Genomic DNA, 72,089 nt, shown 5'->3' with positions numbered 1-72,089 from the left:
TGGTGGTTTATTGCCAATAACATAAACTAATAATTCCTAATGTAAATAAATTGTCATAAATGAATAATCTATTGGTGGTAAACTAATAATTCCTAATGTAAATAAATTGCCAAAAATAAAGTACCATAAACTAATGGCAATAAACCACCAATAAACCACCAAAGATATTTAAATTGGCAATAACTATTGGTGTTTATTGCCAATAACATAAACTAATGGCAATAACTATAGGTGGTTTATTGCCAATATTGGCAATAAACCACCAACATTGATGATTATTTACTAGTTAGTTATCATTTATGGCAATAACTAAACCACCAATAGGAATAGTTATTTTTCGTTCTCGTTATTTAGACCATAAAGGATTACGTCAATAGATTTGACTTGACGCTCTTTCCCTTGCCCCTACCGCCATTGTCCTTGACTCTAGCGCCAAATGAGAAGATAAAAGGGGTGTTTGGTACTTATAGAGGAGTGCTACCAACAAGATTAATTTTAAAAACTATATTCTAGTGTACTTATAGGCCGTTGAAAAATGGTAGTCAAGTTGGATGACCGTTGTAAAATGGTAGCCAAATTATGAAGAAAATGATTAATTTAAAGTATTGTAGGATGTTCCAAGTCCGGGGGATGCCCCCTAAGTGGCCTTTCCCAATCCGTCCACTGATAGCCGATGGGTACGGGTTTAGGACCCTGTGCCCAACCCTCAAAGATTCAAAACGGATGATTTTGGGTCGGTTTCTCTTAATTCCTTTACTCTAGTTTTAAATTTTCTACTGTTTTTTAAGATAGTATGTATATATATGCATGTACATGTATATATATGTATATATATGTATGTATATATGCATGTACATGTATATATATGTATGTATATACTAGGACCCTTCAAATCATGTTTGAGCCTATGTTCAAACCAAACCCACTCCCTATTTGAGTAAGGCTGGAAGCCTGCCAAGTTCAGATAGGAGAATGCTTTCTCTAACCATTAAGGGAAAGGCTCGACGAAGGAAGGAAAGGGCTTTCGGAGATTGACTTATATATTCAAACTTAATAGTATATGCCAAGTAAACACATATTGATATATGTATATATATTTATGTAGATGAATAAGATTGACTACGTTCTTTGAGAAGCTCACGAAATTCCAGAAGTATGTGTTTAGAAGAATTTATGAAGCAACAAGATATAAAGGAAGAGTTGAACAAGTCCAAGTGCAAAGTGCAAACATTGAAATGGTTGAAGGAAAAATTAACTCTCCACATTTCCTGATCATGTTTGAAGACGTTCATCGAAAACTCAAAGATCTAATCTGTATCCAGCAGAGACAAGTAAAAGATCCTACGGAAGCAAAAGCTTATGGATTTTACTTTTTATAAGGAACATGAATTTGGGCTTGAGATTTGTCTTTAACACCATCCGATTGGTTTCATCTTTCATATCAGGGTCCAAGTCAATACAGCTCTGGTAAAAAATCAATCAGGGTCCAAGTTTATATCATAAAATAATGTGACATGTAAGCTTTTTTTATTATTATTAATCTTTATTTTATTAAACCGGTCCAAAAACATGGACCAGGCCAGTTTGGACCCATTTTCAATTTTTCTATACTTTTTAATAGTTTTTATTATATTATGAGAAAAAATAAAAATTAAATATAAGAAAAATGACTATTTAATGCCCATTTTGAATGGCTAACATGAAATAATGTATAATATAAAAATATTTGTATCATATTGAACTTAAAATTAAAAAAAAAACAGAAGAACCAAATGGTTTTACAACTATATAAGTTCTTTAAAAAAAAACAGCTCACTGGCTGGGTGTGAACAAAACTTTCGGACGTCGTTCACGAGAGCTTCTCCGAGGACCCCCCGCCTGTGAATAATCCCGACGTTGACGTTGACGACGAGGAGGAGAAGGACAAGGAGAAGGAGAAGGATTGTCATCATGGAATTCATAAACACACATTTTTTTATCCCACAATATAAGCTCCCGCTTATACGACTCAAAATAATCGTGCCTGTTAAAGCCACGATTATCCACAAATCATACACGATGATTAAATATAGTGAGCTTGTCCCTATGCATGACTGGGTCGAGTTCGTAGCCTCCAAATTGTTTTGTAACAAGATGTGGTTTATGATGAACCACAAAGTTGTTACAAAATATCGGGCCAAGTCGTGTAACGAACCATTTATCTTCTTTCAGCTCATCTGGAAGCACCCAATTGGCTAGGGTGTCCAGCAAATTTCCTGTCAATAAAACATCAAATACAACATCAAAACCAAAAAAATTTAATGAATTCATTGGTACAAATTCAATGAATTCATTGGTAAAATATTGAGTCACATAATATTGTTAACTTTGCTTTTGTTCTCTGTTGGTGTTTTATCTTCACTCTTTCCTCTTATCAATAATTTTTTTATGGTTTCTTCTCTACACTCTTTCCTACAAGTACGAAGTATTTCCCAACATAAAGATAAAAATTGGTAGAAAAGCCACCCAAGGCTACATGCCTACATTCATATTTTCATTTAAACTTCTTAAATTGTACTCCATTTTTCGAATACTCCTCAGACTTTCCTTTACCCTAAAAAGCATTTTCCATCCCCAACTAGCATTAGTGGGAGCGTTATGTTTTGAGGGGCAATACTTGAATAACTATTGCATTGTGATTGAATCTTGCTTGTTATGTCTTTTTCTATATGTCTTGTGCCTGTTTGAGTGGACTCTTGTTGACAAGAATACGAGATAATGCAGGCTTATATTGGAAGGTTGCTGGAGGGCATTACGATGATGCAAAATTAGCTAAGATGATGCATTGCTGCTTGAATTCTGGTATTGCCACAAAAGTGAAGGTATTTACTTTAGCAGTTTTAAATCGCTTTTAATGTGCTGGGTGGTTTCTTCTAATAAATTGGGATAATTTTTTACTGCTTATTTTGAATAATGAATAATAGGACTAATGCCTTTTAGATTAGTCAAATATTTGCAGAAGGTGAGTACTCTAATCAGTTTATGTGGTTTCTATCCCCCTTTCTTGTTTGAAGCTTTGTGCGTTGTTGAATTCTATTATGGTTCTGTTATGCTAGGCATTATTTTGCAAAGATGGAAACATATGCTGGCGTTTGTGCTATATTTTAATGATCTTACATATGTGGCTCTTGAGTCAAGTTTATTATATATTATCATCTCTAGTTTTGAATATTGTTGCTTTCTTCTGAACCGCTCAAGAGTATAGTGATCATTGATCAGTTTTTTAATTTCTTGCTTTAATTTGTGTTAGTGAACTTGAGAGCCATACATTAACTTGAACTTTTCTACAATTATTTGATTTTAAACTCATAAATTACTCTGACCATCTAAGTTTTTATGAATAATATGATTTTGTTGTTTTTGATATTTTTTTTAAGTAGGTGATCATTGTAATATATTCAGTGTATGCTTTTGCTTGGTGTGAAATATCCTTTAAAGTGATTATGTTTTGAGGGATAATAATACCATCTTACTTGTGTGATCAATCCTGTTTGTTTGATTGGTTGCTTAACAAAGATACAATAGAGTGTTTTTACTTATTTGTTATGCGTTCTATTTGTTGTGTAGTGGGTTAGCTTTTTTTCTTTGAGAAACATAGTGTTTTCTTTAGATTTCTGTTTGTTGAGTGGTGCCTGTTGTTGGGTTTCATCTTCTGGAGTATTAGTATCCTTTTAATTACTATCAAGTTTGTATAACAAAATGTTTGCTTTCTTGAAGGTATACATAATTACTATGTCCTAGGACAACTGAAAGCAAACATATTGTTATACCTTGATACATAAAAATACCTTCTGGAGTATTAGTTATTGTCAAATTGTTCAAATCATCAAATGGTTATTTGCGAATTGAATTCTGATATTAAGTTTGTGATATAGGCAGCAGCAATGATTTGTACTGAACCACACCCTCTCATAGTCGTGGAAGAGGTTGAACCCGTGGAAGAGGCTATGGTAGACTCTCGAATTTGCTATGATGGAACCTATGTTGCTGCCGCTATTGGAAACTATGCTGCTACTACTCACTTTGATCCTTAATTGTTTAGAACTTCTGTTTAATTTGTTGTTCAGATTGGACTTTATCGTGTTTGTTGAGATTTATGTTGTAAACAATATTGTGTTTTTTAGACTTGTAGACTTGTTATTTTAGTATTATAACTGTTGTTAGACTTGTGTTTGTTTATGATTCTGAACTTTTGATTTAGTATCAAAAATAAAAAATATTGGAGCATAATTTGGCCTAATGTGTTTTCTCTGTTGAGAAGAAAGTTAGCTTATTTGGTTAAACAGGTCGGGTTCAAGTCAAGGTTTATTGTTGGGTAAGGTTCAAGTCAAGGCTCTTGACCCATTTAGTTAAATAGGTCGAGTTCAGGTCAGGGGTATATAACCCGTTTATTACCGTAGCTCATGACTACAATCTTACGCGAACTTCACAATCAAAATAATATTCAAGCAATTCTTCAACATTATTCCACACTACATACTACCATACTGATAATTAGAAAAATTTACATTCAAAAGGCACAAGCTTTTCTACACAAAACCCACATAATCATCTAAGCTAAAAAAAGATTAATTAACGAGCCCAATCAAGCAAAAACAGACCCGAACAGCAGCACATCAGCCTGCTCCATCTTCAAAATCAATATCACTCTTCTGATTCCGCATGCATTGCGAGTGAGTGCCACCCAAAAATAGAACAATTGCAAATGAATTAGAAATTGGAATAAAGATCAAATCTTTGTTCATATATACTTTTACCCAATCATATACTTACCAGTCACTAGTGATCCAATACTGCTTTTTTTTTTTTCAATCAGTTCACTCAACTCGGCAAGGTGATCATAAACTAATTTCTTCTTGGGTGATGAGGTAATAACACGCTGCTCATATAATGATGCAACTTTAGCTTCCAAGATTTTAACTCTTAGCATTAACAAGTCGCAATTTTGGCACTTAGGGGCTGCATCACGTAACTAAACAAAAAAATTGCATACAAGCGATCAGTTATACTCCGTAAAAGAAATTGAAATTTATGAAATTTCAAAAAAAAAGGACGGCAAAAACTTACATCAGAATCATACGAGCTCTCATAAGCAGCTAGTGCTTCTTCATATGAATCATACCCTTTATAGCAATTGTTGCTGAATCCTTGGACTTGTTCATTACATTCTTTCCACGAATAATAGATTCTAGGATTTCTGCCCTCCTAAACAACATAGACTTTATGCCCCCCTGTATACAAATTCCACAACTTTGATGAGTATAATGACCTAGATTATGCATCATTAAACCAGATATAGATAGAAAACACACTCTTGGGAGTTCTAGAAGAGCTGCTAGCATGCTTTTGGGCTGATCCACTTGTATACAAATTCCAACACTATATTGAGTATAATGACCTAGATTTAGCATCATTAAACCAAATACACACAGATAACGCACAATGTGGAGATCCCCAAGGGCTGCTATTATGCTCTCGCGCTGGTTTAATTTAGACATGATGCTACTCTTATAAAGATAATTTCAAGTAATGTGAAGTTTAGTATAAGCATCAATATCAGGAGAAAGGGAAAAGGAATAATCATAAAGGCAACAAAAAGCATAATGAGATCGACAATTCATAGCATAATACTAACCGGTGAACTTAGATCCTAACTATAGCAAATCCAAATTAGTGAATTATAAACCCTAACTAGGTGTACTACTAGAGTAATAGCTAATGAAGCGAAGAGGCTAGCTATGGAGTTTAAGGCAGCACAACCAATAGCCAACTTACTTGGGAACCCAAACCAAATGTGGGATCCACCTTATGAAAATTGGTATAAAATGAATGTTGATGCTTCTTTCAAAGATAGGATCTCTCCTGCTGGGATTGCTATGGTGGTTAGGAATTCAAGAGGGGAATGGATAATGGGTGGTCAATGCAAGAGATGGGCAAATTCTGCAATGTCTGCTGAACTATGGGCTCTTTGGGAGGGACTAAGTTTAATTATGGATAAGAATTGGTCTAATGTCATGATCTCCTCTGATTGTAAAGTGGCTATTCACCTAATCGCATATGATGTACACTATGATAGTGAGCTGTCTGGTTTGATAAGAACATGCAGGGAGCTGCTTAGGAGAAACATGAGGCTGAAAGTTGAATATGGGAGCAGAAACACCAATGTAGTGGCGGATGCAATGGCAAAATCATGTAGGCACAATTCTACTATCAATGTAAATGAATATACTGCTTGTATTGTGAGTCCTTCAGGACTTCTTGAAGAGCTGTACCTAAAAGAGCTTGTAAACACTAATTAATTTATGCTTTTTCCTGTTTGCATAAAAAAAAAAAACTGGGTGTACTACAATAGCCATATATGCTCACATTTTACATCAATCACATGATCTTATTCAAGGAAAAATAGTCTTAAAGCATTTCGAGAGTCATCTCCCACAAGAACGAAACACAAGGCACTTCAGAATTTTCCGAAGAAAATAATATAAAATTGACAAGTAAAAACTTACAGTGTAAATGTCCCTCCCAGTTGCAGATGCAAAAGCACTTCTCACCAAATCTATTGCTGCTACTACTAATGCCAAATGCACAGTTGAAGAGGAGGGAAATAACAACAACGACGACGACAACAACAACAACAATAACAACAACAACAACAACAACAGAACAGAGCAACAACAATAACAGTAATAGAACAACAGTAGAAACAGATCGAAAAACAACAGCAGAACACACAAGAACAAAATACATTGACCAATGAATAAGAGAGAGATAAAAGGACCTTAGGGCAACATTGCCAAACCCACACCCCCACCCATAAAAAACCATGTATGAAAAGAGTAGGATACCAAGCAAACATAAACAAAATTAATCCAATATGAATAAAACAAAATGCTTTTATTCTTCATGATAATAATAACAAGGGACTATTCTAACAACTTTGTTTTCTTATTACAGATTGAGTCACATAATATTGTACCAATGAATTCATTGAATTGAACCGTCAAAGCCTTAGCTTTATTTAGGTGTATTTTTCCTCTAAAATATTACAAACACAAATCCTTAATAAATTCAAGATAACCACTTTGCACAATTTATACATATACAATCAAGAATAATGTTCTAAGGTTAGCTTGCAATGGAAACAAACTCAAGGTATCAAGATAACTCGGCCAAGACAACTCCCTAAGCATATTACATTGTAAGTTTGGCAAAAGAATAATGTTTTAATACTATCATAAATCATTGCAATGAAAACCATGGTTCCAACCATTAATAACTTTTCTCAAGTTTAAGCCAAATTGTCATACATATGTGAGAAAATTCAAGCATGTTTTGACAACAATAAACAAGCAAGATTGAGCGAAATTATGGCAAAAACAGGCAGTTTTCAAACCTTTCTCTAAGCACAACTGAGCAATAAATCATGCCAAAATTCCAAGCTTAAACTACCAAGATCAATTCACCAACACTAATGCATCAAAACTAAGCCAAAATTTAAGAAAAAATTCAAGAAAAATTCCTCCATAATTTCGAACAGATTTTCGCACAAATGGAGGGAATCTCGACTTATTTAAGCAATCTAATCCAAGATAAATAAGCTTAAACATACTTAAATATCAATATACATAATCCACATGCATCATAGAGCATAATCACGCAAAAATATTGAGCAAAAACAAACTACAAGCAAAACCCCAATTTGATTTTAAAATTCAAACCCTAGAATATTCCAATCGAAATGCAATTTAAACTAATGACTTACCCTAGAATTGCCACACAATCAAAGAGGAGTGCTCCAAACGTAAGTATGTGAAGATTTGTGGCGATTTGGATTGAAGTTTTTGGCAAAATTGAGAGAATAATGGGGAAAAGAAGAATGATATGAGAAGTGAGAATGTCGAGCAATGAGGTGAGGAGAGGGAAATTGCTTATGGCTTTTTTTTAAAAAAACTTTACTTATTAATCATTCATAAAACGCAACAGCTACAAGGGTTTCGAACCCCTGACCTGCTTACCCCGCAATACGATTTGCTTCGTGTTGTAGTTAGACCTGTCAAAATTTGACCTAACCCGTTGACCCAACCAAAACCCGACCCGTTTTTTTGGTTTTGACAACAATTTTTCAACTCGAAACCCATTTTGACCCCAACCCATTTAACCCGAAAATTGGCATGTCAAATTTGGGTCGGGTCGGGTCGGGTTAACCCGTCGGGTCAGAGTGCTTTTTTAATTTTATTATTATTATGTTTAAAAATGTAACAATGTGAGTGTGTGCCGTTTCAAGTACTCTATAGTCCCCAAATACAAACCCTATAAAGTGAATATTGAGGTATAACGTTTTAAAAAATACATCCATGGGATTCAAATTTTTTGTATTCAGCTTTCTTATATTCAATTGGAATGGCAAATTATAGGTTTTAAGTACTGCAAATCTATCCAAGTTGCGAACAATGTGAAGATTCCTTTGCCTACCAGTGGATGTGACTGTTATGGAAGCTGCACTGACCCAAAGATTTGTGCTTGTGCCCGGCTCAATTGTTCAGACTTTCCATATTAACTTGTAACTGAATATATGTTACAAGAATAACCACCATTAAAAGCTCATAAAAAAGGGGGTTACTAGTTGATAAAAATTAACTCTCATAACATCCAAAGAAATAAATAAGGCTTTAAAACAAGAAATAATTGATATTTTGATAAATCATTAGTACAAAAACCCCCCTAATTAGGATCCGATTTTTAGGGGGGTATAGGATCCGGTTTTCAACCGGATCCTTTGGAGACGTGGCCTTTGAAAAAATAAGCAAAGGATCCGGTTGTGAACCGGATCCTTTTATGGGGTAGAACCGAACACTCTGATTCCTACAAAGAATGAAAAAGTTATTCACAACTACAAAAAAAAAGGGTGAAGGATTGTTTTAAATCTTTGGGTTATGACTCTGTCTGCAATTTTATATACTAGTATATAAAATTATAAGGGTGACATAACCCAAGGATTATTTTAAATCTTTGGGTTATGTCACCCTTATAATTTTATATACTAGTACACAGGTTTAATTTTCTAATACAAAAAATTTATTGTGAAATCTTCAAGGAGTATGATATACACATTTCTCATTATTGTACAATATGCAATGGACTTGATCTGCTTTTTGGTGAAATCAGTCATATCAATTCAGAATCCTGATTTTTTACTAAAACAGAGGGGCTTTTAGCTTTTTAACATATCATATTACACAAAGATTCCTGCATATATCCATGCCTTTAATTCAGAATCCTCAATGTAAATTTATTTTATATATAAATTTTAGGCAAAATTGGCCTCAACACTCTGAACTTTGGCTTGGGTGCACTCAGCACCCTAAACTAAGAAAAATAGTCAAAGCACCCTAAAGTATTAGCATGGGTGCACTTAGCACCATACAAGAAATTCCCGGCCAAAAGTGGCCGGATTCCGGCGCCTTTTTTTTTTAATAAAAAAATGTTTTTTTTATTTTTTTTATTTTCTTCTTCTTCTTCTTCTTCTTCTTCTTCTTCTTATTATTATTATTATTATTATTATTATTATTATTATTATTATTATTATTATTATTATTATTATTATTATTATTATTATTATTATTATTATTATTATTATTATTATTATTATTATTATTATTATTATTATTATTATTATTATTATTATTATTATTATTATTATTATTATTATTATTATTATTATTATTATTATTATTATTATTATTATTATTATTATTATTATTATTATTATATCTCAAAAACAAAAGTCATACAACCTACAATAAATTAGTGGGAAGCCGAGATACAATCTGGCCCCCCACTCCTCTAGCTATTGCAAAATCCTACCCTAGTGAAGATATGAGCTGCAGCACGAGCCCCAATGTCTTGCGTTGTTGAGAACCTCTGAATTCGCTTCAGAAACGCAACAACCTCTTTCTCTAATTCCCCAAGCGAAGAAAAGGAGAAGGGAATGAAACCATATCCAATCGCCTCACATCTAGCCTCATACTTAACCCGCTTCCGATGAGCTGCATCAGCCACAACCCGCCCAGGAATGAAGTCAAATAGCCTTGACTGTGTCAAAGGAGAAGACCCTGTCAAATCAACACAGACATCGCGACCACAATCCCATGAATAAAGTAACACATCCGCGGGTCTGAGGGCCTCGTCGTTCCCTCCAACCAACCCAATGTCAACCTCTTTTCTCGCTGAAATCCCAGAACGATAGTAAACATCAACAAGGGTATCCCGAACAACATTATGCCGATGTTTAATACCCACAATACCAGCACAAGACACCGCATGATCACCAAAAATATCTCCAGTAAAAACCCTCGAACAAGCAGAGCACAACGTCGAGATAGAGAACAATGGAACACCCAACCGATAGGACAACACACAGCGATAAGTCTTGGCGTTCATCGTCTGACCCAACCCTGAAATAGGAACCGCCCGAAGCCAAGTAGAGGTGTGATCACCCTGCTGTGATTTCCATAATGCTGATTGTCGAGGAGTTAAAGAATAAGCAGATTCTGCAGAAGCGGTAACCTTTGTGAAATATATATCTGCCAATTTCTTCATGAGTTTAGGGGCAGCAACCTCAGTAGGATTACTCAAAATGTCAGACTCCACTTTTCCATTAAACAGACTCAACGCACCCTCAAAGGCTCGTCCAAGACCAACAATGCCAGCATGCCGAAGAAGTTGTGTCTGCAACCCAGCTGACTGTAACCGAGAAGCAAGAAAAGCATAGTGACGAACATCACCTGTAGAATAAACACCAAGCCCTCCAAACGCAAATGGTAAGGTGGCAAGTCTCCACTGCCAATCACCAAACCCAGGCCCCGAAGCAGTAACAATACGCTCCAAGGAAGATCGAAGAGCAGTATCAAAAGTGCGCTGAGCCACCTCAAATAGGAGGACAAGTACGTAATGCAAAGTAGAGTTTTGAAACTCCAGTACATGCCCTAAGTAACAACAGCTCACACTGAGGATCATCGAGCATAGCGACCTTATCCATAAGGGCAATGGTCTTGGTCATCCTCTGCATCACAAGCTCACCACTAAAACCAGAATCGGAACTAGCGGGACCTCCAAGTAACCCAACACCACGCAAAGGTCGAGCAATATTAGGTGGAAAGACACCCACCAGCCTGCTTCGAGGGTCTTCTGTAGGCCAGAAAACTTCAGTTTTTTCCACATTAAGACATAACCCAGAACGAGGTCCTTCCTCCATAATCAACTGCAGAACTTGCCCTACCACCAAAGTGTCACCAATAATCGTGCCGTCATCTAAATACCAAGCCTGAAGACATACATTAAAAGTCTCTCTGATTTTTCACACCAGGGGTTGTAAAACCAAAGAAAAAAGCAAAGGACCAAGGGGATCACCCTGATGCACCCCTTGAGATGACCATAAGGTATGGTCCCCATAATACAACCTGGCTGGATTAGAATAGAAGAATTCTACCCATCGCGAAATGCCCGGACAACGACGACGTACCTCACGTAACATGACCGAGCGATCAACCAGATAGAAAGTATTTTGAAAATCCACCAACAACATAGATAGACCAACATCAGAACCACGGTCCTCAATCAACCGATTCACCGCATGAAGAATTGCCTCACCACCTGAAGAAACCCCAACACCAAATTGAAGGCCATCAAAGTAACTCCCTAAAGACTGACCAACCATAACAGCACCCACCTTTGAAACGAGACGCCTCCAAACCATACCCACAGCAATAGGACGGATACCACCACCGGGCTTGACAAGTGGCATAAGAGGAGCACGAGCAATGTACTCTCCTAATTCCATAGGAAATCTCCCAGCTAAAAAGAGATTAACCACCCCAGTAATAGATTTAACCAACTCATCTGAGACTGCCACAGCTGCACCACTCAAGCAATCCATAAGATGTTGAGCACGCAAACCATCCCTACCACATGATGTGCCACGAGGGAAACTCCTAATCCGATCCAAAACAACGGCAGAAGTCGTAACGAGATGAAGGTGATCAATAGGTATATAAGGCAAGGATGGAGCTGGAGATGAAGGGTGCTTTGACTGTAAATCTGCAAGAGTGGCGTCATTATAAGGTTCAACGCCTGAAGAAGAAAGAACCCGAACTGCAGCAGTGTAATGGCCATCGCAAATCTTCCTACGACACTGCTTAATATTACGTTCTTCCAAATCAATGTCCTCATCATCAACCGACGATAAAGAAGGAGAATCCTCTGCCAAAATTTCCCTCACAAGCTGCAAATTAACACCCGCTACACTCCAAGAACAAATAGCACGGGAAATACTCTCTTCTTGATGCCGACGTCTTACCGAAGACCGAGACTCACGATTACTCCGCGGGCGAAAGATTTTAAGGATGCAAAGAGGTAACACAACCAAAGAGACCCAATTAGAAATGCCATCAGGCTTAGAGATCACCTTATCAAGAGCACCTTTCAGAACCCGAGAAAACCCCAAACGACACTTGGGAGGGATAGACTTAACAGAGTGAAACCCCTTAGAGAATAAACAATCAAGGAGAGCCACATCAAAACCACCATTATGATCTCGCACCAATCCATCCGTACGATCAACTTGAGCAGGAGAAGAAGGAGATTACGGCTTGGTGAAATTATGAAGCACAAAACGAACAACACCATCACCTTCATCAGGGGGTGACACATCCTCATCCCCACCATGACGACACTTAATATGTACCGTGTGCGTTTTATAGCAAACTCCACATAACCAAATCCCCATACGCCTAAAAGTAACTTCTGCCTCATTATAAACGGCCAAATTAGAAGTAAGAGAATGTCGGGTGATATCTCGCGCATCGATACAACAATGACGATCACTAAGATGTCTGATTAGAGAACGTCGAGTAAGGCCGTTTCCACTCCCATCTTGACAACCACTAAGACCCACAAAGGGACAATAAAACTTCACAACGGCAGCCGACATAACTGACTTGCACCACCCAAAAATGAAATACACCCGAAAGAGCACCAAAAACTGCCACAAAACAGCACCAGAAACTGCCACAAAACAGCACCCAAAACTGCACCCAAGAGCTGCCGAAACTGGACCAGAAACTGCTGTAAAAACAACACCCAAAACTGCTCCAAAACCGCCCCCAATATCGAAAAATTGCTGGAAATATTGATCATTGAAACCCTAAATTAAACTAACGAAGAACCTCCTCTGAACCACTGCAGAAACACGCCCCAAACACCACTGAACCTACCAGAAAATTCGCCAAAAACGCACCTGAAAACAACCCAAAAACCTTCCCGAAACTGATCAAAAAAACGGCTGCCAAACTGCCCAAAAATCGACCAGAAAACAGCAAGAAAACACTCCTGAATCACACCAGAAAATTCGCTGGAAACACACACAATTTTCGCCTGAAATTGCACCCAAAAACACCCCACAAACTGCCAGAACAAACCAGAAAACAGACCTGATTAGAAAGCCGGTTTATGACGATCACCATAAACCAAAAATAAGAACCCGACGCTGCACCAAAAACCGCCAGTAAATTCGCCTGAAAACCGCCTGAATATTCTCCTGAAAACCTCCTGAAAACTGCCTGAAATACGCTCTAAAACAGCACAAAATTGAACGAGGAAACCGCCTGAAAACAGAGCCGTTGCTGCCCCATATATGTCGGACCACCGCTGCAGACGCCGCCGATTAACCTACCGGAAAACTAACGTGGAACCTGTTGTCGGATTATTGACGAGGAATCGCAACCTGATCGCACCCTAACCGGATTATTGTTATTATTATTATTATTATTATTATTATTATTATTATTATTATTATTATTATTATTATTATTATTATTTGCTTCCACTGCAAGCTAGCTTGAGAAGGACAGCCTACCCTATTCCAGCTCCTGCCCTTGATGTAATGATGATTGACCCATCTCAACCACATACTATCATTCTTGTTTGCTATGTCCCAGACCATTGCAACAATAAGTTATGCTTGATATGTATAGGAACCGTTTTTTTTTATTATTAGTCTATGTTGTTGTTTCTAAGTGTCACTTTGCCTTACTCTTAAATCAATAATAATGACTATATTAGTGATAGCATGAAATCAAATTCTTGAATTTTGAGCATATAAATAAATTTATTTATATGTTAGATTGGTTATAATGAGTCTTTTGATTGTTTATTGATATCATTTTCTTTTTGCAAGTATTATTCTTGTTTAATACAATCTGCTAGAACTATTAAAACTTCATTATGAACGCTAAAAGAGTTTGAGAGTTCTCTGGCAGAAACTATTTGAGGAGTTTTTTCCATCTATATGTTGTTTTTGTTCGGTTGAACCTATCCAGGTATATTCGGTTTGACTCTCCCTGCATTTGCACTAATCGGTATAAGTCACTAGAGTGTTTTTTCATGGTAGTACTAGCTAAATTCTTATAAGCGCGCGAAACATATTAGACTATTTTTTTAAAGTATTAAAAGTAGTGTATAAAAACATTATAAGTAGGGTCTAAAAATATTTGTAGTAGTGGTAAGCGTAGGAGTATAGAGTATTCAAGTTCGCGTAAGATTGTAGTCATGAGCTACGGTAATAAACGGGTCATATACTCCTTACCTGGCCTTATGACTGGCGTCCCCCGTACCGGGACGGAGACGGAGACGCATAGGGGACGGCCCCGGGATGCCGAGGACATCGGGCGCGCTCGAAGCCCCCCGAGGGAACTAATGAGCAACGACGTACAATAAGTTGTGTCTGCCTCGTCGTCATTGCAATCTTCTGGACATTCTTTCGAATGGCGGCCGTACTGTAATAAGCATGTTGAGAATCTGCCTGTGCCAATCTTTTATAAGGAAAGTGAGGAGATAATTGTGGTGGGGGAAGGTTTGGGTGATGATATGAAATCGATGGTTCGATATGATATCAAAACTAATCTGTTTTGACTGGTTTCAGAATCCCTCTTACACATAAATCTCTGTTTATGCATGCATGTAAACAATGATGAAGAATTTCTTTTTTTTTTTTTAATCGATGGTTCGATATGATATCTAAATTAATCTGTTTTGACTGGTTTCATGATCCCTCTTACACATAAATCTCCGTTTATAAGTGCTTGTAAACAGTGATGGATTATTTCTTTTTTTTAATGAGTCAATTTAATTATTGGATTATATATGAACAGAAGACGTTTTTGTCGCTGAATCCTTTCGGGTGTTTGGGCTACTTGAGGCATCAGAAAGAGAAAGGCAGTTATCATCACCCAAACCTTCCCCCACCACAACTGTCTCCTCACTCTCCTTATGAAAGATTAACATATGCAGATTCTCAACATGCTTACAGTACGGCCGCCATTCGAAAGAATGTCCAGAAGATTGCAACAAAGGCCTCACATTACCAATCTCTTTCTCATTCACATTATGTCATCTTGCCAACCTTGGCTCCCCAAAACTAACGGAGTTCGGCTTCGGCCTGAACTCCGGAAACCTCTCCCAAGCCCAAACCTGAACCAATTGCAAAGGCGCCCAAAGTGTAATCACAACAAGATCATCAAACCCATCACCATTCTCACCACAACAACCACTCATGTTAACCACCCCAGACTTCAAATTATTTTTACTTAATGTCAAATCGTTTGTAGTAAATACGATATGGACTAATACCTGGCAAATAGGGTAAAATCGATGGATCGGGTCAATAGCAGGTCGGTCAATATTATTAATGGAATTTTGGTGCGGACGCAGAAGACACAAGCAACAACAAGCCAGCTGAAAGTGGTTAATCTCCACGTACACCTGCACCACTTTCTCCACCTTCACACATCTTCTTTCCATCTTCCTCTTTTCTTCCTTCATCATCTGTAAACGAAAATCAACTCATGTCAGACGGCGGTACTTGGTGACCTCTACTCGGTGAGCGCAGGTATTGATTTGTGTGTGGGAGGGAGTCAGATCTGAGCAGAAACATTAAATAATGAGTAAAACATAGATTTGTGTGTACGGGGGAAGTTCCCTGAAAGGTGACTGAGGGCGACCGTCGGACGGTGGGACTCGGTGAGCCCTTTTGGGTTAGCGCGGGTACTCGTTGAAAGATGGTGACTCAGATGGGATTGAGCCCTTTTGGGTTAGCGCGGGTACTCGTTGAAAGATAGTGACTCGGATAGGGCAAATATCGGATGGTGGTACTTGGTGAGCCCTTTCGGAAAGGGTGATGGAGGGAAAACGTCGGACGACTGTTCTTGTCGGGCAAATGTCAGACGGCGGTACTTGGTGACCCCTACTGGGTGAGCGCGGGTATTGGTTGAAAGACACACTACTACATAAAAAATGCTAAGGCAACGCTCTATGGCAACGGTTTGCTCTATGGCAACGGGTTTTGGCAACGGTTAGGTCTATGACAACGGTTAGGTCTTTGGCAACAGGTTTTGGCAACGGTTAGGTCTATGGCAACGGTTTTTGGCATCGGTTCGAATAAAAGTTGAGTTTTTAACGTCAAATATATCATTTTGGTAAACCATGAAAAAAAATCTAAAATTCAATAGGGTGCAAGTAACTACAAATACGTATTTTATTAGTACGAAATAATTAAGCAAAAGAAATAATAAAATAATAAGTACCAATAATCAAATATTATATAGTACTTCATAAACCATTAGTTCGTCATCAGTAATTCAAATATTGAACGTTCATAATCAAAAACTCAACTAAAATAAAAAATTCAAGTATTCAACCCAATTATAAATTAAAATCATATTGACAATAAATTTACAATAAAGACACAAATATTAGCAGCATAACAAGGTGCAGTACAGCGCCATCCTCAACCGGCTTCATCAATAACGTTGTTGGCGTCCTAGGCAAAACAAGGTGTAGTGTTATGGATATGAATATTATAAAAAAAAATGAGGAAATCAAAATAGAACATTACAGGGGGGTGTAGGTATATTACCCTTAATCATGTTACCTCAAAATAAATTAGTATCTATGTTCATCTATATTACCCTTATTCGGCGTCGGCGTCAAAGGCAAAACAAGGTGCAGTGTTATGGATATGAATAATATTAAAAAAAAAAATGAGGAAATGGAAACTTTAACTAACTGAGCTATGCCCACACTCTCATCATCAGGTGATTCTATTATAATTGTTGATGAAACACAAACTCACATTGGATTTCACCTTACAAGTTAGTGTTCAATCAATCCCCCAAAGAATTCCAATAAAACGAACTTCAAACTATAATCATATTCCAAGAGATCAAGTATAAATCACAGCATATCATTGTCATTGCAAAGCTACTAATATGTAGAGCACTTTAGCAACCTATTCTCAAACATAGGTCATATGAACTTGAATAAAGCCCAATTACTCATCATGCCAAACTAAAGTTCCATCGAATTCAACCCACACAAAAATTTATCAACACATTATTAAAATGCATATATCACTGCAGCAGGGAGAGTTAAAAATTCAAGTTCGATTTCACCTTAAATGAACTTAATGAGTTAACTTCAACAATAACTATAATCATAATCATAATCCAAAGCAGAAAAGTAGATTGCATTAAAACAAACTACTGCACTGAAAATTGTTGATTGTATTCCCTCATCATCAGGTGATTCTATTATAATTGTTGATGAAACACAATTATAAGTTATTGAGGAAAAGGGAGTAAGAAAAACCAGCACACCCTCATCATCAGATGACAATGTTATGGTACAAAACATATTGCTTTCGGATTATTTTGGAAGGCAATGCAATTGCTAGAAAATTCACAATTACCTGATAATTGGAAGCTGACTTAGAAATATATGCTTTATCTGTGGCTTTAACCTTTATATGGGGCTTAGTGTATATTAAATTCATGCAAAAACCAATAAAAATAACTTGTTTTTTCTCTATATGTCCTGTTGGAAATGTAAATGGTATTTTGAGTTTTGGTTTTCGCTTGTCATTTAGAATTGCTACGGGATTCGGCAAACCACGCATCCTTATTCCCCTTGCTTCAGGTTGAGGAGTGTCCTGACGGGGGCTCTCCTGATGGGGGATGTCATGGATTTGAGGGATTACATCAGGGGTTTGATTGATTACGGGAGTGAAGTCATGAGGAGGGGTTGGAGTGATTAAAGGAGTGGAGTCACGAGGAGGGGTTGGAGTGATTACAAGAGTGGAGTTGTGAGGAGGGGTTTGAGAAATTACAGGAGTGGAGTCATGAGGAGGGGTTTCAGTGATTACAAAAGTGTTGTCATTCGCATCGATGGTATCCGAAGTGGAGGCGTAGTGGTCATTTGTGGCTCCTGAATCAATGTTACGCAAAGTGGAGGCGTGGTCGTCATTTGTGGCTCCTGTGGATGTTGGAACCCTAAAAATTTGCGCCAATCGCCTATCCATCTCGCCCCACAGATGCAACTCCCTCTCATAGTGCTTCTTGAAATTAATCACATTTGGGCCTTTATTTCTCTTCACCTTTAAAGTGCAAGTAATAGTAAGAATAGTAGCAATAAGGTGCAAGTCGAATGAATAAACAAAGTAAAAAACATGAAAAGCAGGGTAACAAATAAATTAGAACAGGGTAATATCATGATGCAAAAAATATTGGTGATACTAAAAAATACACAAGAACAGAAGAAGCAGAATAAGTGTAGAGCAATATCTTGCATAACTAGGGAGGGACAACACACAGATACTAGATACTAGTAGGAGGGAAAGTGGAGAGGGGGACACATAAGAGGTAATAGCATAGATGACGCAATACAACGAGTTAAGAGTAGCTGAAAACTGATTAAAATGAATCATGAAAAGACTAGAAGTAGGGAGAAATACTAATGTGGACAGATGTGAGAATTTCTTCACCTTTATACGCTTGAGCTCATAAAATGTATCATAAAATGTATATCAATAATAATAAAATGTATCATAAAGGTGATATATGAATGTATATCAATAGCAATGTAAATCAGGATTAAAATGTATCATAAAATGTATCATGAAAAGACAGATGTGAGAATTTCTTCACCTTTATAGGCTTGAGCTCAGATTCAGCAACGTCTATATCAATGTCGCCAAGAACCTGGAACTGCGCTGCCACTACATGCGGACGATGATGGTGCACGTGGTCATAGGAAAACAGAGGTCCAACGAACGTACAACATCTAATCTGGTCATGGAGGTGGTCTGGCAAAAAACTCTCGGGTGTAGGGATGCCATCTTATATCCTGTCCAATAGAAAATAAACATCATTTAGTTAGGTATATCCTATACAGAATAGAGCACAAAAGGAAACAAGTACATAGTCACACAGACAAGTGTAGACACCTATTTGTGTCTCCCCAAAACCAAACCTAGTGATGAGTACCTTTCACGTCGAGTCATAATCGAATGAAACGAAAGTGTGGAAAGGTCTAGTGTTGCGAAAAGTTTTATTTCTTTTCTTTTCTCTTCTCTCTGTTTTTGAAAACTTTATTTTAAGAAAACAGCCAATCCAGTTTGGTTGGTCCATGATATGGGTCCAATAGTGGTGTAGTTGGATGGGGCTTGCAAAGACCTTTCCAACGATATATTATAAGCCCAATTCCGATGAATATTGAGGAAGTTATGTCCAATTTACTAAACTGGGCCCGGTGCGAGCTTTAAGTACGACCCAATGATCTAGGGGAGGGCCTAATATGATTTATCATTCCTAATGCAATTAGGAATGGTTTTGGTTTTCTAGAACATTCTAGAAGGTTTTATCATTCTTAATTCAATTAGGACTCTTCAGAGTTTTAATTAGATCAAATAGCATTTTCGACTGAAATTATATTATTTTATCTTCCAGTACGGGAAATTTATCAGATTTTCGAAAACGTGTTGAAATCCGATTTGGCGTCCAACCCCAGGCCTTGGCGCCTGGAATCAGGATTGGAGCCAGACGCCACCATTGGCGCCTGGCGCTAGCCACTGGTCCTGGCGCCAAGGTGTTTTTGTGGTCTTCAGACTCTGTTTTGATAAATTATCTTTTTTGGATGATTTTCTCTATAAATATCGTATCAAAAACTCCGTTTTGGTTAACCAATTCACCAATTACCAACTATCTACATCTATCGTTCACCGATTCTCTTTATTCTTAAGTTTTCATCAACTCTCTTCATTCACAAATTATTCATCAATTAGCATTCATCTCTTTCAATAATCCTTTTCATTCATCTCTTCATTCATCAACTTTCATCAATATTCATCCTTTCTAAACTAAACTTTTTCTTTTATAAATAATTCCGCATTCACAAGATCTAGAAACACCTAGCCATATTCGAAGTTGCCTTCGCCCTAGACGTGAAAGGTTTTAATTTCTGAGGGTTTGGTCCCAAATCTCTATTTCAATTATTTAATTTAATTGTTTGGTTTATTATTTTCCTTGAAGTTACTAACGTGTGTATTTTGTTATTAGAAAGAGGTACGAGACATCCAAGTAAGCACTTTAATTGATTTTATTGATTTATGATGTAGAAATCATGTTTATATTGTTATTATGATATTCCTAGTATCATGTCTAAGGTAATTTTAATATTAAGTATGATTAAAAGTACGATGCTTCCTATGTTCTTCCTAATATTAATTCATGTTAGTATCATGTTAGGGCTAAAGATTTGATTTTTATTGTTTAGTGACATTCTAGGGTTTGTTATTAATCTTGTTAGTATCATGCCTAGGATCTTGCTATTTTTATTATGCTTTAATATTAACATGAACATGATTATGATTATAATTGTTATAATTTATTATTATTTTGAGGATGATTATTTTATTTATGATGATTATGATTATTATTATGATATGATTATTATTATTCTTCATAATTATTATTGATTATGTTGCTTGATGCTTATTTATTCTTTATTGCTTGATCACCTTTTATTGCATGTTAAAGGGAATTTGTATTTGCAATCACGCTTAATAAGATATTAATAATCTTGTTTAGGGTTAATTGTGATTATAATTTCAAGTGATCGCCAATGATAGTTTATTTGTGCATTAATATTCAACCAACATAGATTAAACAGGTTTAGGGTTAATCCTATTAATTGTATGTTAGTCAGAAAGCGCACATGAATACGAGCAGAATAAAGTAGAGGCCTATTATTAGGGCAGGTTCAATCTCTTTTAGGTTGGATTTGTACCTTCATCCCTGAACCCTTATTTGGTTCATGACCTTATGGAGTTGACGATCTCTTGAATCGTTAAGCGGTGTAACCTTCACCTCGTGATGGTTTACAAGTTCCTTAAAAACTTGTTGGCGACTCTTTTGCTCTATCTTCTTCCCTTTTGGACGCCACCGTACTTTAGTGTATGATCACAGTGGGGTTCAAGCTAGTGGGATTTTAAAGGCTTGAAACTATTCCCCACAATTTTTGGCGACTCCACTGTGATCATACACTAAAGTACTAACGCTAGTTTTGCAGGTATCAGCGTTATCAGATTGATTTAGGATCGTAGAACGTTTTGAATCATTCTCCGTCCCTATCAATACTTTGGCTTTCGTTTTCGAAACTTGCGTTTCTCCAAACTCAGTCAAAGTGGGGGCTTCTGTGGACACCCATTTGTGTCTCCCCAAAACCAAACCCAGTGATGAGTACCTTTCACGTCGAGTCATAATCGAATGAAACGAAAGTGTGGAAAGGTCTAGTGTTGCGGAAAGTTTTATTTCTTTTCTTTTCTCTTCTCTCTGTTTTTGAAAACTTTATTTTAAGAAAACAGCCAATACAGTTTGGTTGGTCCATGATATGGGTCCAATAGTGGTGTAGTTGGATGGGGCTTGCAAAGACCTTTCCAACGATATATTATAAGCCCAATTCCGATGAATATTGAGGAAGTTATGGCCAATTTACTAAACTGGGACCGGTTCGAGCTTTAAGTACGGCCCAATGATCTAGAGGAGGGCCTAATATGATTTATCATTCCTAATGCAATTAGGAATGGTTTTGGTTTTCTAGAACATTCTAGAAGGTTTTATCATTCTTAATTCAATTAGGACTCTTCAGAGTTTTAATTAGATCAAATAGCATTTTCGATTGAAATTATATTATTTTATCTTCCAGTACGGGAAATTTATCAGATTTTCGAAAACGCGTTGAAATCCAATTTGGCGTCCAACCCCAGGCCTTGGCGCCTGGAATCAGGATTGGCGCCAGACGCCAGCCATTGGCGCCTGGCGCTAGCCACTGGTCCTGACGCCAATGAGCCAAGGCTGGCGCCAAGGTGTTTTTTGTGGTCTTCAGACTTTGTTTTGATAAATTATCTTTTTGGATGGTTTTTTCTATAAATATCGTATCAAAAACTCCGGTTTCATTCATCAACAATCAGTTTATCAATATTCAATTACCAATAATCAACTTTCTTCATTCAAATTATTCATCAATTCAATTCTTTTCTACATCATTCATTCATCAATTTTCAATAACATTAATTCATGCATTCTTTCTACTTTGCTTTTTTAATACAAAATTCCGCATTCACAAGATCTAGAAACACCTAGCCATATTCGAAGTTGCCTTCGCCCTAGACGTGAAAGGTTTTAATTTCTGAGGGTTTGGTCCCAAATCTCTATTTTAATTATTTAATTTAATTGTTTTGATTATTGTTTTTCCTTGAAGTTACTAACGTTTGTATTTTGTTATTAGAAAGAGGTACGAGGCATCCAAGTAAGTACTTTAAAGATTAATTGATTTTATGATGTAGAAATCATATTTACATTGTTATTTTGACTCCTAGTATCATGTCTAGGGTAATTTTAATATTAAATATGATTCTTGTGATGCTTCCTATGTTCTTCCTAATATTAATTCATGTTAGTATCATGTTAGGGCTAAAGCTTTGATTTTTATTGTTTAGTGACATGCTAGGGTTTGTTATTAATCTTGTTAGTATCATGCCTAGGATCTTGCTATGCTTTAACAAGATTATGATTGATATTATTATTATAATTATTATAATTATTATTCATGATATTGATTATTTATTATGTTGCTTGATATGTATCATATTTTATATTCTTTATTGCTTGATCACACCTTTTATTGCATGCTTAAATGGAATTTGGTACTTGTAATCACGCTTAATAAGATAATTAATAATCTTGTTAGGTTAACTTTGATTATAATTCAAGTGATCGCCAATAATAGTTTATTTGTGCATTAAATTCAACCAACATAGATTAAACAGGTTTAGGGTTAATCTATTGATTGTATGTTAGTCAGAAAGCGCACATGAATACGAGCAGAATAAAGTAGAGGCCTATTATTAGGGCAGGTTCAATCTCTTTTAGGTTGGATTTGTACCATCATCCCCGAACCCTTATTTGGTTCATGACCTTATGGAGTTGACGATCTCTTGGATCGTTAAGGGGTGTAACCTTCACCTCGTGATGGTTTACAAGTTTCTTAAAAACTTGTTGGCGACTCTTTTGCTCTATCTTCTTCCCTTTTGGACGCCAACGTACTTTAGTGTATGATCACAGTGGGGTTCAAGCTAGTGGGATTTAAAGGCTTGAAATTATTTCCTACAGTTTTTGGCGACTCTTCTGGGGAGGATTTCTATTTTAATTCCTGAATTTGTTTCGGCAATGATTTAGAATGAGTGGATGAGACTCGAAAAGTTCTAAGTATTTCATGTGCGTAATTTTGATTAACATTATTGTCATATGCATAAAAAGGTTCTCATTGGAACGACTATCTGTAATGAGTAAAAAACATAGGATTTTACACGTAGGAAATTTGAGAAATGTCTTTCACAACTAGGACTGAAATAACACCGCGCGAAACTGGATGATTTTATTGAGCGCAGAAAGCTGCTGAGGCATGTGGGAAGTAGCGTCAGGGTCCAGAGCTTAGCGCCACACTTTTTGCCGTAGCGCCAGATGCCAGTATTGGCGCCAGGCGCTACAGTTAAAAGTTGGCGCCAGTCTCTGTTTGCTGGCGCCAATTTCCCCCAATACCGAGCCAGAAATATGCGTTCTAATTTCGACCGGTTTTTCGTATTGTTTGCTCGATCCTACTTCCTGATTGAATTTTTTCTCACTTTTCTGAAACCCATATGTGTTCAACATATGGACATAACCCTCTGGGAATTCATGCTCTATCTACCTGATTGAACGCTCCTGGCAACAAAGGGTACATCTGAGAGGTTGAATTCACCAAACCATGGAAGTGAGTTTTTTTTTTCTAAAAACTCGCGGTGTTCTATCCACACGCGTTAACCCTTCACGGTTAGGCTTCTACGCAGTGCATCTGGACAATTAACCATGGACCCTATTTGACTAAACCATATCCCGAACTTTAGAGAACTAGAGCCATGGTTAGGTTGCGAACTCATTGCATCATATTGTGCTTACTTGACTAATTGTGCATTATTTGTTGTGCATATATATTCTATTTTCTCTTAACCGTTTGTTGATTTATGTTGAGATTAAAATTAATGACATAAAGAACTTTGCCTAATTAATTAATTAATTAATTCGAGTCAATAAAGTTTTTTTTTCTTCTTTTAATCGGAATTGACCTAGTACGACTTTAGGCATACCCCAGTTGACTAATAATATCGAAAACAGTCCCAGACCGAGGCTCCAATATTGGTGCCAAAATCTGGGCTGTAGCGCCACCGTATGGTGTGTAGCGCCATACATTTACTAAAAATTCTGGCGCCAACTACCATATTGTGACGCCAGTCCTGTCGCTTGGCCGATAGTTCGGATTATTTGTCGAGTCATCACCTAATGTCTAATTAATCAGTTTCCTGTTTAATTCGGTTAATTTTGCTGGCAATAATGTTTAATTAAATCAATATTCGAGTTTAGGCACTAAGTCCCATGGTCTTACACAAGAGTCCAAGCATGTCACTTACACTCAATACACACACCAATACACATGTCTCGACCATGATTAAGGGAGTCTTGTGTGCGCGCGTTATTTTTCGTCATTTTTTTAGTGGGGTAAGTCGGATATTAATCCTCCAATAAATAATAGTACTTAAGTTCCCTAAACACATGTACATTATTGCTCCCCAAAAATATGCATACTTTTTTTTAAAATAAAGCTATAAAGTCAAACTGATTCGAGTCAAGTAATTAAAACGCAAACTGGCTTAATTTACAGCGCGTGGTCAAGAAAGGAAGGACGATTAATCAAAGATAACCTCTTCGTACAAGTCCAACTTTTCAACAAACCTATAGCTCGCAAGAGGAAAACAAGAGTTATAATGGCAACTCAGGAATAAGTTAACGATCTCAAGAACCAATTGGCTACTGTAACTGAGACACTGAAGCTCCTCGCACTTAAGATCGAGGATCCCGCGAAGCAACAACAAAAGGACCTCATGCAAGAAAGCCTAAGCAAGTTGTCCAGCGACTACAAGTTTCAAGAACTCACATCCCAAGGGGTCTCGATGGATAAGGATCTTCTTCCACAGAAGTTCAGTGCCAACGACATCCCAAAGTTTAGGGCAATCGACAACCCCTACTTCCATCTAAGGGCATTTGAAACAATAATGAGTATCAAGGGTATCGATAAGAAAGTTTTCCCTTCTATGTTCTCGCTATCTCTCGAGACCGTTTGCCAACAATGGTTCTTTTCTCTTGAAAAAGAAAAGACCTCTACCTGGGAATCCATAGCAAACGCTTTCGTCGATAGGTAAAAGTGCAACGTTCAAGTCGAAACTGACCATAGAGAACTTGAAATCCTCAAACAGAAGGAGAATGAAGGCTTCACATCTTTCTTTAACAAGTGGAGAGAAACCTCAGCTAAAATGATTGAGGTACGAAGTGAAAAAGAGTCCGTGAGATTGTTCATTAAAAACCTCCAAGAAAAATATTCAAAACATCTTAAATATCAAAATAACCTTCATACCTTTAAGGCTGTTTATGATATTGGGATTAATATTGAAGATGACTTAGCTAAATCTAAAGCTGCCAACAACAACTCCAACAGTGGCTGGAAAGGAAAGAAGAACGACAATCCTTCTTCTTCCAAAACCGCCCACTCAAATAATGTTAGCGCCTTTAATCTAGGAGAAGTCCTCGCCATGAACAATCAGGGACAAAAGAAACCCTTTAGGAGAAACTTCACTCCTATTGGCATGAGTTATGACACCGCGTTCGATCGACTAAATGCAAAAGGTCTTATAACTCCCATTGGACCATTTGGAGATCCACCAGTCGAGAAGAGGTCGCCTAATTGGAACCCCAATGCACATTGCAAATATCATCAAGGTAGGGGCCATTCTACTGAAAGTTGTTGGAAGCTTAAGGAAGCTATACAAGACCTAATTGACAGTAACAAGCTGCCGTTGCCCCCTGCCAGTAAGAACCCGAGTATTGACAATGCACCTCTAGCTCACACATTGGCTATCTCCGATGAAGAAAGCGAAGTTGACCCCTCATCCCTCATTAAACCTGTCAAAGCAACCAACGTCGAAGAGGAAGAAGAAGAAGAGACCTTTTTCAATGTCAAAGATAATCTTCCAGAACCAGCAAATGAGGTAGAGACACGAATACTCACACTGTATTTGAGGGAGACATCGCAACTGTTACATGAAACTCTCAAAATTTTGAATGAACTTCACAAAGAATATGATGAAGAACCTAAGAGAGAATTCACACCAGTAAAAACTACTTATGAGGCAAAATACTTTCCCTTACAAGTCACCGAAAGACCCAAGAAGAGCAATAAAATTTATACTCCAATTAGGATCCCGTATGTACAAATGTTTAAAATGCTCTCCGAGAGTGGCAAGGTCAAACCTCTCGAACCGAGACCATTTGAATCATTAAAAAGAATAGATAGATATTACTGTCAATACCATCAGTCAGGAGGACACACCCTAGAAAACTGCTTCAAGTTCAAGGATTTGGTGCAGAAAATGATTGACAGAAAGGAATTAGTCCAAGTTCAACAAGAAGAGGATATAAATGTTAATGGAGTATGGGACAGTGACGAAGAAGATGTCTATCTAAAAGACATATTAGGACATTCACCTTCTGTATCATACACCACGGACGACATTTGGGCTGAAGAAGATTCATCAATAGACGTCCTTACAAGATCCGGGAGAATGAAACCTCCCATTTCAACACAACCCATGCCTACTGTACAACAAGTTCCCATACCTATCATCGAAGACAATGACATTGTTAAACAATTCAAGAAAACAAAAGTGGAGATGAATATATGGAAGTTTCTGGCAACATCTCGAGAACATAGGTTGGCTGTGATGAATGCCTTGGATAAAATTGGGATAGATTCTGACACCACTCCTGAGGGACTAGCTAACTTCCTCACGAGTGATCTCCCTAGTCCAATTAATCTAATCACCTTCTCTGATAAAGATTTACCCCCGGAAGGTGACAAACACTACAAGGCGTTAAACCTCACAGTAGTCTGCAAAAGAATGAATGTTCCCATGACTCTTGTAGACAATGGATCGGCTATTAATGTCTGTCCACTTAGGACTGCAAGGATGCTCGACATAAAGGATGAGGATTTAACTCCGTCCACACAAGGAATAAGAGCTTACGATAATACTCGACGTCAAGCTCTTGGCAAAATAACCCTAAATGTGACGGCAGGAGCAATAGAACATGCTACTACTTTTCAAGTGGTAGACATCAAAGCCTCATTCAATTTGTTGTTAGGACGCCCTTGGCTCCTTGACCTAAAGGCCGTCCCTTCATCTCTCCTCCAACAAGTGAAAGCCATAGTTGTAGGAATACCCATCACTATTGATGATTCGCCAATGAGGATCAAATCAATAGAGAATCCAATCATCAACGTGGAGCACGACGAAGATGATGAAGACCTATGGGGCTTTAACGAAGAAGTCTCCTTAATCCAAGAGGATGAAAGGACATCTCTTTGCCACGACCCCCATTCCAACATGATTATCAACACTATGCTAAAGAAACAAGGACACTTCCCTGGGATGACCTTAGGAAAGAAGAAGGGGATAGCGAAATCGATAGAGTCACCTGGCCTCCCTAAGCTAGAGAATTTCGGACTTGGTTTCGAACCGACTCGGAAAGATCTCAAGCGAGCCCAGGACAAATTGAAAGCACGTAGGAACGCTCGCATTCAAAAGAAAGCAATTCCAATGGATCAGTACCCTCTTACCCATGCCATGAATTTCCCGAACCATTTTTTGTAAATGGCATACGACAACCAGGATTCGATATTTTCTTGGATTGCTACTTCACTGACAAAATCCCAACTCCCGTCCATAAGGAGAAAGCACCTCCATGCTTTGACTTTAACGTCATGGGATTACTGTTTGGGCGAGAAAAGATTGAGCCAGTTTATGAGTAAGATAACTCCTCACTCATTCAAACGGTCCTACAAAGTGAAAACTTCGACCCCTCAAAGCTAATTACTCCAGCTAAAGGATTATTGCAAAGGTGGCGCAAGACTATCAAGGTGACCACTCCGAGTGGGAGGAAGATATCAATCACGACAGGACAAGGGCCAATGTTTGAAGAATCGTCAGAGTCAGAGTCATAGTCTTTCCCCATAGAATCTTCTAGGTCTATAGCTATAACGCCTTCCCTTCCTATTTCGTCTCCTAGGATAGTTAGTGATCCAGTCCCTGAGGACATATCGCTCTTTGATGTAATGATCTCAGAGTATAATAATATCGCTCATTCTCCTTACTTCTCGTGTTCTTCCCTAACCCAAGATGACGAACATTGCTTAGCTAACGATGAAAAAGATAAAGAATTTATTAAAGCAATGGAAACACTTGAAAAGAAAACACCAGTAATTGAAGAGACTGAAACAGTTGACATCTCAAATGATTCAACTCATAAAAGAGAAGTTAAAATCGGACTAACATTGAATAAACAAGAAAGAACCGATTTAATTAACTTGCTTAAAGAATTAATCGATGTATTTTCTTGGTCATATGAAGATATGCCAGGCATTAACAGAGAAATAGCTCAACACACTATACCATTAATCCCAGGAATGAAACCTGTAAAACAAAAGTTACGTCGATTGAAACCCGACGTAGAACTTAAAATAAAAGAAGTTCAAAAACAAATAACTGCAGGTTTCATGAAGGTATCAAAATACCCCGAATGGGTCGCCAACGTCGTCCCAGTTCCAAAGAAAGACGGAAGGGTAAGGATGTGTGTCGACTATCGAGATCTAAATAAGGCAAGTCCAAAGGACGACTTCCCTTTGCCACACATCGATATTCTGGTAGACAACACGGCAAATCACGCGCTTCTCTCATTCATGGATGGATACGTAGGGTACAATCAGATTCTCATGGCGGAAAAAGACATGGAGAAGACAACTTTTATCACACCATGGGCACTTACAGTTACACGGTAATGCCATGTGGGTTGAAAAACGCAGGTGCTACTTACCAACGTGCAGCAACTGCCTTGCTCCATGACATGATGCACAAAGAAGTTGAATTATATGTCGACGACATGATTGTGAAATCAAAGGACCGTCCCGGCCATCAAGTAGCCTTAAGGAAATTTTTCGAAAGGCTAAGAAAATACAATATGAGGTTGAATCCATCAAAATGTGCTTTTGGAGCCACCTCAGGCAAGCTCTTGGGGTACGTCATAAGTTCTAGAGGAATAGTGATAGATCCAACCAAAATTAAAGCAATCATGTCAATGCCACCGCCCAAGACCGAGAAACAGATTCGAGGATTCATTGGCCGGTTGCAATACATAAGCAGGTTCATATCAAAACTAACAACGATATGTGAACCAATCTTCAAAAAGCTCAAGAAGAATGTACCACTAATATGAGATGACGAGTGTCAAAAAGCCTTTGACCGGATCAAAGCCTATCTCGCAAATCCTCCCGTATTAGCGCCAGCACTTCCCGGAATACCTCTTAGGTTATATTTGACGGTTACCAAAGAGACAATGGGAGCCATGCTAGCACAAGAGGTAGAAAACAAAGAGAATGCAATCTATTACTTAAGTAAGAAGATGCTCGAATACGAAACACGCTATACACCACTCGAGAAATTGTGCCTCGCTTTGGTGTGGGCCACAACTAAGTTGAGACATTACATGTTGGTGCATACCGTTTTCGTGGTATCTCGATTAGATCCACTCAAATACTTGTTCGAGAAATCAACGCTCAATGGACGTATTTCAAGATGGATAGTCAACTTAGCCCAGTTCGATGTGCGGTTTATGCCACAAAAAAATGCTGTTAAAGGATCTGTGGTGTCAGACTTTCTGGCACATTTTCCAATAGAAGACTCGACACCAATACAGGACAATGAATTTCCAGATGAAGATTTGATGGTCACCGAAGATGATACTTGGACCTTGTATTTCGACGGTGCCTCAAACCAAAACGGATGTGGTGTCGGAGTGCTACTAGTATCACCTAAAGAAGAACACGTCCCAATCTCAATAAAGCTTGATTTCGACGTTACCAACAATGCTGCTGAATATGAAGCATGTGTGGTAGGCCTTGAAACAGCTCTGGCATTAGGAGTAAAGAAGTTAAGGATATTCGGAGATTCCTCTCTAATCATCGATCAAATATCTAAAAGGTGGAAAGTAAGGAGCGAAAGCCTAGCCCCTTACCAAACTTATCTGGAAACTCTTACCGATCAGTTAGAGAAGGTGGAATACACATATCTACCTAGAGAAGAAAATCAATTTGCTGATGCCTTGGCAAGGTTAGCCTCAATGGTTAGGATTCCCACGGATATCGAGCAAATGCCTCTAACTATCGAAAAAAGGCACAAACCGGCATATATACAGGCTATAGAAGACGACGACCCAGTCCAAGACGAAGATGAAGAACAAGAAGAAGAGCCATGGTACACAGACATTCTCAACTATGTCACCAATGGAGAATACCCTCCTCATGCTGACAAAAGAGCAAAACGAGCCTTGAGACTTTTGGCTTCTCAATATGTACTCATAGACAACGAGCTACATAAAAGGGTACCTAAAGGTCGAGCCCTCCTATGTGTAGGGAAGGTGGATGCACAAAGAATAATGAGAATAGTCCACGAAGGAATCTGTGGAACTCATATAAATGGCAAAATGTTAGTCCAGAAAATAATGCGAGAAGGGTATTATTGGACTACCATGAATAGGGACTGCCATCAATATGTGAAAAGATGCCCTAAGTGTCAAATTTATGCCAACTTACAACACGTTCCCCCATCTTTGCTCTACACCTACACATCACCATGGCCATTCTCTACATGGGGAATTGACATAATTGGCAAGATCGCTCCTCTAGGGACAGGAGGCCATGAATTTATTCTAGTAGCAATTGATTACTTTACAAAGTGGGTTGAAGCGCAATCATATGCTAAACTCACCGCAAAACATGTAGCACTCTTTATCGAGAGAAATATCATTTGTCGATATGGAGTCCCACATGAAATGATAAGTGATAATGGCACTCACTTTCAAGCCGAATGTGAAGAATTGCTACATAAATATGGTATCCAACATCATCATTCGTCCCCTTATAGACCTCAAGCAAACGGAGCAGTCGAGGCAGCTAATAAGAATTTAAAGACTATCATCGAGAAAATGACAGAAAATTATAAGGATTGGCCTGACAAGCTTCACTTTGCATTATGGGGTTATTGCACGTCAATCCGTACGTCAACAGGAAATACACCATTTTCTTTGCTATATGGAATGGATGTCGTACAGCCTGTCGAACTAGAAATACCATCTCTACGTATTGCGCTAGAGAGTAAACTCGATGAAGTTGAATGGACTAGGGCACGATATGAAGAATTGATCCTACTCGACGAAAAAAGACTAGAAGCTCTACATCACACTCAGTGCTATCAAACTCGTATGGCTAGACATTTTAATAAGAAGGTCAAGACAAGAAATATCAAAGTAGAAGATTTGGTATTAAAAGCGCTAAGAAAAAATGTTTTAGATCCAAGGGGAAAGTTTAGACCTAATTGGTCGGGCCCCTACATTGTCAAAACAATCCTGTCAGGTGGTGCAGCAAAATTAACTGACATGGATGGCAATGAATTCTCAAACATGACCAATCTTGACCAACTTAAAAAATACTACCCATAATTACTTGAGTAGGACACTCAAGAGAGCTACGTTCGGCCTGATTCCTTAGGAAAGGATACGTAGGCAACTCATTACGGGTGCGGCCACTTTATTTTTCGACATCTTCACGTTCCAGAATCAACAAAAAGTCAACAAAAGTCGGAAAAGCAACTGGCGTCACAGAACAGAGTCTAGCGCCAGACAAAAGCCATTAGCGTCAGACGATGGAATTGGCGCCTGGCGCCAGATCTCAATAGCTGGCGCCAATCTGCAATTACTGACGCCAATTCAGTCATAAAATCTGGGCGAATTTCGGTGTTTTTTCGGAAAATTTTCGACTTCTGTACTCGAAAAATTTTCGAAAATCAATTTTTTTTTTCGGTTTTTAATTGCTTTAATAAAATAAATTTAAATTAACAATTTAATTGAAAGCTGAAATTTCATTAATGAAATAAAATTGCATTGTTAATGGAATTTAAATAAGGCTGAAATAAATTAACTTTAAATAAAAATTAAGAATCTAATAAATCTAAAGCTAAGCAATGTTCTAGTCTTTCTTCTCCTTCTTTGTTCTTTCCCAATTCTTTTCCGCCTCCTCCTCTTCATCCATTACTTTAGCCAGTAGGCATCCTTTAGAGGACCTACATTCAATTTTCGAATAGATTGTTTCTCCTTCAGCTAGCACCCCATGCTTCTTTTCCACCCAAGTCTTCTTGTCTATAGCTTTCATTTTCCCCTTGTCTTTAGTAGTATTCTTCTTCTTAGGCATTGTAGGTGTCTTGAACTCATTTCTTGCACCTAAGCGTTCCTTGGCCGGTGTCACCCTGTCACCTAGACGATTCTTCACATCGGTTCTACCCTGATCAATTGAAGACTTCTTCAGCAACCACTTCTTTACATCATTAGGTAAAGAAGGAGGAACCTTTTGGGTAATCACTTCCCATAAAGGTCTAGCGCTCCAGGGTAATAATATGTCATGCGAGACAAGCTTGGAAGACGGCAGAAAGGTTGCTTGTTAACACCAACCATCCTTTTATTTTCCACCATGGGATGACCCACTTGATAGCAAAATCACGTGATTCAAAGACTTTCTTCCACCCATGGCGCCCAATTTTAGGGATGCGCTTCTTTCTTCTCACAAAGCAAGTGGGCGTATAACTTTCAATGTCGTCCGGAGGGCTAATTAATCCTAGCCTCTCCATTAGCCACATCTGTAAAAAATTCCAATGCAAATAAATTAATATCACAATACAAAAATATATTATTTGATTTCTGTAATTAAAAATATTATTTTTCTACCTGTAATAAAATTGGAGAACCGCGAAGAGGTGCTTTTGGGTCCCTTTTCAATTCATCTAGACTAATCATAGTCTCTCCAACTATCAATGGCATTGGATTTCTCCCTGATTCAATTTGTTCTAGCATAGTGGTTATAATTGATTGTCCCTCATTAGTTTTACCACTACTAAGACAATATTGATTAAGCATGCAGAATAAAAACGCTCTTCTTCTATATATGTGAAAAGATTCAGAAAGCGGTTTATCAAAATAATAGCGTGCGAATTCTTTTAAGTTCACTATGTTGCCATCTACTATCTTTGATAAATCCCTTTCCTTCAAGTTAAAAAAGTGCTCAAAATCCTTATAGTAATATGCATCTACTCTAGGGATTACTACCAGGTCTATTGCAGGGAAGCCTAAAATAGCACCAAATTCCTCTGGCAAAGGGCTAATTTCATCATACCCTATTCTAAAACAATGTGTATCAATGTTCCAATATTCTGAAGCGGTATGTATGAAGTCTATGTCTAGATCTACCCCTTTAATACCATAAATTCCCCCCAAGTGAAATAAATCCCATTCTTTTCTTTCTCTAGCATTGAGAGATCGACACCATTCATGAGAATATTGGGTGAAGGTTTTAGTTGCTAAAGACATGATTATTATTTTTTCAAAAGAGAAGAACAATTTTTTTCGCTGGAATTATGTGAAGTATCGGCTGAGCAGGGGGCTATTTATGCACAAATTGCGAGGAATTTCAATCTGACTGGAATACGGAGTTAGCGTCAATTGGCGTCACACCGAGAATTGGTGTCACCCATCAGCTTTTGGCGCCACACGCTAGAAATAGCGCCTGGCGCCACGTGCCACAGGCTGGCGCCAGCTGGCGCCAAGTCAGCAGGACAGCCGCGCGTGCTCAGTTTGCGTTTTGATGTTAAATTGGAGTCGGTTAATTACTTTATGGCCCCGTTTTAATATCTTTCTATCCTTTTCTTAATTAATTAAATATAGCAATTATTTTTAGTTTATTTTTATTTCCTTTTTTGGATGTTATATTAAAATTCAAAAATCAGCCTTTCTCTCCGTTTTATTTTTCCTTTTTATTTTTCTTTTTGGGGGAGAGAGTCGGATAATACCCTCCATCAATAATAAAAATGATGGAATTTTTGCGCAAAATTGTTATCACATTTGCACACACTAACATACACTAACATAATAATAGATAATAGATAAATTTACAATAACATAAAGTACAAAGTGTCTAAATAATAAGTCAAAGGCAAAGTTCTATAAAAAGTCAAAATAAAATTCATATACTGAAATAAACTACAGCGCCGGAGGACGTAGGCCCATCATGCCATAAAATTGCGCCGTCCGAGGAGTCACCTCTCCACCAGCTCCGGCCTCAGCACCAGTTCCAATCTCAGTAGGAGAAGGGAAACTCAAAACAGGACCGCTCCAGCCAAGGTCAACCCGAGGCTGAGACCGCGGAGGCTGCTGCGATGACGAGCCGACCTCGTACATCCCACCACCTATGAAAGCCGAGGTAGCCTCTCCTACCGGTGCATCAGGAGCACCCTCAGAAGAAGACCTTGAGCCCTCAGCAACGTCGGCTCGAGCAGCCTCGGAACGACCACCTCTACCTCCTGACGAAGTACGAAGACGTCTCGAGCTAGACCTCGCCGGCTCTCTCCGCCCCTCAGGCCTCGTACGGGTGTGAGAAGCGATTGGCTGACCCTGCAAAAAGAATTAAATCAAAAACAAGGTAAAAAACTGAAGCCATAATGCAGATATAATGAGTAAATAAAAGTTACCTCTCGGACAGTGTCGTCTCGACGACAGGTAGCCGCGTTCCTCATCCGAACGAGTTGGCTCCGGAAGGCATCTATGCATCGTTCCATAGCCGAAACCACTTTGCGTGAGAACTGTCAAGGAAAGTTAAGTCAGTAAAAATGCATGATAAATGAATACAAGATTCTGAAGTAAAACTAGGCTTACCCTAGTCTGGTGACGAGGAATCGACCGCTCCACGAAGCGCTCGCCCTCAGGAGCCGGAGAAATCATCTCCTCAATCGACCCGTACATCCCCTGGTAGTGGATGGACATACGGGGTGGCACAAACTCAGTGGGACCATCCTACTAAGACAGAAAGAAATCAACAAGGTATCACTTGGGGGCTACTCAGCGAAAAACAAAAGTTAAGGATCTTACCCTCACATCCTCGGCTGGTACAGGGGCTGGAGCTAACAAAGGAATTAGCTCCTCAGCATAACTCCGCCCAAGGATCACATGGGACCGCCAAAGGGAACTAGACTCCTCAGCCATGCTTGACAACTCTCTCTCGTCAAACATGTGACGTGGTGGAGGAGCACGAACAACAAAAATATCGGAAGAGTGCTGTCTAGCAACTCTCTCTCCTAAGTATACAACTGCTCCATAGGTCCCTAGAAAGTAGCGGCGCTCAGCAGAGTACTGTGCGGCTAATCCAGGGACTGTCCAACCACCCCATGGTCGGTATACTACCTCAGGTCCCTATAAAAATACCAATCGGGTAAGAACATGTATAAAACGTCGCAGAAGAGCAAGATAAACACTAAAAGTCGTACCGAGATGATCCGACTCCGGACACGTGTAGTAGACAGGTCCACATGGTGGCCGCCCCAAGAGGCGCTCACCGGATACCCCCTCGTCGATGGTCTCGCCGGCAATGGAAGGAAAATACTCATAGAACCAGATCTACAAAAAAGCTAAAGCATGAGTAAATGTTGCCTAACATATAGGGCTAAACTTTATAGGGAATAATGTTTACCTCTACGACTTTCCAGAAAGCAGACAGAGCAACATTTGTCCTAAAGGACCGGTGGCGACACGAGTCCCTCAGCGCGCGAACGAAGTTAGTGTAGGCCAAGCTGGCCCAGTCATAAGTCCCGATCCGCCGGAGATCGCGAACAGCAGGGAGGTAATAAAGCAACGCCCTACTACCCCTGTCAGGGGAGAATGTCCCTGACAACAACATCAGTACAAAGATGCGCACCCGCTGCTCTCGGGTGGTCGCATCGTCATCAAGAGCCGCTGCCAGCGTCGAGCGGCGAATTCCCCTAGCACTGAACTGAGTCGTCTCGACCTCATCTCGGGCCCGAACAACAATCGGCCCCAACAGCTCCTCGACCTCCGGAGAAAAGACGTCGATACCGCCGTCGAATGGCAACGACACAGAAGAGAACTCTAGTCCTGTGATGAGACTGAAGTCTGTAGGAGTGACCATCATCTCACCCCATGGAAAATGAAAAGTGTTGGTGGTGTCCAAGAAGAACTCCACCAGAGCGCGTACTACGTGGTGACCCCCGCTAGAGGCGACCATAGCCTCGGAGGTCTCAAACAGGGCAACCAATCCGCAAGACTCCCATAGGAGTCTCGTCTCTCGGTCTCTGGCGATATGAATCCTATACAAATCACCTAGACCATCACAGCCAGAGCCATGATGTCGTGTCCTCCCAGGCTCGGTTCCCCGTCTCACCCTCTCGGAAATGTGGTGGACGAGGGCAAAGAACAAGGTCTGCTCATCCCACTCTGGGAACTGACCAAGCGAAGTGGACGGTGTAGTGTCGTCCTCCACGGGCTCATGCTCCCGTCTAGTGTTTCGGGACCGTGAACCTGAGCCTCGTTGTCTAGCCATGCTACATTGTGCAGAATCATCATAAATTAAGGTTCTATGGTATCTAAAGGTTTTCCTAGCCGCATGATACTATGTTCGCAAAAACAGAGTACGTAGCACTAAAATAGAGCACAAATTCAAATCGAGCATGACAGCATTTTTTCAAGCAACCAAACAATTTCTTGCAACACTATAGCGATTATTGTGACAAATTGAACGAGAATTGCTAGCAAAAACATCAAGAACGGGCCACATTGTTCATCACGACCTTAAGAGGTCCAACAATGGTGGATTGCTCATTTCTTCACCAAATTGAGTCGAACAAGTCTCAAATTACTCCCACGGCAATATACAAACATAAACAAGCAATTTCATGGCATAAAACTTGATAAATAAAGCAAATTAAGCATTATAAGTTTCGAATTTTCATGAAATTCGTGAATGAACATGCCAAGAGTTCATAAAAACCGGCGTGAGTTGGAGGAAAACTTACATATATCAGGAATATGGATGAGAAGAGCTTTGATTTGCAACAAATTTGAGCGAATTCGGTTGAGAAACGAATGAGCAACGATCAATTGAAGTTTCGACTTCTTTCGAGCAGCGTTCGCAACAAACCAGAGCACGAAATGAACTGAAAACGGGAATTTAAAGTGATTCCCGTGCTGGCGCCAGTCCCTAGGCATTGGCGTCACATTCTGTGCTTGGTGCCAGACGCCAATTTCAGCGCATGGCGCTAATGCTGTAAGACTGGCGCTGATTGTTTTGCAGCGACGCCAAAGCAGCCAGCCACCTTTTGGGGTTGTGCTAGCTTTCTGCAGCATATTTTGGGTTCCTTGGTACGCCAGTTAGCCCCTCTAAGCAATTTGACATGATTAGGTAATCGGCTTGATTACATAAGGTGATCGACCTGATGAAAAGATCGTCTCACTAAGCTTAAAGCGCCTAAGCATTGGCTCAAAAGCAAAAAGCACCGACATATAGGTTCAAAAGCAAAAAGCACCGACATATAGGTTCAAAAGCAAAAAGCACCGACATATAGGTTCATTAACAAAAAGCACCGACATATAGGTTCAAGGGTAAAAGAGCGCCGACGTATAGGCATAGCAAAGGCAAGTTCAGGCGAACTTTTAAAGATCGACAGGCGTGGATCTTCGGTATTTTCCTTTGGGAGATTATCGCATCAAATGAGGATGACTTCAAGAGAAGATGTCTTCGGCATTATTCCCTAGCTTGCGGAAAGTTGTCACAAACAACTGAAGGTAATTTCAGGGCGAAATTGTCTTCGATCATAATTCCTGGGGCATGGAAGATGATCATAATGCGGATGAGAATTATTTCAAGAGAAATAATTTTCGATGATATTCCCTTGGACGTGGAATATTATCACAGCGGAGAGGATAGTTTCAGGCGAAGCAATCTTCTAATTAAAAGCAGTTACAAGGCGTAGCGGTTTTCAGGTGGGATGGCATTCTCTAGCTTGCAGGAGGTCGTCAAAACAACAGCAGCAGCAACAATTGGTTACTTTCAGAGACGTGTGCTCGACGGTGCAAGATACGCGTTTCTTAACTCTTTTATCTGTTTAACTAACGTTAGTTTTGCAGGTATCGGCGTTATAAGATTGATTTAGGATCGCAGAACGTTCTGAATCATTCTCCGTCCCTATCAATACTTTGGCTTTCGTTTTCGAAACTTGCGTTTCTCCAAACTCAGTCAAAGTGGGGGCTTCTGTAGACACCCATTTGTGTCTCCCCAAAACCAAACCCAGTGATGAGTACCTTTCACGTCGAGTCATAATCGAATGAAACGAAAGTGTGGAAAGGTCTAGTGTTGCGGAAAGTTTTATTTCTTTTCTTTTCTCTTCTCTCTGTTTTTGAAAACTTTATTTTAAGAAAACAGCCAATACAGTTTGGTTGGTCCATGATATGGGTCCAATAGTGGTGTAGTTGGATGGGACTTGCAAAGACCTTTCCAACGATATATTATAAGCCCAATTCCGATGAATATTGAGGAGGTTATGGCCAATTTACTAAACTGGGACCGGTTCGAGCTTTAAGTACGGCCCAATGATCTAGGGGAGGGCCTAATATGATTTATCACTCCTAATGCAATTAGGAATGGTTTTGGTTTTCTAGAACATTCTAGAAGGTTTTATCATTCTTAATTCAATTAGGTTTCTTCAGAGTTTTAATTAGATCAAATAGCATTTTCGACTGAAATTATATTATTTTATCTTCCATTACGGGAAATTTATCAGATTTTCGAAAACGCGTTGAAATCCAATTTGGCATCCAAACCAAGGCCTTGGCGCCTAGAATCAGGATTGGCGCCAGACGCCAGCCATTGGCGCCTGGCGCTAGCCACTGGTCCTGGCGCCAATGAGCCAGGGCTGGCGCCAAGGTGTTTTTTGTGGTCTTCAGACTCTGTTTTGATAAATTATCTTTTTTGGATGTTTTTTTCTATAAATATCGTATCAAAAACTCCGGTTTCATTCATCAAAAATCACTTTATCAATATTCAATTACCAATAATCAACTCTCTTCATTCAAATTATTCATCAATTCAATTCTTTTCTACATCATACATTCATCAAATTTCAATAACATTAATTCATGCATTCTTTCTACTTTGCTTTTTTAATACAAAATTCCGCATTCACAAGATCTAGAAACACCTATCCATTTTTGAAGTTGCCTTCGCCCTAGACGTGAAAGGTTTTAATTTCTGAGGGTTTGGTCCCAAATCTCTATTTCAATTATTTAATTTAATTATTTTGATTATTTATTTTTCCTTGAAGTTACTAACGTGTGTATTTTTGTTATTAGAAAGAGGTACGAGGCATCCAAGTAAGTACTTTAAAGATTAATTGATTTTATGATGTAGAAATCATATTTACGTTGTTATTTTGATTCCTAGTATCATGTCTAGGGTAATTTTAATATTAAATATGATTCTTGTGATGCTTCCTATGTTCTTCCTAATATTAATTCATGTTAGTATCATGTTAGGGCTAAAGCTTTGATTTTTATTGCTTAGTGACATGCTAGGGTTTGTTATTAATCTTGTTAGTATCATGCCTAGGATCTTGCTATGCTTTAACATGATTATGATTGATATTATTATTATTATAATTATTATTCAAGATATTGATTATTTATTATGTTGCTTGATATGTATCATATTTTATATTCTTTATTGCTTGATCACACCTTTTATTGCATGCATAAAGGGAATTTGGTACTTGTAATCACGCTTAATAAGATAATTAATAATCTTGACTTTGATTATAATTCAAGTGATCGCCAATAATAGTTTATTTGTGCATTAAATTCAACCAACATAGATTACACAGGTTTAGGGTTAATCTATTGATTGTATGTTAGTCAGAAAGCGCACATGAATACGAGCAGAATAAAGTAGAGGCCTATTATTAGGGCAGGTTCAATCTCTTTTAGGTTGGATTTGTACCATCATCCCCGAACCCTTATTTGGTTCATGACCTTATGGAGTTGACGATCTCTTGGATCGTTAAGGGGTGTAACCTTCACCTCGTGATGGTTTACAAGTTTCTTAAAAACTTGTTGGCGACTCTTTTGCTCTATCTTCTTCCCTTTTGGACGCCACCGTACTTTAGTGTATGATCACAGTGGGGTTCAAGCTAGTGGGATTTAAAGGCTTGAAATGATGGTACACTCAATACACACACCAATACACATCTCTTGACCATGATTAAGGGAGTCTTGTGTGCGCGCGTCATTTTTCGTCATTTTTTTAGGGGGGTAAGTCGGATATTAATCCTCCAATAAATAATAATACTTAAGTTCCCTAAACACATGTACATTATTTCTCCCTAAAAATATGCATACTTTTTGCATACCCTTTCCTTTTTAAAAAATATAAAAACCATAAAGTCAAATTGATTCGAGTCAAGTAATTAAAACGCAAACTGGCTTAATTTACAGCGCGTGGTCAAGAAAGGAAGGACGATTAATCAAAGATAACCTCTTCGTACAAGTTCAACTTTTCGACAAACCTATAGCACGCAAGAGGAAAGAAAGAGTTATAATGGCAACTCAGGAAGAAGTTAACGATCTCAAGAACCAATTGGCTACTGTAACTAAAACACTGAAACTTCTCGCACTTAAGATCGAGGATCCCGCGAAGCAACAACAAATGGACCTCATGCAAGAAAGCCTAAGCTAGTTGTCCAGCGACTACAAGTTTCAAGAACTCACATCCCAAGGGGTCTCAGTGGATAAGGATCTTCTTCCGCAGAAGTTCAGTGCCAACGACATCCCAAAGTTTAGGGCAATCGACAACCCCTACTTCCATCTAAGAGCGTTTGAAAAAATAATGAGTATCAAGGGTATCGATAAGAAAGTTTTCCCTTCTCTGTTCTCGCTATCTCTCGAGACCGTTTGCCAACAATGGTTCTTTTCTCTTGAAAAAGAAAAGACCTCCACCTGGGAATCCATAGAAAACGCTTTCGTCGATAGGTACAAATGCAACGTTCAAGTCAAAACTGACCATAGAGAACTTGAAATCCTCAAACAGAAGGAGAATGAAGGCTTCACATCTTTCTTTAACAAGTGGAGAGAAACCTCAGCTAAAATGATTGAGGTACGAAGTGAAAAAGAGTCCGTGAGATTGTTCATTAAAAACCTCCAAGAAAAATATTCAAAACATCTTAAATATCAAAATAACCTTCATACCTTTAAGGCTGTTTATGATATTGGGATCAATATTGAAGATGACTTAACTAAATCTAAAGCTGCCAACAACAACTCCAACAGTGGCTGGAAAGGAAAGAAGAACGACAATCCTACTTCTTCCAAAACCGCCCACTCAAATAATGTTAGCGCCTTTAATCTAGGATAAGTCCTCGCCATGAACAATCAGGGACAAAAGAAACCCTTTAGGAGAAACTTCACTCCTATTGGCATGAGTTATGACACCGCGTTCGATCGGCTAAATGCAAAAGGTCTTATAACTCCCATTGGACCATTTGGAGATCCACCAGTCGAGAAGAGGTCGCCTAATTGGAACCCTAATGCACATTGCAAATATCATCAAGGTAGGGGCCATTCTACTGAAAGTTGTTGGAAGCTTAAGGAAGCTATACAAGACCTAATTGACAGTAACAAGCTGCCGTTGCCCCCTACCAGTAAGAACCCGAGTATTGACAATGCACCTCTAGCTCACACATTGGCTATCTCCGATGAAGAAAGCGAAGTTGACCCCTCATCCCTCATTAAACCTGTCAATGCAACCAACGTCGAAGAGGAAGAAGAAGACACCTTGTTTGATGTCAAAGATAATCTTCCAGAACCAGCAAATGAGGTAGAGACACGAATACTCACACTGTATCTGAGGGAGACACCGCAAGTGTTACATGAAACTCTCAAAATTTTGAATGAACTTCACAAAGAATATGATGAAGAACCTAAGAGAGAATTCACACCAGTAAAAACGACTTATGAGGCAAAATACTTTCCCTTACAAGTCACCGAAAGACCCAAGAAGAGCAATAAAGTTTATACTCCAATTGGGATCCCGTATGCACAAATGTTTAAAATGCTCTCCGAGAGTGGCAAGGTCAAACCTCTCGAACCGAGACCATTTGAATCGTTAAAAAGGATAGATAGATATTACTGTCAATACCATCAGTCAGGAGGACACACCCTAGAAAACTGCTTCAAGTTCAAGGATTTGGTGCAGAAAATGATTGACAGAAAGGAATTAGTCCAAGTTCAACAAGAAGAGGATATAAATGTTAATGGAGTATGGGACAGTGACGAAGAAGATGTCTATCTAAAAGACATATTAGGACATTCACCTTCTGCATCATACACCACGGACGACATTTGGGCTGAAGAAGATTCATCAATAGACGTCCTTACAAGATCCGGGAGAATGAAACCTCCCATTTCAACACAACCCATTCCTACTGTACAACAAGTTCCCATACCTATCATCGAAGACAATGACATTGTTAAACAATTCAAGAAAACAAAAGTGGAGATGAATATATGGAAGTTTCTGGCAACATCTCGAGAACATAGGTTGGCTGTGATGAATGCCTTGGATAAAATTGGGATAGATTCTGACACCACTCCTGAGGGACTAGCTAACTTCCTCACGAGTGATCTCCCTAGTCTAATTAATCTAATCACCTTCTCTGATAAAGATTTACCCCCGGAAGGTGACAAACACTACAAGGCGTTAAACCTCACAGTAGTCTGCAAAAGAATGAATGTTCCCATGACTCTTGTAGACAATGGATCGGCTATTAATGTCTGTCCACTTAGGACTGCAAGGATGCTCGACATAAAGGATGAGGATTTAACTCCGTCCACACAAGGAATAAGAGCTTACGATAATACTCGACGTCAAGCTCTTGGCAAAATAACCCTAAATGTGACGGCAGGAGCAATAGAACATGCTACTACTTTTCAAGTGGTAGACATCAAAGCCTCATTCAATTTGTTGTTAGGACGCCCTTGGCTCCTTGACCTAAAGGCCGTCCCTTCATCTCTCCTCCAACAAGTGAAAGCCATAGTTGTAGGAATACCCATCACTATTGATGATTCTCCAAACTCAGTCAAAGTGGGGGCTTCTGTGGACACCCATTTGTGTCTCCCCAAAACCAAACCCAGTGATGAGTACCTTTCACGTCGAGTCATAATCGAATGAAACGAAAGTGTGGAAAGGTCTAGTGTTGCGGAAAGTTTTATTTCTTTTCTTTTCTCTTCTCTCTGTTTTTGAAAACTTTATTTTAAGAAAACAGCCAATACAGTTTGGTTGGTCCATGATATGGGTCCAATAGTGGTGTAGTTGGATGGGGCTTGCAAAGACCTTTCCAACGATATATTATAAGCCCAATTCCGATGAATATTGAGGAAGTTATGGCCAATTTACTAAACTGGGACCGGTTCGAGCTTTAAGTACGGCCCAATGATCTAGAGGAGGGCCTAATATGATTTATCATTCCTAATGCAATTAGGAATGGTTTTGGTTTTCTAGAACATTCTAGAAGGTTTTATCATTCTTAATTCAATTAGGACTCTTCAGAGTTTTAATTAGATCAAATAGCATTTTCGATTGAAATTATATTATTTTATCTTCCAGTACGGGAAATTTATCAGATTTTCGAAAACGCGTTGAAATCCAATTTGGCGTCCAACCCCAGGCCTTGGCGCCTGGAATCAGGATTGGCGCCAGACGCCAGCCATTGGCGCCTGGCGCTAGCCACTGGTCCTGACGCCAATGAGCCAAGGCTGGCGCCAAGGTGTTTTTTGTGGTCTTCAGACTTTGTTTTGATAAATTATCTTTTTGGATGGTTTTTTCTATAAATATCGTATCAAAAACTCCGGTTTCATTCATCAACAATCAGTTTATCAATATTCAATTACCAATAATCAACTTTCTTCATTCAAATTATTCATCAATTCAATTCTTTTCTACATCATTCATTCATCAATTTTCAATAACATTAATTCATGCATTCTTTCTACTTTGCTTTTTTAATACAAAATTCCGCATTCACAAGATCTAGAAACACCTAGCCATATTCGAAGTTGCCTTCGCCCTAGACGTGAAAGGTTTTAATTTCTGAGGGTTTGGTCCCAAATCTCTATTTTAATTATTTAATTTAATTGTTTTGATTATTGTTTTTCCTTGAAGTTACTAACGTTTGTATTTTGTTATTAGAAAGAGGTACGAGGCATCCAAGTAAGTACTTTAAAGATTAATTGATTTTATGATGTAGAAATCATATTTACATTGTTATTTTGACTCCTAGTATCATGTCTAGGGTAATTTTAATATTAAATATGATTCTTGTGATGCTTCCTATGTTCTTCCTAATATTAATTCATGTTAGTATCATGTTAGGGCTAAAGCTTTGATTTTTATTGTTTAGTGACATGCTAGGGTTTGTTATTAATCTTGTTAGTATCATGCCTAGGATCTTGCTATGCTTTAACAAGATTATGATTGATATTATTATTATAATTATTATAATTATTATTCATGATATTGATTATTTATTATGTTGCTTGATATGTATCATATTTTATATTCTTTATTGCTTGATCACACCTTTTATTGCATGCTTAAATGGAATTTGGTACTTGTAATCACGCTTAATAAGATAATTAATAATCTTGTTAGGTTAACTTTGATTATAATTCAAGTGATCGCCAATAATAGTTTATTTGTGCATTAAATTCAACCAACATAGATTAAACAGGTTTAGGGTTAATCTATTGATTGTATGTTAGTCAGAAAGCGCACATGAATACGAGCAGAATAAAGTAGAGGCCTATTATTAGGGCAGGTTCAATCTCTTTTAGGTTGGATTTGTACCATCATCCCCGAACCCTTATTTGGTTCATGACCTTATGGAGTTGACGATCTCTTGGATCGTTAAGGGGTGTAACCTTCACCTCGTGATGGTTTACAAGTTTCTTAAAAACTTGTTGGCGACTCTTTTGCTCTATCTTCTTCCCTTTTGGACGCCAACGTACTTTAGTGTATGATCACAGTGGGGTTCAAGCTAGTGGGATTTAAAGGCTTGAAATTATTTCCTACAGTTTTTGGCGACTCTTCTGGGGAGGATTTCTATTTTAATTCCTGAATTTGTTTCGGCAATGATTTAGAATGAGTGGATGAGACTCGAAAAGTTCTAAGTATTTCATGTGCGTAATTTTGATTAACATTATTGTCATATGCATAAAAAGGTTCTCATTGGAACGACTATCTGTAATGAGTAAAAAACATAGGATTTTACACGTAGGAAATTTGAGAAATGTCTTTCACAACTAGGACTGAAATAACACCGCGCGAAACTGGATGATTTTATTGAGCGCAGAAAGCTGCTGAGGCATGTGGGAAGTAGCGTCAGGGTCCAGAGCTTAGCGCCACACTTTTTGCCGTAGCGCCAGATGCCAGTATTGGCGCCAGGCGCTACAGTTAAAAGTTGGCGCCAGTCTCTGTTTGCTGGCGCCAATTTCCCCCAATACCGAGCCAGAAATATGCGTTCTAATTTCGACCGGTTTTTCGTATTGTTTGCTCGATCCTACTTCCTGATTGAATTTTTTCTCACTTTTCTGAAACCCATATGTGTTCAACATATGGACATAACCCTCTGGGAATTCATGCTCTATCTACCTGATTGAACGCTCCTGGCAACAAAGGGTACATCTGAGAGGTTGAATTCACCAAACCATGGAAGTGAGTTTTTTTTTTCTAAAAACTCGCGGTGTTCTATCCACACGCGTTAACCCTTCACGGTTAGGCTTCTACGCAGTGCATCTGGACAATTAACCATGGACCCTATTTGACTAAACCATATCCCGAACTTTAGAGAACTAGAGCCATGGTTAGGTTGCGAACTCATTGCATCATATTGTGCTTACTTGACTAATTGTGCATTATTTGTTGTGCATATATATTCTATTTTCTCTTAACCGTTTGTTGATTTATGTTGAGATTAAAATTAATGACATAAAGAACTTTGCCTAATTAATTAATTAATTAATTCGAGTCAATAAAGTTTTTTTTTTCTTCTTTTAATCGGAATTGACCTAGTACGACTTTAGGCATACCCCAGTTGACTAATAATATCGAAAACAGTCCCAGACCGAGGCTCCAATATTGGTGCCAAAATCTGGGCTGTAGCGCCACCGTATGGTGTGTAGCGCCATACATTTACTAAAAATTCTGGCGCCAACTACCATATTGTGACGCCAGTCCTGTCGCTTGGCCGATAGTTCGGATTATTTGTCGAGTCATCACCTAATGTCTAATTAATCAGTTTCCTGTTTAATTCGGTTAATTTTGCTGGCAATAATGTTTAATTAAATCAATATTCGAGTTTAGGCACTAAGTCCCATGGTCTTACACAAGAGTCCAAGCATGTCACTTACACTCAATACACACACCAATACACATGTCTCGACCATGATTAAGGGAGTCTTGTGTGCGCGCGTTATTTTTCGTCATTTTTTTAGTGGGGTAAGTCGGATATTAATCCTCCAATAAATAATAGTACTTAAGTTCCCTAAACACATGTACATTATTGCTCCCCAAAAATATGCATACTTTTTTTTAAAATAAAGCTATAAAGTCAAACTGATTCGAGTCAAGTAATTAAAACGCAAACTGGCTTAATTTACAGCGCGTGGTCAAGAAAGGAAGGACGATTAATCAAAGATAACCTCTTCGTACAAGTCCAACTTTTCAACAAACCTATAGCTCGCAAGAGGAAAACAAGAGTTATAATGGCAACTCAGGAATAAGTTAACGATCTCAAGAACCAATTGGCTACTGTAACTGAGACACTGAAGCTCCTCGCACTTAAGATCGAGGATCCCGCGAAGCAACAACAAAAGGACCTCATGCAAGAAAGCCTAAGCAAGTTGTCCAGCGACTACAAGTTTCAAGAACTCACATCCCAAGGGGTCTCGATGGATAAGGATCTTCTTCCACAGAAGTTCAGTGCCAACGACATCCCAAAGTTTAGGGCAATCGACAACCCCTACTTCCATCTAAGGGCATTTGAAACAATAATGAGTATCAAGGGTATCGATAAGAAAGTTTTCCCTTCTATGTTCTCGCTATCTCTCGAGACCGTTTGCCAACAATGGTTCTTTTCTCTTGAAAAAGAAAAGACCTCTACCTGGGAATCCATAGCAAACGCTTTCGTCGATAGGTAAAAGTGCAACGTTCAAGTCGAAACTGACCATAGAGAACTTGAAATCCTCAAACAGAAGGAGAATGAAGGCTTCACATCTTTCTTTAACAAGTGGAGAGAAACCTCAGCTAAAATGATTGAGGTACGAAGTGAAAAAGAGTCCGTGAGATTGTTCATTAAAAACCTCCAAGAAAAATATTCAAAACATCTTAAATATCAAAATAACCTTCATACCTTTAAGGCTGTTTATGATATTGGGATTAATATTGAAGATGACTTAGCTAAATCTAAAGCTGCCAACAACAACTCCAACAGTGGCTGGAAAGGAAAGAAGAACGACAATCCTTCTTCTTCCAAAACCGCCCACTCAAATAATGTTAGCGCCTTTAATCTAGGAGAAGTCCTCGCCATGAACAATCAGGGACAAAAGAAACCCTTTAGGAGAAACTTCACTCCTATTGGCATGAGTTATGACACCGCGTTCGATCGACTAAATGCAAAAGGTCTTATAACTCCCATTGGACCATTTGGAGATCCACCAGTCGAGAAGAGGTCGCCTAATTGGAACCCCAATGCACATTGCAAATATCATCAAGGTAGGGGCCATTCTACTGAAAGTTGTTGGAAGCTTAAGGAAGCTATACAAGACCTAATTGACAGTAACAAGCTGCCGTTGCCCCCTGCCAGTAAGAACCCGAGTATTGACAATGCACCTCTAGCTCACACATTGGCTATCTCCGATGAAGAAAGCGAAGTTGACCCCTCATCCCTCATTAAACCTGTCAAAGCAACCAACGTCGAAGAGGAAGAAGAAGAAGAGACCTTTTTCAATGTCAAAGATAATCTTCCAGAACCAGCAAATGAGGTAGAGACACGAATACTCACACTGTATTTGAGGGAGACATCGCAACTGTTACATGAAACTCTCAAAATTTTGAATGAACTTCACAAAGAATATGATGAAGAACCTAAGAGAGAATTCACACCAGTAAAAACTACTTATGAGGCAAAATACTTTCCCTTACAAGTCACCGAAAGACCCAAGAAGAGCAATAAAATTTATACTCCAATTAGGATCCCGTATGTACAAATGTTTAAAATGCTCTCCGAGAGTGGCAAGGTCAAACCTCTCGAACCGAGACCATTTGAATCATTAAAAAGAATAGATAGATATTACTGTCAATACCATCAGTCAGGAGGACACACCCTAGAAAACTGCTTCAAGTTCAAGGATTTGGTGCAGAAAATGATTGACAGAAAGGAATTAGTCCAAGTTCAACAAGAAGAGGATATAAATGTTAATGGAGTATGGGACAGTGACGAAGAAGATGTCTATCTAAAAGACATATTAGGACATTCACCTTCTGTATCATACACCACGGACGACATTTGGGCTGAAGAAGATTCATCAATAGACGTCCTTACAAGATCCGGGAGAATGAAACCTCCCATTTCAACACAACCCATGCCTACTGTACAACAAGTTCCCATACCTATCATCGAAGACAATGACATTGTTAAACAATTCAAGAAAACAAAAGTGGAGATGAATATATGGAAGTTTCTGGCAACATCTCGAGAACATAGGTTGGCTGTGATGAATGCCTTGGATAAAATTGGGATAGATTCTGACACCACTCCTGAGGGACTAGCTAACTTCCTCACGAGTGATCTCCCTAGTCCAATTAATCTAATCACCTTCTCTGATAAAGATTTACCCCCGGAAGGTGACAAACACTACAAGGCGTTAAACCTCACAGTAGTCTGCAAAAGAATGAATGTTCCCATGACTCTTGTAGACAATGGATCGGCTATTAATGTCTGTCCACTTAGGACTGCAAGGATGCTCGACATAAAGGATGAGGATTTAACTCCGTCCACACAAGGAATAAGAGCTTACGATAATACTCGACGTCAAGCTCTTGGCAAAATAACCCTAAATGTGACGGCAGGAGCAATAGAACATGCTACTACTTTTCAAGTGGTAGACATCAAAGCCTCATTCAATTTGTTGTTAGGACGCCCTTGGCTCCTTGACCTAAAGGCCGTCCCTTCATCTCTCCTCCAACAAGTGAAAGCCATAGTTGTAGGAATACCCATCACTATTGATGATTCGCCAATGAGGATCAAATCAATAGAGAATCCAATCATCAACGTGGAGCACGACGAAGATGATGAAGACCTATGGGGCTTTAACGAAGAAGTCTCCTTAATCCAAGAGGATGAAAGGACATCTCTTTGCCACGACCCCCATTCCAACATGATTATCAACACTATGCTAAAGAAACAAGGACACTTCCCTGGGATGACCTTAGGAAAGAAGAAGGGGATAGCGAAATCGATAGAGTCACCTGGCCTCCCTAAGCTAGAGAATTTCGGACTTGGTTTCGAACCGACTCGGAAAGATCTCAAGCGAGCCCAGGACAAATTGAAAGCACGTAGGAACGCTCGCATTCAAAAGAAAGCAATTCCAATGGATCAGTACCCTCTTACGCTTAACGATCAGTTTATAAAAGAAGGAGAGGACTATCCATGCCATGAATTTCCCGAACCATTTGTTGTAAATGGCATACGACAACCACGATTTGAGATTTTCTTGGATTGCTACTTCATTGACGAAATCCCAACTCCCGTCCATAAGGAGAAAGCACCCCCATGCTTTGACTTTAACGTCATGGGATTACTGTTTGGGCGAGAAAAGAATGAGCCAGTTTATGAGGAAGATAACTCCTCACTCATTCAAACGGTCCTACAAAGCGAAAACTTCGACCCCTCAAAGCTAATAACTCCAGCCGAAGGATTATTGCAAGGGTGGCGCAAGACTATCAAGGTGATTACTTCGAGTGGAAGGAAGATATCAATCACGACAGGACAAGGGCCGATGTTTGAAGAATCGTCAGAGTCAGAGTCAGAGTCAGAGTCAGAGTCTGAGTCGGAGTCTTTCCCTTTAGAATCTTCTAAGTCTTTAGCTATAACGCCTTCCCTTCCTATTTCTTCTCATAGGATAGTTAGTGATCCAATCCCTGAGGACATATCGCTCTTTGATGTAATGATCTCAGAGTATAATAATATCGCTCATTCTCCTTACTTCTCGTGTTCTTCCCTAACCCAAGATGACGAATATTGCTTAGCTAACGATGAAAAAGATAAAGAATTTATTAAAGCAATGGAAACACTTGAAAAGAAAACACCAGTAATTGAAGAGACTGAAACAGTTGACATCTCAAATGACTCAACTCATAAAAGAGAAGTTAAAATCGGACTAACATTGAATAAACAAGAAAGAACCGATTTAATTAACTTGCTTAAAGAATTTATCGATGTATTTGCTTGGTCATATGAAGATATGCCAGGCATTAACAGAGAAATAGCTCAACACACTATACCATTAATACCAGGAATGAAACCTGTAAAACAAAAGTTGCGTCGAATGAAACCCGACGTAGCACTTAAAATAAAAGAAGAAGTACAAAAACAAATAACTTCAGGTTTCATCAAGGTATCCAAATACCCCGAATGGGTCGCCAACGTCGTCCCAGTTCCAAAGAAAGACGGAAGGGTAAGGATGTGTGTCGACTATCGAGATCTAAATAAGGCAAGTCCAAAGGACGACTTTCCTTTGCCACACATCGATATTCTGATAGACAACACAGCAAATCACGCGCTTCTCTCATTCATGGACGGATACGCAGGGTACAATCAGATTCTCATGGCGGAAGAAGACATGGAGAAGACAACTTTTATCACACCATGGGGCACTTACTGTTACACGGTAATTCCATTTGGGTTGATAAACGCAGGTGCTACTTACCAACGCGCGGCAACTGCCTTGCTCCATGACATGATGCACAAAGAAGTTGAAATATATGTCGACGACATGATTGTGAAATCAAAGGACCGTCTAGGCCATCAAGTAGCCTTAAGGAAATTTTTCGAAAGGCTAAGAAAATTCAATATGAGGTTAAATCCATCAAAATGTGCTTTTGGAGTCACCTCAGGCAAGCTCTTGGGGTACGTCATAAGCTCTAGAGGAATAGAGATAGATCCAACCAAGATTAAAGCAATCATGTCAATGCCACCGCCCAAGACCGAGAAACATATTCGAGGATTCATTGGCCGGTTGCAATACATAAGCAGGTTCATATCAAAACTAACAACGATATGTGAACCAATCTTCAAAAAGCTTAAGAAGAATGTACCAGTAATATGGGATGATGAGTGTCAAAAAGCCTTTGACCGGATCAAAGCTTATCTCGCAAATCCTCCCGTATTAGCGCCAGCACTTCCCGGAATACCTCTTAGGTTATATTTGACGGTTACCAAGGAGACAATGGGAACCATGCTAGCACAAGAGGTAGAAAACAAAGAGAATGCAATCTATTACTTAAGTAAGAAGATGCTCGAATACGAAACACGCTATACACGACTCGAGAAATTGTGCCTCGCTTTGGTGTGGGCCACAACTAAGTTGAGACATTACATGTTGGTGCATACCGTTTTCGTGGTATCTCGATTAGATCCACTCAAATACTTGTTCGAGAAATCAACGCTCAATGGACGTATTTCAAGATGGATAGTCAACTTAGCCCAGTTCGATGTGCGGTTTATGCCACAAAAAAATGCTGTTAAAGGATCTGTGGTGTCAGACTTTCTGGCACATTTTCCAATAGAAGACTCGACACCAATACAGGACAATGAATTTCCAGATGAAGATTTGATGGTCACCGAAGATGATACTTGGACCTTGTATTTCGACGGTGCCTCAAACCAAAACGGATGTGGTATCGGAGTGCTACTAGTATCATCTAAAGAAGAACACGTCCCAATCTCAATAAAGCTTGATTTCGACGTTTCCAACAATGCTGCTGAATATGAAGCATGTGTGGTAGGCCTTGAAACAGCTCTGGCATTAGGAGTAAAGAAGTTAAGGATATTCGGAGATTCCTCTCTAATCATCGATCGAATATCTAAAGGGTGGAAAGTAAGGAGCGAAAGCCTAGCCCCTTACCAAACTTATCTGGAAACTCTTACCGATCAGTTAGAGAAGGTGGAATACACATATCTACCTAGAGAAGAAAATCAATTTGCTGATGCCTTGGCAAGATTAGCCTCAATGGTTAGGATTCCCACGGATATCGAGCAAATGCCTCTAACTAACGAAAAAAGGCACAAACCGGCATATATACAGGCTATAGAAGACGACGACCCAGTCCAAGACGAAGATGAAGAACAAGAAGAAGAACCATGGTACACAGACATTCTCAACTATGTCACCAATGGAGAATACCCTCCTCATGCTGACAAAAGAGCAAAACGAGCCTTGAGACTTTTGGCTTCTCAATATGTACTCATAGACAACGAGCTACATAAAAGGGTACCTAAAGGTCGAACCCTCCTATGTGTAGGGAAGGTGGATGCACAAAGAATAATGAGAATGGTTCACGAAGGAATATGTGGAACTCATATAAATGGCAAAATGTTAGTCCAGAAAATAATGCGACAAGGGTATTACTGGACTACCATGAATAGAGATTGCAATCAATATGTGAAAAGATGTCCTAAGTGTCAAATTTATGCCAACTTACAACACGTTCCCCCATCTTTGCTCTACACCTACACATCACCATGGCCATTCTCTACATGGGGAATTAACATAATTGGCAAGATCGCTCCTCCAGGGACAGGAGGCCATGAATTTATTCTAGTAGCAATTGATTACTTTACAAAGTGGGTTGAAGCGCAATCATATGCTAAACTCACCGCAAAACATGTAGCACTCTTTATCGAGAGAAATATCATTTGTCGATATGGAGTCCCACGTGAAATGATAAGTGACAATGGCACTCACTTTCAAGCTGAATGTGAAGAATTGCTACATAAATATGGTATCCAACATCATCATTCGTCCCCTTATAGACCTCAAGAAAACGGAGCAGTCGAGGCAGCTAATAAGAATTTAAAGACTATCATCGAGAAAATGACAGAAAATTATAAGGATTGGCCTGACAAGCTTCACATTGCATTGTGGGGTTATCGCACGTCAATCCGTACGTCAACAGGAAATACGCCATTTTATTTAGTATATGGAATGTATGTCGTACATCCTGTCGAACTAGAAATACCATCTCTACGTATTGCGCTAGAGAGTAAACTCGATGAAGTTGAATGGACTAGGGCACGATATGAAGAATTGATCCTACTGGATGAAAAACGACTAGAAGCTCTACATCACACTCAGTGCTATCAAACTCGTATGGCTAGACATTTTAATAAGAAGGTTTAGATCCAAGTAGGAGATTTGGTATTAAAAGCGCTAAGACATGATAGACACCATTCATGAGAATATTTGGTGAAGGTTTTAGTGGCTAAAGACATGATTATTATTTTTTCAAAAGAGAAAAACAATTTTTTTTCGCTAGAATTATGTGAAGTATCGGCTGAGCAGAGGGCTATTTATGCACAAATTGCGAGGAATTTCAATCTGACTGGAATACGGAGTACCGTCATTGGCGTCACCCATCAGCTTTTGGCGCCACACGCTAGAAATAGCGCCTGGCGCCACGTGCCACAGGCTGGCGCCAGCTGGCGCCAAGTCAGCAGGACAGCCGCGCGTGCTCCGTTTGCGTTTTGATGTTAAATTGGAGTCGGTTAATGACTTTATGGCCCCGTTTTAATGTCTTTCTATCCTTTTCTTAATTCATTAAATATAGTAATTATTTTTAGTTAATTTTTTATTTCCTTTTTTGGATGTTATATTAAAATTCAAAAATCAGCCTTTCTCTCCGTTTTATTTTTCCTTTTTATTTTTCCTTTTGGGGGAGAGAGTCGGATAATACCCTCCATCAATAATGAAAATAACGGAATTTTTGCGCAAAATTGTTATCACATTTGCACACACTAACATACACTAACATAATAATAGATAAATTTACAATAACATAAAGTACAAAGTGTCTAAATAATAAGTCAAAGGCAAAGTTCTATAAAAAATCAAAATAAAATGCATATACAGAAATAAACTACGGCGCCGGAGGACGTAGGCCTATCATGCCATAAAACTGCGCCGTCCGAGGAGTCACCTCTCCACCAGCTCCGGCCTCAGCACCAGTTCCAGTCTCCGTAGGAGGAAGGAAACTCAAAACAGGACCGCTCCAGCCAAGGTCAACCTGAGGTTGAGACAGCGGAGGCTGCTGCGATGACGAGCCGACCTCGTACATCCCACCACCTCTAAAAGGCGAGGTAGCCTCTCCTACCGGTGCAGCAGGAGCACCCTCAGAAGAAGACCCTGAGCCCTCAGCAACGTCGGCTCGAGCAGCCTCGGAACGACCACCTCTACCTCCTGACGAAGTACGACGACGTCTCGAGCTAGACCTCGCCGGCTCTCTCCGCCCCTCAGGCCTCGTACGGGTGTGAGAAGCAATCGGTTGACCCTGCAAAAAGAATTAAATTAGAAACAAGGTAAAAAACTGAAGCAATAATGCAGATATAATGAGTAAAGAAAAGTTACCTCTCGGACAACGTCGTCTCGACGACAGGTAGCCGCGTTCCTCATCCGAACGAGTTGGCTCCGGAAGGCATCTATGCATCGTGCCATAGCCGAAACCACTTTGCGTGAGAACTGTCAAGGAAAGTTAAGTCAGTAAAAATGCATGATAACTGAATACAAGATTCTAAAGTAAAACTAGGCTTACCCTAGTCTGGTGCTGAGGAATTGACCGCTCCACGAAGCGCTCGCCCTCAGGAGCCGGAGAAATTATCTCCTCAATCGGCCCGTACATCCCCTGGTAGTGGATGGACATACGGGGTGGCACAAACTCAGTGGGACCATCCTGCTAAGACAGAAAGAAATCAGCAAGGTATCACTTAGGGGCTACTCAGCGAAAAACAAAAGTTAAGGATCTTACCCTCACATCCTCGGCCGGTACACGAGCTGGAGCTAACAAAGGAAGTAGCTCCTCAGCATAACTCCGCCCAAGGATCACATGGGACCGCCAAAGGGAACCAGACTCTTCAGCCATGCTCGACAACTCTCTCTCGTCAAACATGTGACGTGGTAGAGGAGCAGGAACAACAAAAATATCGGAAGAGTGTTGTCTAGCAACTCTCTCTCCTAAGTATACAACCGCTCCATAGGTCCCCAGAAAGTAGCGGCGCTCAGCAGAGTACTGTGCGGCTAATCCAGGGACTGTCCAACCACCCCATGGTCAGTATACTACCTCAGGTCCCTATAAAAATACCAATCGGGTAAGAACATGTATAAAACGTCGCAGAAGAGCAAGATAAACACTAAAAGTCATACCGAGATGCTCCGACTCCGGACACGTGCAGTAGACAGGTCCACATGGTGGCTGCCCCAAGAGGCGCTCACCGGATACCCCCTCGTCGATGGTCTCGCCGGCGCAATGGAAGGAAAATACTCATAGAACCAGATCTACAAAAAAGCTAAAGCATGAGTAAATGCTGCCTAACATATAGGGCTAAACTTTATAGGGAATAATGTTTACCTCTACGACTTTCCAGAAAGCAGACAGAGCAACATTCGTCCTAAAGGACCAGTGGCGACACGAGTCCCTCAGCGCGCGAACGAAGTCAGTGTAGGCCAAGCTGGCCCAGTCATAAGTCCCGATCCGCCGGAGATCGCGAACAACAGGGAGGTAATAAAGAAACGCCCTACTACCCCTGTCAGGGGAGAATGTCCCTGACAACAACATCAGCACAAAGATGCGCACCCGCTGCTCTCGGGTGGTCGCATCGTCATCAAGAGTCGATGCCAGCGTCGAGCGGCGAATTCCCCTAGCACTGAACTGAGTCGTCTCGACCTCAGCTCGGGCCGAACAGCAATCGGCCCAACAGTTCCTCGACCTCCGGAGAAAAGACGTCGATACCGCCGTCGAATGGCAACGGCACAGAAGAGAACTCTAGTCCTGTGATGAGACTGAAGTCTGTAGGAGTGACCATCATCTCACCCCATGGAAAATGAAAAGTGTTGGTGGTGTCCCAGAAGAACTCCACCAGAGCGCGTACTACATGGTGACCCCCGCTAGAGGCGGCCATAGCCTCGGAGGTCTCAAAAAGGGCAACCAATCTGCAAGACTCCCATAGGAGTCTCGTCTCTCGGTCTCTGGCGATATGCATCCTATACAAATCGCCTAGACCATCACAGCCAGAGCCGTGATGTCGTGTCCTCCCAGGCTCGGTTCCCTGTCTCACCCTCTCAGAAATGTGGTGGACAGGGGCAAAGAACAAGGTCTGCTCATCCCACTCTAGGAACTGACCAAGCGAAGTGGACGGTGTAGTGTCGTCCTCCACGAGCTCATGCTCCCGTCTAGTGTTTCGGGACCGTGAACCTGAGCCTCTTTGTCTAGCCATGCTACATTGTGCAGAATCATCATAAATTAAGGTTCTATGGTATCTAAAGGTTTGCCTAGCCGCGTGATACTATGTTCGCAAAAACAGAGTACATAATACTAAAACAGAGCACAAATTCAAATCGAGCATGACATCATTTTTTCAAGCAATTAAACAATTTCTTGCAACACTATAACGATTATTGTGACAAATTGAACGAGAATTGCTAGCAAAAACATCAAGAACGGGCCACATTGTTCTTCACGACCTTAAGAGGTCCAACAATGGTGGATTGCTCATTTCTTCACCAAATTGAGTCGAACAAGTCTCAAATTACTCCCAAGGCAATATAAAAACATAAACAAGCAATTTCATGGCATAAAACTTGATAAATGAAGCAAATTGAGCATTATAAGTTTCAAATTTTCATGAAATTCGTGAATGAACATGCCAAGAGTTCATAAAAACCGGTGTGAGTTGGAGGAAAACTTACATAGATCAAGAATATGGATGAGAAGAGCTTTGATTTGCAACAAATTTGAGCGAATTCGGTTGAGAAACGAATGAGCAACGATCAATTGAAGTTTCGACTTCTTTCGAGCAGCGTTCGCAACAAACCAGAGCACGAAATGAATTGAAAACGGGAATTTAAAGTGATTCCCGTGCTGGCGCCAGTCCCTAGGCATTGGCGTCACATTCTGTGCTTGGCGCCAGACGCCAATTTCAGCGCATGGCGCTAATGCCGTAAGACTGGCGCTGATTGTTTTTCAGCGACGCCAAAGCAGCCAGCCACCTTTTATGGTTGTGCTACCTTTCTGCAATATATTTTAGGTTCCTTGGTACGCCAGTTAGCCCCTGTAAGCAATTTGACATGATTAGGTAATCGGCTTGATTATGTAAAGTGATCGACCTGATGAAAAGATCGTCTCACTTAGCTTAAAGCGCCTAAGCATTGGCTCATTAGCAAAAAGCACCGACATATAGGCTCAAGAGCAAAAAGCACCGACATATAGGTTCAAGTGCAAAAAAGCACCGACATACAGGTTTAAGAGCAAAAGAGCGCCAACATACAGGCATAGCAAAGGCAAGTTCAAGCGAACTTTTAAAGATCGACAGGCGTGGATCTTCGGTATTTTCCTTTGGGAGATTATCGCATCAAATGAGGATGACTTCAAGAGAAGATGTCTTCGGCATCATTCCCTAGCTTGCGGAAAGTTGTCACAAACAACTGAAGGTAATTTCAGGGCGAAATTGTCTTCGATCATAATTCCTGGGGCATGGAAGATGATCATAATGCGGATGAGAATTATTTCAAGAGAAATAATTTTCGATGATATTCCCTTGGACGTGTAATATTATCACAGCGGAGAGGATAGTTTCAGGCGAAGCAATCTTCTAATTGGAAGCAGTTACAAGGCGTAGCGGTTTTCAGGCGGGATGACATTCTCTAGCTTTCAGGAGGTCGTCAAAACAACAGCAGCAGTAGCAGCAATTGGTTACTTTCAGAGACGTGTGCTTGACGGTGCAAGATACGCGTTTCTTAACTCTTTTATCTGTTTAACTAACGCTAGTTTTGCAGGTATCGGCGTTATAAGATTGATTTAGGATCGCAGAACATTCTGAATCATTCTCCCTCCCTATCAATACTTTGGCTTTCGTTTTCGAAACTTGCGTTTCTCCAAACTCAGTCAAAGTGGGGGCTTCTGTAGACACCCATTTGTGTCTCCCCAAAACCAAACCAAGTGATGAGTACCTTTCACGTCGAGTCATAATCGAATGAAACGAAAGTGTGGAAAGGTCTAGTGTTGCGGAAAGTTTTATTTCTTTTCTTTTCTCTTCTCTCTGTTTTTGAAAACTTTATTTTAAGAAAACAGCCAATCCAGTTTGGTTGGTCCATGATATGGGTCCAATAGTGGTGTAGTTGGATGGGGCTTGCAAAGACTTTTCCAACGATATATTATAAGCCCAATTCCGATGAATATTGAGGAAGTTATGGCCAATTTACTAAATTGGGCCCGGTGCGAGCTTTAAGTACGACCCAATGATCTAGGGGAGGGCCTAATATGATTTATCATTCCTAATGCAATTAGGAATGGTTTTGGTTTTCTAGAACATTCTAGAAGGTTTTATCATTCTTAATTCAATTAGGACTCTTCAGAGTTTTAATTAGATCAAATAGCATTTTCGACTGAAATTATATTATTTTATCTTCCAGTACGGGAAATTTATCAGATTTTCGAAAACGCGTTGAAATCCAATTTGGCGTCCAACCCCAGGCCTTGGCGCCTGGAATCAGGATTGGCGCCAGACGCCAGCATTGGCGCCTGACGCTAGCCACTGGTCCTGGCGCCAAGGTGTTTTTGTGGTCTTCAGACTCTGTTTTGATAAATTATCTTTTTTGGATGATTTTCTCTATAAATATCGTATCAAAAACTCCGTTTTGGTTAACCAATTCACCAATTACCAACTATCTACATCTATCGTTCACCGATTCTCTTTATTCTTAAGTTTTCATCAACTCTCTTCATTCACAAATTATTCATCAATTAGCATTCATCTCTTTCAATAATCCTTTTCATACATCTCTTCATTCATCAACTGTCATCAATATTCATCCTTTCTAAACTAACCTTTTTCTTTAATAAATAATTCCGCATTCACAAGATCTAGAAACACCTAGCCATATTCGAAGTTGCCTTCGCCCTAGACGTGAAAGGTTTTAATTTCTGAGGGTTTGGTCCCAAATCTCTATTTCAATTATTTAATTTAATTGTTTGGTTTATTATTTTCCTTGAAGTTACTAACGTGTGTATTTTGTTATTAGAAAGAGGTACGAGGCATCCAAGTAAGTACTTTAATTGATTTTATTGATTTATGATGTAGAAATCATGTTTATATTGTTATTATGATATTCCTAGTATCATGTCTAAGGTAATTTTAATATTAAGTATGATTAAAAGTACGATGCTTCCTATGTTCTTCCTAATATTAATTCATGTTAGTATCATGTTAGGGCTAAAGATTTGATTTTTATTGTTTAGTGACATTCTAGGGTTTGTTATTAATCTTGTTAGTATCATGCCTAGGATCTTGCTATTTTTATTATGCTTTAATATTAACATGAACATGATTATGATTATAATTGTTATAATTTATTATTATTTTGATGATGATTATTTTATTTATGATGATTATGATTATTATTATGATATGATTATTATTATTCTTCATAATTATTATTGATTATGTTGCTTGATGCTTATTTATTCTTTATTGCTTGATCACCTTTTATTGCATGTTAAAGGGAATTTGTATTTGCAATCACGCTTAATAAGATATTAATAATCTTGTTTAGGGTTAATTGTGATTATAATTTCAAGTGATCGTCAATGATAGTTTATTTGTGCATTAATATTCAACCAACATAGATTTAACAGGTTTAGGGTTAATCCTATTGATTATATGTTAGTCAGAAAGCGCACATGAATACGAGCAGAATAAAGTAGAGGCCTATTATTAGGGCAGGTTCAATCTCTTTTAGGTTGGATTTGTACCTTCATCCCCGAACCCTTATTTGGTTCATGACCTTATGGAGTTGACGATCTCTTGGATCGTTAAGGGGTGTAACCTTCACCTCGTGATGGTTTACAAGTTCCTTAAAAACTTGTTGGCGACTATTTTGCTCTATCTTCTTCCCTTTTGGACGCCACCGTACTTTAGTGTATGATCACAGTGGGGTTCAAGCTAATGGGATTTTAAAGGCTTAAAACTATTCCCCACAACAAGCCATTGAAATTTCATTATATCTAAATCTTGTTTCATTAAAACTCCCACATTTTTTGTACCCATGTTTTGCTTGATAATAAATTTGGTGCTTACATGTCTTTTTTGCCATGAGATTGACCCAATTGAATTCCTATGCTACATACTTATGATTGATAGTGTAGTTTTACCTTGATAATGGTTGACTGTTAGATGAGTTTACTACTCAAAGATAAAAACAAAAGAAAAGTGAAATGAAAGCCAACACGTGAAAAGTGGATCTATACTCCCCCTAATGACACGTGCTGGTACGAGAGGAAGCTGTGTGAGCTGAAGGATTTATTCTTGCATCTTGGTTTGAAGCAAAAAGCATAGGTTTGCCCTATGTCCAAGTTAATATGGGAAGGTATCATGAATTGGCTTAATGTGAAATACCACTGCTTGCAGGTTTATCAATTGTGTAACCAACTTGATAAAAGGTATCGAATTTCTCAATTCCAATTTGGTGTAATCAGTGCAGCTATTCAAGCTACTGTGTATGCTATTTGGAAAGCTCGAAACAACCTTCTATGGAATGAAGCTCAATGTGATACTACTGTCATTATTAGTCAAATTAAAGATGTTGTTAGATTGAGAATTAATATCATTCTCCCTAGGAAAATTTCTAGAAAAGATAGCAGGTGGTTTGTCACCTTGTTGTAAGTTTGTTTTTGTTGAGCTGTTGCTTGTATGGTTCTAAACTGTATGCTGGTGTTTGAGCTTAATAATATCTCCTGATTTATTGATCAAAAAAAAATCCAACACGTGTACTAAGTTCACTTCACTCAAGAGATCCAATCGTGGAAGCTCAATACCACAACAGCATAGCAGAGGCAATAGAGGGCCAGTACAGTCCTCAACCAACCAGAACAAGACTAAGCACACCCAACCAAATAAAACACTGTATATTTCACACACATCATACAATCATAAACAAAGATCAATATTGACCCTAACAAGGACCCTAATGATAATTTATAATCTATAAACGAAACAAAAAACATACCACATCTGTCGATTCAAGTACTCTGCCTAGTTGCGTCAACTTCCTCCCTAAGTTGTGATGCTCCATGGAATAGTGGTTTACTCCGATCTTTTTGGACAACTTATTCACCATAGAAGCCAAAGTATAGGGCGACACTTGAAGCTCAAGCTCAATTCCAAAAATGTCCGAGAGGTTGAAACGACAAAAGAAAAACACCTAAGGGGGAAAAAAGTTAGTTAAAGACTAAACAAAAAAAGGATGAGCAAAAGAAAAAAAAAAAGGAAAAAAAAAAAACTTGCTTATCAAAACTAGCCACATAAAACCTACAGTCGCTTTCCCCTTTTTGTATCGTCCCAAACCCTCGTACAGGACTGATAAAAATGTAAAACCCCAAGCATATGAATCCACTTCGTCCAATTTTTCAAAAAACTGGACATAAGAAGTCGCAATAGGTCCACTCGAATCGGGAACGATCATGCAATTAAGAATAAAAAACAGTATTGCCTTCATCCATTGATCAGTAGTCCTAGCCGTATCACAACAAATCGCCTTGAGTTGTGGTATAGTTAGAGCTTTTATCTCCACACGCTCACCAAATACCCTAGAGAACGCACCAAAATCCTTGCTCTTCTCCAGGACAACTGGTTTGCCCCTAATGGGCAAACCGGTCAAGTACAGAACATCTTCAAGGGTGATGTTCAAGCACTGACCATCACATACTCTGAAACAAAAAATCCCATTTTGTTCTACATCCTGGTAATAAGTCATAAGCTTGTCAAATAAGCTCGTAGGGAAGTCAAGTTGCTCAGGCAAATCATAGACTTTAAACAACAGCAACAGGGAGCTTCCCTCTCCATTAGAATTAATTATCCGATTGATTTCATCTTTCATACAGGGTCCAATTCCAACAAAAGGCCGCTCATGGTATTCATCTTTGAACACCCTTTACACCTTTTCGTCATGGTATGCTCAGAGGACTAAACAAACAAATTTTCAAAATATTCAAAATCAAGCAATATTCAAAATCACATCAAAAAATATTCAAAATATTCAAAGAAAGAGAAAAGGGTTGTTATAACAGTATGCAATTAATATCAAGAGAAAACAGAAGAAGAGACACATTTTCAAAAGAGACACATTAATGGGATTGGCACAAAAACAAAGTGATTACTCAAAAATCAAAATTTTGTACAATACATGAATTCTATGCAAATGCTATTGCAGAAGTACAATTCTTAATCAATTAGCGTACTAATGCTTTCTTTTTTCTAAATTTCCCAATATTTCTATTGCTAACTCCTAACCTAAGTGAATCTACATTAATACAAGCTTGTCAAATTCCCTTTTTACCCTGAGATGATTAATCACAAAAATTCAATCTTTAATTCAAAAATTAACACCAAATTATTAAATTAATGAGTAAGAAATGAGAAAATGAATGAGTAAAAGCAACATCCAAAACCTAAGGATCAGATGGTAGCAAAGTAGCAAACTCATTACAAACACCAAAAATCAAGCAATTGCAATTCCTCCAAAATTTCAGATGAATGCTTGCTCACACCCCTTAACCCTTAAATTTTACATGTAAACTATCCACAAGCATCATAGAGCATAATCACGCTAAAATATTGAGCAAAAACAAACTACAAGCAAAACCCCAATTTGATTTTAAAATTTGAACCCTAGAATATTCCAATCAAAATGCAATTTAAACTAATGACTTACCTTAGAATTGCCAAACAATCAAAGAGGAGTGCTCCAAACGTAAGTATGTGAAGATTTGGGGTGATTTGGATTGAATTTTTGTCAAAATTGAGAGAAGAATGGGGAAGAGAAGAATGAGCTGAGAAGTGAGGATGTCGAGCAATGAGGTGAGGAGAGGGAAATTGTTGATGGCTTTTTTAAAAAAACTTTACTTATTAATCATTCATAAAATGCAGCAGCTACAAAGGGTTTCGAACCCCTGACCTGCTTACCCCGCAATGCGCTTTGCTTCGTGTTGTAATTAGACCTGTTAAAATTTGACCTAACCCGTTGACCCAACCCAAACCCGACCCGTTTTTTTGGTTTTGACAACAATTTTTCAACTCGAAACCCATTTTGAACCAAACCCATTTAACCCGAAAATTGGCAGGTTAAATTTGGGTCAGCCTCCACATAGCCCACAACCGATCTCTTAAATATCAAGACACTAAATCCACGATGAAGTTTTATCCGTTTTTTCAAGTGTAAGTAGAGTTAGAATGGGCTGGTGTTAAAAGCACACTCTTTTGAGTGGTGTGTGGAGTGTGCCTTTAACAATCTTGTTAGTGGGGAAGGGTGTGCCTTTATCCAACCTTGTTAGAATAATGTAGGTGAGAGGAAGGGGTTGGAACAGTGGCCTAATTTTTGGGCCCATCTAAACCAACTAACCTAGCCCATTACATTCCCCCCTTTTATCATCTTGTGTATAAATCACACATCTCGTGGCCTAACAGTCCAACATTTCATTTCAAAAGAAAATTGATTTGAAATTCAACGTACAAAAACCCTAATTTCTTCAATTTCGCACCTAATTTTCTATAACTTTCTCAGCTTAGCTAGTGATTTGAAGGAGGAGGAAGAAGTTAAGGAGTGAGAAGAATGAAGCTATGTACGACACGTGGCTCTCTCTCAACTCCACCGCTTCCAATCTCATCTTCTCACTGTTTACTCTCCAACACTCATTTATGCTTTCCTCTCCAGAAACTTCCAGGTTTGTCATATGTTCAATCATAAATAGTGCTTTAGTTCAATTTTGATGATTTAATTCAAAAATGCATATTATTGTAATGTACGAGTAATAGTTTTATGTTGAATCACAAGATGTTTTGTTTTATGTTGTGAGGTTGCCATTAATGGAAGATCTGAGGTTTTGAATTGATTTTAGATTTTAAATGGTGGCGTTGACTTTAAAGGGGTAGTATCATGTCCCATGTCCTTAGGAGTGCATGTGAAGCCGCTTAGCCTCCACATAGCCCACTGAAGTAGTCCAGAAGCTCCTGATTTCCCATACCAAGCCACTGAACAATAGAACATAATCAGATATCAACAAACCAACATTTATATTTATAGTCCTATAAGGCCTTTATGTCCCAAGAAGCCAAGAACTCGTTAGGGTAAAACATTGCCTTTTTGTTGCTTTCCCAAGCAGGCCTTCCTGTCCCCTGCCCTTGGAAGTGCATGTAAAGCCGCTTAGCCTCCACATAGCCCACAACCGAGATCTTAAATATCAAGACATTGAATCCACGATGCCCCTTGGGGCCATAAGAGTGTTTAGCCCTTACTACAGCATATCCCCTAAAGTAGTCCAGAAGCTCCTGGTTTCCCATAGAAATCCACTGAATAATAGAACATAATCAGATATTAGCAAACCTACATTTATATTTTATAAGAAGATGAGTGAAAAACAAAAACAACATGAACTATGGCCAGCAATAGGAATCGATCTCGGGACAACGAACTCATGTGTGGGAGTATGGGAGGCACAACATGGCCGTCTTGAGATCATAACCAATGACTTGATTAGAAAGCAAACCTAGACCGTGCTTCTAGAACTCATCAAGGTCATCCTTCCGATCCAAGAAGCCATAGGAAGTACTTGTGAAGTAGTACCTTTTTGTTGGTTTACAAAGCAAGCCTTCCTGTCCCAAGCAGTGCTTTTCTGTTGCTTTACCAAACGGGCCTTTCTGTCCCAATAAGCCAAGAACTCATCAGGGTAAAACATTGCCTTTTAATTTTTTGCTTTCCCAAGTAGGCCTTCCTGTCCCCTGCCCTTGGAAGTGCATGTGAAGCCGCTTAGCCTCCACATAGCCCACAAACGAGTTAGAACTCATCAGGGTAAAACATTGCCTTTTTGTTACTTTCCCAAGTAGGCCTTCCTGTCCCCTGCCCTTGGGAGAGCATGTGAAGCCGCTTAGCCTCCACATAGCCCACTGAAGTAGTCCTGAAGCTCCTAATTTCCCATACCAAGCCACTGAACAATAGAACATAATCAGATATCAACAAACCAACATTGATCTTTTGGTCCAAATTGATATGAAAATTCATGTGTGGGACCCTTCACACTATAACCACCACCAAATCGCCCGTATTTCTTGTTACTAGTATGGATTGTTATCGATATCACTTGATTATGTATTCCATGACCAGCACCACTTTCATAGGCCCCCGACGAACCCGTGATGTACTCACCCAAGACTAATGTCATCTGCATTTTATCGCCAAAATAAAACAAAATACATTAGTATGTATGTGAGAAATCGAAAAATAAATTTAAACGATATGAAGGGAAGAAAAAAAAACATTTTAAAGTTGCTCCCGGTACGTTCACCGTACAAGTCCGATAACACTGATTTGCCATACTCAACGTACTCAAATTGCAAAGATGTTATGTCGTTTTTTTCCATAAGTGATGATAATTTTGCTGATCATACTCCGACCTTTGTCATCCCATGGTTCAGTTGGGAAATCACCTTTCAACAATGGCCCAACTTTTAGAAGGTTTTTTGCAACAACATACATTGTTACATATATTCACATCAATTATCAACCAAATAAAAGTATAATAAAAGACAAAAATCAAACTGCAAATCTGATTATACAATATAATTCATTTGATGGTAAAACTAATCTATGAAGCATGAAGTCAGACAACATGAATGCTTCAAGTAAAACAAAGCAAATGCAAGTAAAAATGAATGTAAAACTGTAAAAGTATTTCATTTCCTATAATAAAATAGAATTTCAAATGAAAAAACACACATGATTTGAAGTTGAAATTTGTTTGAAAGATTATAGTAAGAAACTTACCATTAGATTTTTTGAAATGTAAATGCTTCACTACTCATGTTCTGTCTTAAGTCATGAGTAGTGAAGCATTTACATTTCATAAATTGTTTACTTATGATATAATTCATAAAGAATCCTTCCCCTTTTGTATATACAAGTTAAAGAATCCTTATAAATTTCATAATTTATTCTCCACAGTGGAAGACAAGTAAGGATTCTTTCAAATATTTAGGTTTAGACATGATGCTACTCCTATAAAGATAATTTCAAGTAATGAAAAGTTTAGTATAAGCAGCAATATCAAGAGAAAGGGAAAAGGAATAATCATAAACGCAACAAAAAGCATAATGAGATCGATTTCATTTAAAGTCGACAATTCGTAGCATAATACTAACTGGTGAACTTAGATCCTAACTATAGCAAATCCAAATTAGTGAATTATAAACCCTAACTAGGTGTACTACTAGAGTAATAGCTAATGAAGCGAAGAGGCTAGCTATGGAGTTTAAGGCAGCACAACCAATATCCAACTTACTTGGAACCCAAACCAAATGTGGGATCCACCTGATGAAATTGGTATAAAATGAATGTTGATGCTTCTTTCAAAGATAGGATCTCTCCTGCTGGGATTGCTATGGTGGTTAGGAATTCAAGAGGGGAATGGATAATGGGTGGTCAATGCAAGAGATGGGCAAATTCTGCAATGTCTGCTGAACTATGGGCTCTTTGGGAGGGACTAAGTTTAATTATGGATAATAATTGCTCTAATGTCACTATCTCCTCTGATTGTAAAGTGGCAATTCACCTAATCACATATGATGTACACTATGATAGTGAGCTTTCTGGTTTGATAAGAACATGCAGGGAGCTGCTTAGGAGAAACATGAGGCTGAAAAATGAATATGGGAGCAGAAACACCAATGTAGTGGCGGATGCAATGGCAAAATCATGTAGGAACAATTCTACTATCAATGTAAATGAACCTACTTCTTGTATTGTGACTCCTTCAGGACTTATTGAAGAGTTGTACCTAAAAGAGCTTGCAAACACTAATTAATTTATGCTTTTTCCTGTTTGCATAAAAAAAATAAAAAAAAAATAAAAAAAACTAGGTGTACTACAATATCCATATATACTCACATTTTACATCAATCACATGATCTTATTCAAGCAAAACAGTCTTAAAGCATTTTGAGAGTCATCTCCCACAAGAACGAAACACAAGGCACTTCAGAATTTTAAGAAGAAAATAATATAAAATTGACAAGTAAAAACTTACAGTGTAAATGTCCCTCTCAGTTGCAGATGCAAAAGCAGTTCTCACCAAATCTATTGCTGCTAAAATATTTTTTTGTTCTCGTAAGCCAAATGCTCAGTTGATTAGGGCTACTACTAATGCCAAATGCACAGTTGAAGAAGAGGGAAATAACAACAACAACAACAGAACAGAGCAACAATAATAACAGTAACTAAACAACAGTAGCAATAGATCGAAAAACAACAGCAGAACACACAAGAACAACATACATTGACCAATGAATAAGAGAGAGAAAGAAGGACCTTAGGGGAACATTGCCAAACCCACACCCCCACCCAAAAAAAAACAAGTATGAAAAGAGTAGGATACCAAGCAAACATAAACAAAATTAAGCAAATACGAACAAAACAAAATGCTTTTATTCTTCATGATAATAATAACAGGGGACTATTCTGACAACTTTGTTTTCTTATTACAGATTGAGTCACATAATATTGTACAAATGAATTCATTGAATTGAACCAACAAAGCCTTAGCTTTATATAGGTGTATTTTTCCTCTAAAGTATTACAAACACAAATCCTTAATAAATTCAAGATAACCACTTTGCACAATTTATACATACACAATCAAGAATAATGTTCTAAGCTTAGCTTGCAATGGAAACAAACTCAAGGTATCAAGATAATTTGGCCAAGACAACTCGGCCAAGACAACTCCCTAAGCATATTACATTGTAAGTTTGGCAAAAGAATAATGTTTTAATACTATCATAAATCATTGCAATGAAAACCATGGTTCCAACCATTAATAACTTTGCTCAAGTTTAAGCCAAATTGTCATACATATGTGAGAAAATTCAAGCATGTTTTGACAACAATAAACAAGTAAGATTGAGCGAAATTATGGTAAAAACAGGCAGTTTTCAAACCTTTCTCTAAGCACAACTGAGCAATAAATCATGCCAAAATTCCATGCTTAAACTACCAAGATCAATTCACCAACACTCATGCATCAAAACTAAGCCAAAATTTAAGAAAAAATTCAAGAAAAATTCCTCCATAATTTCGAACAGATTTTCGCACAAATGGAGGGAATCTCGACTTATTTAAGCAATCTAATCCAAGCCAAATAAGCTTAAACATACTTAAATATCAATATACATAATCCACAAGCATCATAGAGCATAATCATGCAAAAATATTGAGCAAAAACAAACTACAAGAACCCCCAATTTGATTTTAAAATTCGAACCCTAGAATATTCCAATCGAAATGCAATTTAAACTAATAACTTACCCTAGAATTGCCACACAATCAAAGAGGAGTGCTCCAAACGTAAGTATGTGAAGATTTGTGGCGATTTGGATTGAAGTTTTTGGCAAAATTGAGAGAATAATGGGGAAGCGAAGAATGATCTGAGAAGTGAGAATGTCGAGCAATAAGGTGAGGAGAGGGAAATTGCTGATGGCTTTTTTTTAAAAAAAAAAACTTTACTTATTAATCATTCATAAAACGCAACAGCTACAAAGGGTTTCGACCCCTGACCTGCTTTCCCCGCAATGCGATTTGCTTTGTGTTGTAAATAGACCTGTCAAAATTTGACCAAACCTGTTGACCCAACCAAAACCCGACCCGTTTTTTTGGTTTTGACAACAATTTTTCAACCCGAAACCCATTTTGACCCAAACCCATTTAACCCGGAAATTGGCAGGTCAAATTTGGGTCGGGTCGGGACGGGTTAACCTGTCGGATCAGAGTTTTTTTTTTAATTTTATTATTATTATGTTTAAAAATGAAACAATGTAAGTGTATGTCGTTTCAAGTACTCCGTAGTCCCCAAATACAAACCCAATAAAGTGAATATTGAGATATAACGCTTTAAAAAATACATCCATGGGATTCAAATTTTTTTATTCAGCTTCCTTATATTCAATTGGAATGGAAAATTATAGGTTTTAAGTACTGCAAATCTACCCAAGTTGCGAACAATGTGAAGATTCCTTTGCCTACCAGTGGATGTGACTATTATGGAAGCTGCACTAACCCAAAGATTTGTGCTTGTGCCCGGCTCAATGGTTCAGACTTTCCATATTAACTTGTAACTGAATATATGTTACAAGAATAACCACCATTAAAAGCTCATAAAAAATGGGGGGTTACTAGTTGATAAAAATTAACTCTCATAACATCCAATGAAATAAATAAGGCTTTAAAACTAGAAATAATTGATATTTTGATAAATCACTAGTACAAAAACCCCCCCTTAGGATTTTGATAAATCTTTGGGTTATGACTCAGTCTGTAATTTTATATACTAGTATATAAAATTATAAGGGTGACATAATCCAAGGATTATTTTAAATCTTTGGGTTATGTCACCCTTATAATTTTATATACTAGTACACAGGTTTAATTTTCTAATACAAAAAATTTATTGTGAAAGCTTCAAGTAGTATGATATACACATTTCTCATTATTGTACAATATGCAATGGACTTGATCTGCTTTTTGGTGAAATCAGTCATATCAATTCAGAATCCTGATTTTTTACTAAAATAGAGGGGCTTTTAGCTTTTTAACCTATCATATTACACAAAGATTCCTGCATATATCCATGCCTTTAATTTAGAATCCTCAATGTAAACTTATTTTATATATAAATTTTATAATATATTATTACACACATTTAAAGATTTTTTATTTAAAGTTGTATCTCGAGTGATGTGAAAAAGTAATTGGGTCAAATAATAGGGGTACGGACCTTTAAAAACTTGTAAATTAGGTGTCAATCGAAACAACCTCATTTCTAGTTTTTAACACCAAATAAGAAATAGTATATTTATAATTTGTAGTTCCCTCTAGGGTTTGCTCTTGGGAGGGTTTTTTCTTCTTCTTTTCGAAGTTTTGGGTCCTCTTGATCGGGGTTTTCTTTTCTTCCCTTCTTCTCTGGTTGGTCCTATCTTTCGAGCGCCTGTTGTTTCCTCTGTTATCGCGGCCTCCGTCTTGTGTTTTCCTTGCTATTTTGCTGTCGTTTCTAATAGGGTGGCCCGTCGGGTTTGGGGGTTTGGTCGTCTAGCCTTCCCTATTCGTCGGCGTGCCACCCATTGCTGCCACTTGGAGTTTCGTTTGTTTTTGGTCGTCGGGGACGTAATTGATTCTCCTTTCGTCGCGGGGTGTTCTGCCCTTTAAGTTTCTGACTGAGTCCGCTGCTGAGTTGTGGGATGCCGCGTTTGTTGTCTAGTTTGGCGCTTGGCTCGGTGGGTTGGATTGATTCGTACAATTGGTCATCGCGCTTGGTTGAAAAGCCAGTGGCGCGAAGCTACCGTGCGCTGGATTATGACTGAACACCTCTAAGACGGGTGATTTAAATAAGACGGGGTGTTTTGAACACTATAGGGCGCTTTAAATAATATAGTGATTTTTTGAATGACATACAATGATATAAATATTATAAGGGGGTTTATTTAGTATAGGGAGGTTTGAATATGACATAGGATGATTTAAAGGGGGTTTAATTAGTATAGGATGGTTAAAGCAACATAGAGGGGTTTTAGTTTAGGGTGGTTTAAACAAAATTGGTTGGTTTAAAATAATAAGAGGTGTTTTGAATAACATAGGGTGATTTGGACAACATAGGGTGGTTAACGGAAAACATAGGGTGATTAAAATAACAAATGGGGATTTATGTAAGATAGGGTGGTTTTGGAAAACATAGGGTGGGTTGAAGCCATGGGGGAATTTGGCGAACATAGGGTGATTTATATGTACATATATATATATATGTATGTATACACTAGGACCCTTCAAATCATGTTTGAGCCTATGTTCAAACCAAACCCACTCCCTATTTGAGTAAGGCTAGATGCCTGCCAAGTTCAGATAAGAGAATGCTTTCTCTAACCATTAAGGGAAAGGCTCGATGAAGGAAGGAAAAAGCTTTCGGAGATTGATATTTTCTTAGTTTTTCATTGAAAACGAAGAAGACCGAGAATGTCAATCTTATACATGTACATACATATATATACATATATGTTTACATATATACATGTACATGAATGTTATCCTAATTTACAACAGTTTTCTGTTAATTTATTCGTGATCTTTAATGTTGTATCCCCTTGATTGTGAATATATATGTCATTAATTTGTATT

At 38.7% G+C, this 72,089-nt stretch overlaps 2 protein-coding genes and 1 long non-coding RNA gene across 3 annotated transcripts; 2 read left to right on the top strand and 1 right to left on the bottom strand.

Moving 5' to 3' along the window:
• The first annotated feature begins 5,777 nt into the window (after positions 1 to 5,777).
• On the top strand, positions 5,778 to 6,338 carry LOC110720228. Its single transcript, XM_021899233.1, has one exon. It carries the CDS (start codon positions 5,778 to 5,780, stop codon positions 6,336 to 6,338), a length of 561 nt encoding a protein of 186 aa, XP_021754925.1.
• Positions 6,339 to 19,112: 12,774 nt separating this feature from the next.
• Positions 19,113 to 63,867, bottom strand: LOC110720154. Its single transcript, XR_002511288.1, has 3 exons — positions 63,594 to 63,867; positions 61,890 to 62,084; positions 19,113 to 19,144 (listed from the first exon to the last, which is right to left on the bottom strand). It is a non-coding gene; the product is annotated as an uncharacterized LOC110720154 (long non-coding RNA).
• A 3,393-nt stretch (positions 63,868 to 67,260) lies between these two features.
• Positions 67,261 to 67,734, top strand: LOC110720226. The gene has a single exon (XM_021899232.1). The coding sequence runs from the start codon at positions 67,261 to 67,263 to the stop codon at positions 67,732 to 67,734; it is 474 nt and encodes a 157-aa protein (XP_021754924.1).
• Positions 67,735 to 72,089: the final 4,355 nt, after the last annotated feature.

Source organism: Chenopodium quinoa, unplaced genomic scaffold (assembly GCF_001683475.1).
Source record: "Chenopodium quinoa cultivar QQ74 unplaced genomic scaffold, ASM168347v1, whole genome shotgun sequence".
Lineage (NCBI taxonomy): Eukaryota > Viridiplantae > Streptophyta > Magnoliopsida > Caryophyllales > Amaranthaceae > Chenopodium > Chenopodium quinoa.
The sequence above is the reverse complement of the archived record's forward strand: the minus strand, read 5'-3'. Positions and strand labels throughout refer to the sequence as shown.

Coding starts and splice junctions, on each gene's coding strand:
- LOC110720228 (XM_021899233.1), top strand. CDS start 5,778: ATGGAGTTTAAGGCAGCACAACCAATAGCCAACTTACTTGGGAACCCA.
- LOC110720226 (XM_021899232.1), top strand. CDS start 67,261: ATGAATGTTGATGCTTCTTTCAAAGATAGGATCTCTCCTGCTGGGATT.